Here is a 72089-nt window from a genome sequence, read left to right as displayed (position 1 = left end):
GGGTTTGTTTTTGTTTTCCTCAGTTTTGTCGTTGATGAAATTTCTTTTTGCGGTTCTGATCATGGTGTTTACGTCATTTCTTAGTCTGTTTCTTTGAATTTTTAGTTCAACCACGTGGGCTTGGAGTTCACTGTTTGAGCTTTTGGAAAGCTTTGTCTGACTTTTATGAAGTTCAGAGCATTTTTTGTCTCTGGTTTTCATAGCGGCCAGTATTTCAGTGTGCATCCATGGCTCAGCGCGATTTTTAACCCTGGTGGTTCTTATGGGTGCCATGTTGTTGAGTATTGCTGTGAATTTGGTTTTGAATCCAAGCCATGTTTCTTCAACCTGTGTACCACTGAGTTCATCTGACCAGTCCAAGCTCCCCAGTTCTAGGTTAAAGGCCTCTCTAGAGTACGTTTTGAGGTCTCTAGATGTGACTGTTTTGTGACAGCCGGCCTTCTGTTTTAGCTTTTTGCAGGTACAGAAAATCATATAATGATCACTTAACCCGCATGCTATCACCCCTTTATTGGAGATCATGGACTTGTCAGAGGTCAAAATGAGGTCAATGGTGGTTTGTGTCGAATCACATACTCTTGTGGGTTGGGTGATTAGCTGGCTGAAACCGTGCAGATCAGAAAATCTACTGAAGGCCTTGAAGACGGGTGCTGCTTTACGCAGCATATCTGTGTTCCAGTCCCCAATAAGAATTTTTTCTACCCCCTCCACCCCAGCTAAACACCCATCAAGTGTGTCATAAAAGCCACTCTGTTCTGGCGGTCTATATATTGTGCCTACTAGTACTGGTTTCGCCCTGTCTAATAAGATTTCAACCCAAACAGTTTCAATTTCATCATGGTTAAGGTCAGTACGGTATGCCGGGCGGTGTGCTATTGGGGGGTAAGGGCCCGCTCTTGGAGGGGCCTTATCCGAATACGCTGGCGATGTGGGGGGCGGTGTCACTTAGTGACCACCTGGTGGGGTCTTGATGCCTGGCGTCATTGACCTCTCCGGGCCCCCTTTTTCCAGGGGATCCAGTCCCTTCAGTGGGTCTGGGTCTTCCTTCGCGCTCCGCTGCTACGGCCTTGCCCCGTGATTTTGGGGGCAGTAACGTGGTTGTTCCCTCGTTCGTTCCCGGGTGGCATGCGGGTTGTGCGTGTGTGTAGTCGTGGGGTCAAGCTGCTCACCCTGTGCGTTGGGTTGCTTGAGTACCTCTTCGCACGGTTGGATCCGTCGCCCTCCCGTGAACCTCCAATAGGGGGGGTATCCTCCATTAGGGAGGGTCGGGGGGGCTCGGTCCTCCTTGGTCTGATGGTTGTGGGGGGCCTCAGCGGGGTACATTGGTCGGGCTATGGCTCCCGCTCAGCCCGTTGCAGAACAGGTGCTGAGCAAGCCATTAACGACATAGAACGAAGGGTTATGTATATAACCCAGTTCTATGAGTTAAATTAGGGCTGGGCGATATGACCAAAAACGTTATTGCGATAAAATTATTTTCATATAATTCGATATCGATAATTATCGTCGATATAATGTCTGTCAAGTTTAATTAACTTCTTATGCTGCTGCGAATGTCTCGAGTCGAGTTGATGTCGTCATCAGTCCGCGCACGTTAGCAGTTAGCCGACAAGTGGAATATCTCATGACAATGTAATAAATATGACACTAAAATACTCTCTTCCGCCACAATATATTGAAACGACGTCCACTGTATACCCCACAATACTATAAACGTGGCCTCAGAATTCACGCCACACACATACTCGGCACGTAAATATATAAAACATCGCCGTGCAAGCTAGTTATCCTAGCCAGCCTGTTGCTTCTAAGCGGTGTATTCCATGACAATGTGCTAAATATGACACTAAAATACTCTCCTCCGCCACAATATATTGAAACGAGGTCCACTGTATACCCCACACTACTATAAACGTGGCCTCAGAATTCACGCCACACACATACTCTGCACGTAAATATATAAAACATTGCCGTGCAAACTAATTAGCCTAGCAAGCCTTGTTGTTGAGTGAGTCCTACCTCTGGGTCTCCTTCCGGGTCTCCTTCGCTCTCGGCCATCTCCTTAACTGATTGGTTGTTAGTGCGTGCGTGCTTGGAAAATCGATATATCGAAACTTTGCGACCACGTTTCATGTTTATTTCGAGGAAATTATTTATTGCGATAGTTATCGTTATCGTTTTATCGCCCAGCCCTAAGTTAAATGGTGCGCTTAGCACCTGGACGCCGCTGCGGCCCTTGATCTCGCCTTGTGGTGAAAGTTTGGGAAGGAGGCGAGTAGGTGACCACACACCTGCTTATGAAGGTAAGCGGAAGGGGGTGTGGTCAGACGGATGTTGGGATGTAAAGGTACATGGTGGAATTTTTTATTCAGTGCTCGTGCACGAAGTGAAGTACAGTGCAGAACAGGTGCTGAGCGCACCATTTAACTCATAGAACTGGGTTATATACATAACCCTTCGTTTTCATTCATTCATTCATCTAAGAAGGGAGATCCCCCCTTGAATGGCCCTTCTAAGGTTTCTCTCCTCCACATTGCCTGTGGTGCATTTTTTCCTATTGCTAGGTTTTAGTGAGTTTTTCCTTATCTTCGCGTGGGGTATGTCTGGGAGTGTTGCATTTATTTAAAATTTTTGGGACTTTATGGTGTTTTTGTTTTGTTCTTGATTTATTGTGATGTTTCTTCTTGACTTGTTTAACACATTGACGACCAGCGTCCCGCGCCGATTTATAGGCCAGAGGACCGAGCGTTGTCAACAAACCGATGTACTTTCTAACAGCTATATATATACTTTATAGTATTGCTATCTGTCCATTCTCATTGTCACTTGAGTGCATAAACCGTGCCTTCATAATGGCTTAAAGAAAATAAAAATCCATTGGTTAGTTGTCATTTTATAGCGCTGTGAATATAAGGTTTATCGCAGTTTTCGCCGTCTTTTTTCTGGGGAGCTAGATAATAGGCTAAATGCTAGTCACGTTATATCAAACGCCATTTCTGCTGTATATATACGAATGAAATAAAACAAACTGCGTAGCATCCGGACTATTACAGAGCATCTATGGATGAAATGGGGGCGGCGGGGAATGCCGATTACTATTATTGATTAGCAATACAGTGTGCGTTCACGTAGCCATTTTCACTGATCGATCACGTTGCGTTTTAAAACAATGTCCAATCCAGCTGTAATTTGGGGGAATAGTATCCTACCGTCAGCCCATGTGATCATTTCGTCATTAGTCATCGGAATCTGGTAGATCGATATGTCCATTGGTTGATCATGAATCCCATTATTCCAGGCTGAAATCTGCGTTCGGTAACGGGATCAAAGATGGAGTATGTTCGGCTGGGACCGAGGCTCATATGAAACACCCACAGACAGTAATTTTTTTTTTTTCAATTGCCCTCAATGATACTGCAGTGGAGCGATGGCGCCCCTAAGCGGATCTGGCCGGTATTGCATATTTCGAAAATCAAATATGCGGGTAGGTCCTGCAAGTCGATTTCGGACGTTAATAGCGTTATTAATATGGAATAAAACAATAACAACTTGCCACGAGTTAACTCGTGGCTCTGGTCCACAACGCATGGCACCGAAACACGAGTTAACTCGTGGCTGGTCCCTATAGTGTTAAAGAAGACGTGTCCGGCCCATATGGACATTAACGTGTGTTGTCGGGCCTTACAAATAAATTTGATTTGATTTACTGGAAAACACGATCAGACAATTGGAATATTCTTTTTGGAATAACCCTGATCAAAGGTAAGGACTATCTGACATCAATTCCACCTTGATCCTACAATGATTTCAAATCGATCCAGGCGATCAACGTATGTAGTATTCAAAACGAATGCCGTTACTGGCGATCAAAGCATCAAAAAACGGCCTCCCCCCCTTTCATGCATTCATGATGAAACATAATACCTATTATATACATTTGATTTGGAAATAGTAGCATGTCCAGGCGAGAAACACCAACAACTTTAGCAAAATTCACATAGCGCCCTATAACTCAGCTTTTCAGGAATTAGCCCGGATCACTCTGAAATACGGGTGGAACGGTTCACAAAATCAATGGTTCGGTTCGTATCACGGTTTTGTGGTCACGGTCTTCGGTTCGGTTCTATATACGTTGTTTATTAATAAAAAAAATTAACACTCCAAAAATGTAAACATGCTTCTAATTTATTTGAAAAGAAAATAAAGATTTACAGTGGTTTGCCTTAAATAATGTTTGGCACACAAAGACCGAACTGACTGAAAAATATAGGCTACATTTGTCAAAGTATTAACTTAGTGCAAACAAACTAAACAATTAAACCTTTCTATTTTTGTGGCCACATTATAGACAAAGGCCATCAACAAAGTATGCAAATGCTCAACCAGCACTAGACTTTCTTATCAAAAAGGAAAAGTCACAGAAAAGATTATTAGGGTTTTAAATAAGGACATTTATGGGGTTTCTTGTATTAATAATAATTTGCACTAAGGAATGTTGTAACTGTTGTTATCAACAAAAAAAAGGAGAAGTTACAAGGGAATGGGGAATGTTATATAAACCCCCCCACAGTGGTGTGTCGAGTTGGTACGTCCCAGCAGGGACCAGGATGTAAACAGACGCAGTTGACACACACAGCTCTAGTCTCCTGGCTCGTTATTTTACACAGACAGACACAACCTCTGTTGTCAAGCTTCGTCAATATACCCCCCTTCCCCAAATGGAACTGGTGTCGTGGAGTCACTTCGCTGTGAGCGTTTGTTTCCACGGTTAGCTCTCGGCTAAAGTTAGTTAACGTTAGCTCGTGGCTAACGTTAGTTCGTGGCTAATGTTAGTTAGCTCACGGCTAAAGTTAGTTAGCTCGTGGCTAACATAACGTTAGCCTAGCTCGAGGATAACCGTTATAACCGAACAATACACCCATGCCCAGAACCGTGGAGGTCGTGCCGAACGGTGTACGGTTTGAATGTGTACCGTTCCACCCCTACTCTGAAATTATACAATATTCACCACGGGATAACGCGCAAACGTATACATGAAAAAATGTAGTAAAAATAGTAACTGTCAAATGATAGTATTGTCTCCATAGCTATAATATAGATATAGCTCTGCAAACATGTGTAGTGTAGTGTAGAGGTCTAAGCACTGGGGCCTCTGGGTAGTGCAGAGGTCTAAGCATTTGCCGACCACCACAACCTGGGGTTGAAAACCCGGCGTCAGTGGTATCTTGGTCAGTTGTGCCTCCTGGTCATTGCAATAGCAACACCTACTGTTCGGTCGGGGCACCTGTTCAACAGGGAGGGGATCTGAGGGAGATAGCGTGGACAGGCATGTGGTAGTCTACACCCTCCCCAGACCAATAGTAGGACAGCGTAACAACTGGGGGGGAATTGGCATAACGACTAAATTGAGGGATCATGGGAGAAGATTTATTTTTAAAACAAATCCATGTCACTGGAGCAGTCTTCTTAAGACATTACCACTCTATGGTCTCTCACCAGTATGAGTCTTCATGTGGTTCTGTCCCTTATCACGTCGACTAAACCCTTTCCCACAAACACTGCAGATGTGTGGTTTCTCTCCTGTATGAATCTTCATGTGCCTTTGTAAGTCTGCGGATCGAACAAATCCTTTCCCACAAACACTGCAGCTGTATGGTCTCTCTCCAGTATGAGTCATCATGTGCATCTTTAAGTCTGAGGCTGTAATAAACCCTTTCCCACAAACACTGCAGCTGTATGGTTTCTCTCCTGTATGAGTCTTCATGTGCCTCTGTAAGTCAGAGGTGCTACCAAACCCTTTCACACAAACACTGCAGCTGTATGGTTTCTCTCCTGTATGAATCTTCATGTGCCTCTGTATGTGGGGGTGGTGTCTAAACATTATCCCACAAACACTGCAGCTGTATGGTCTTTCTCCTGTATGAATCTTCATGTGCATAGAAAGATGATAATTGGATGTGAAGCTTTTACCACAGTCAACACAGCCATGTGGTTTCTCTCCTGTGTGGATTCTCATGTGGACAGATTTATATTTGCTAGAACGGAATCCATTGTGGTGAATATGGCAAATTCCACGGGTTTTGTGGGACTTCAGGTGATCCACCAAACTCTCTGTGGACTCAACAGGTTGTCCACACACACCACAGACACATGGTGCATCTTGAGTGTGTGTTTTCACATGTTTCATGAAAATGGCATAAGAAGTGAAAGACTTTCCACACACTTTACAGTTAGCAGCATCCTGACTGGCTAATCTGAGATGAGACGACCCCATAGATGTTGTTTCTAAACCTGACTGAGGTCCTTCACTCCCCATTCTATCCTCATCCGTGTCAGTGTCACTCTCAGCTACAGAAAGGTCTGAAGAGATGAGCTGACAGTCACTAGTTGGTCCTGAATCTCCACAGCCCTCTCCATCAGCTTCTATTCTCATATGTTCAGTGGAGGTGCTTGGTAGAGGCTCTCTCTCTCTGTTTTCTACAGTCTGGTTAAGACGTGGGGACCAACTTTGGTGTTGATCATGGAGGCTTCCCAGACAGGTTACAGTGTATATGGAGTCTTTGGGAACAGTCTCCTCCAGCCCTTGAAGCTGCTCTCCCTCCTGACTGGTCCAGGTTTCCTCCTCTTCCTCTTTAATCAGTAGGAGCTCTGGGTCCTCCTGGTCCAGACTGGGGCTCCTCTCTTGCTGCTCAGGGGGAACCTCCTCTTTACAGACAGAGATATGTGGGGGATCTGGAGAAGAGAAAACAGAACAGATACTTTAATAGCTCAGAACTAGCTGACACACCAGACTCAACTTGCATCATAGTTAGATAGTAGCAGTGTTGATCAAACATAAATCAGGACATGTGTACATAGATGTAAACTAAAAGGCCTGGAGTTAGTTCCCTTGATTTATTTTAATCAAAATACAGAAGACAGAGGTTGTCAGTGTTTAGCCCAGCATCAAATATTAAGTTGATCTGCATATTGACCAACAGAGCTGTTGACTAGATAGACTTGAGTTGCAAAAATGATGGCTTGAGACATGTTTACAAAATAAGATTGCAAAATAGTTTAAGGTTGAACACGAAAACATGCACACACACAGTGGAACAGAGGAATCATGTATTAGACAATGATGCGTCCGTTTCTAAGCTATGCCGTTGTCATAGTGACGCTGCACCCATATACCATTATTTAGGGCAGTGGTTCTCAAACCTTTACTGTCAGCCCCCCGGACCAACATTTCAGGCCCCCCCTCACCCCAACAAAATAGTGATGAAATGGGCCAAGTTGACATTCATTGAAATAACATCTATATCATGAGCTTTCAAATTGTGCAACCACTTAACAATAACATCAGTAACAATAACCAAAAACTGAGGAAAAAAAATTATTAAATGTACAATCCCTTGTACATATTGTACATAAATGTACAATAACATACATAACAATACAGTTCAATAGACTCAGACTGTGCTTTTTCAGAAATGGAGATAAATAAGCTTTGTCGTATTTTCTTGTTTTGTTTTTTGGTTTATTGACGTTACCATCACACTTGTTTGTTTATGAAGCATCGCCTGTATTTTATCCCTGTTCATATTTCTCCATTCTGTTCACTTACTGACACTCCTATCGGCTTCCCCGTTACCAACAAGGTCAGCCCGACATTTTCAAAAGCCTAGAGAAAGCTTGTCTAAACAGTTACTAATTATCGTGAGTTATGCATGTCAATTTTATAGTATTTTTCATTGCGTACGTGGGTCTTTTTGGAGACCTATTACAGAACGCTATGAGTTTATTTTTATTTTTTATCCATTTTTCTCCTTATTTTTCTATTTTTCTCCCATCCCAATTTCGCCTCGCCAATTCTCCCTTCAATTCACCCCTCCCGTCTCGAACGTTGCTAGACTATGCCTCCCACTGGTCGGCTGCAGTGAGGACCAAGCCTTGCATCACGTGTCCCCTCCGGTACACGAGGAGGCAGCTGTCGCATCTTTTCACCTGTACAGCGCGATCTCTCAGTGGCGAGGAGTAACGCGTGGAAGGTTCACGCTGCCCCCGTTACTTCCTGATTCTGCTGTATAGGCACACCAACCGACCTGTAGGAGTCGCTGTCCACAACGTCCGATCTCCACCCACCAGCTTTCCCACCCCTAACACTGCCAATTGTGTTAGTATGAACGACCAGCCAAGCTGGTAGCAACGCAGAGAGCTGGGCTCGAACCCAGCATCTCCTGCGTTAGTGGCGAGCGCCTTGCCACTCTATGAGTTTATTCTATCCACGCTGCCTCTATTCTATGCACGCTGCGTCTCCATCTATCTGACTCGGGAACGCACACACATATTATTCTGTCTTTATAGTTTCAGTGTGGACAACCCGACGCTGGCAGATTGGGGGGAAAGATAATTCATATCGAAGTCTATGTGAAAAGGGCTACTGAAACACCGTGGGCTGAAGTCTATGTGGAAAGGGCTACTGAAACACTGTGGGCTGAAGTCTATGTGGAAAGGGCTACTGAAACACTGTGGGCTGAAGTCTGTGTGAAAAGGGCTACTGAAACAATGTGGGCTGAAGTCTATGTGGAAAGGGCTACTGAAACACTGTGGGCTGAGCCGAATTAACCCATTCATTGAGAGCTGGGAACGTGACAGCATGGTTTGTTTATTGTTGTGCGCCGCGAGAAACAGACCGACGTCAAAACAATAGTTCAGCACGTTGGTTCTGCATAAACAGACCTTCCCCCGGTCGCTCGTGCCCCTTGTCATGCCTCTGCGGCCCCCACACTTGAGAACTACTGGTTTAGGGAAAGCCCTGCTATGTAGCCAGAAGGTCCTGTAACATTAACAGAAGGCTACTATATATAGACTAATTTCTCTTGTATTCTTTCTGTTATATATTTCTCTTTTGTATTCTTTCTGTTATATATATTAGGGGTGTAACGATGCATAGATTAATCTAAATGCATTAGACCAGTGTTAAGTGCTTAGGCTGTCATGAAAAGTCCTATGCAACTAATTAATTGTCCCTCTTATTAGGTGTGGACCTGGCTTAAAGAGATGCTGCCAGGACCAGAAGCAGACCAAGCTGCTCCACAAGCCACAGAGGACAAGCCAGCAGCGAAGAGGACCCTCCTCCTGCTGTCTTCAGACTCTGATTCGGATGAAGTCAGGGTACTGTCAGGACAACTAGACCTCTACAAAGCTGAGCCCAGCATCGGAATGAATGACTGTCCACTGGAGTGGTGGGCAGCTCACGCAAAAGCCTATGGACAGAGTCTCCTCTTGCTCGCAAATATCTGGCTACTCCTGCCACCTCTGTGCCATGTGAGAGGCTATTTTCACTTGCAGGTCACATAGTCCAAAAGAAGAGGGCAGCCTTACTCTCAGACAATGTAAACAAGCTTGTTTGTCTTAGCAATTGGCTCAAGGAATAGATTTGTCATGCATACAGTAGACCCTGTAGTAGACCCTGTAGTAGACCCTGCAGTAGACCCTGCAGTAGACCCTGCAGTAGACCCTGCAGTCATGCCCCCAGACACTGTAGCTTGCTGTGGGCTGTTTTGATTTTTGAGGATGCCCCAGATACTGTAGCGTGTAGCTTATTGTAAACTGTTATCGGCTGTATCAGCAGCAAATGTTGCCTTATTGAGAGGTAGGTTTTCATTCATTTTATTTATTCAATTTAATAAAATGTATTTCTAAAGCATTCTTCTTGGTGTATTCAATTGATCAGTCACCTGCCACAATAATGTAATGTCCTTGAATTTGAAATATTTATATGAATATGAAATATAAATATGCGATTAAAATGCGATTAATTAGATTAATTAATTACAAAACCTGTAATTAATTAGATTAAATTTTTTAATCACCTGACAGCACTAATATATATATATTACGTGACACTGCGTGTGTGTACGCGTGTGTGTGTATATATATATACTGTACCAGTCAAAGGTTTGGACACACCTTCTCATTCAGTTCAATGAGAAAATGTGTCCAAACCTTTGACTGGTACTGTATATATACATTGCCACTAAATTCTCAAACTAGCTAGCAGAGAGGAACAGCCCCATGGATAATTTTTTTTACATTATTACAGAAGCTAGCAGAGCCCCATGGATGGAATATAATGAGCCTTTCTTACCAAGGATCAATGGGACAAAACTGGAGTTGGTTATAAAGGTATAGCTGCTGTCAAAGGAGAGAGGACTTTGCTTGCAGCGTGGAATTATTGTCTTTGCTATTGCTTCAGATGGGTAAGAAGTTGTATAATGAGCCAGTTGTATAATGACCCTCACTCAGGAGGGTAGAATAATTAACTAAATAAACTAGTGGCAGGACTCGATTAAAAATGTGAATCGAATTAATTCAAGACTTTATAGTTAATTAATCAAAATTAATCACATTTTAATCGCATATCAATATTTGATGCAAAAAGCAAAAATGTTCAATTCAAATACATTTTGGTATACGAGTGAATCAATGAATATACATACGTTTAAGCAGCAAAATCCTGTATTAGCTACTACACAGACCAACAGATCAATGCAATTTTTAACAAAGTGCAGCAATTTTAGGAATAATATATATATAGAGCAAAGGACCTTTTCTTTCGAGGTAAAAGTAAAACGTAGTACTTTCAAGTACATTCCAGAACAGTTGACAATTTTTTTTATGAACAAACCAGACTAAAAAAAAGTTATTTGCGATTTATTATACTTTAGACGTATAGCACATTCATGAGTCTGGTCTCCTTTGAAAGGTAACACAATAAAGAAAAATCATCATGCGATTAAATGCATACATTCTTTGTTACTTTTAATTATTTCTGTAGTTAATTAATCAAAATGAATGCGATAAAGTCCCAGCCCTAAAATAAACGTTAGGTGACTTGGAAAACTTTTCCGATACACGTCGTCTGTCTCCCTCTAGCTTTCACATCAAATTAGGTCTCACACACAAGATACAAAATACAGGTCCGAAATATCTATCTAATTATTTTAATCGATTCCGTGACAATCATTCATACTCCACTAGAAGGAGCAGTACGGATTTTATTCTGCCAAAATTTAACTCCCTAATGGGCACAAATACTTTTTTATATTCTGCAGCACTGGAGTGGAACAAGCTTCCAGTGGCCCTGAAAAACATCGAAGAGGGGGGACGTTTTAGACGTGCCACAAAGAAATGGCTAGCCAGTGAAGTATATAATAGCCATAGGAAGGAGAGGGTAGGGAGTGTTTTTGTATGGGGTTGCTATTATGTTTTATTATGATGCTGTTTTTTATTATGATGCTCTATGTTTTATTATGATGCTCTGTTTTAGTATGTTTTATTATGATGCTCTATGTTTTATGATGATCTGTCCATGTCCAAAATCAGGGACCATGATGGAAATAAGTGCTTGCACTTTCTCATGTTTTTATCCCTTGGATGCTGTCTTTTACTCCACAATAAAAATCAATCAATCAATCAGCCCAGGCTCCAGCCTGTTGGTAGTATGTATGCATTGAAGCTGACGTGGTGAATAACATTAGTAGAGGAGAATTGCCTCCATTTTCATAGTCAGAATAACATTTTAATAGACTTTGGCACTTTTATATGTAGATAAATGTGCACCGGTTTTAAACTGAGAAATAATTGTCGATCTCTCACATCGTCAAACTGAATTAAAATAAATAAATAAAACATTTCCCTGCCTCTGATCAGCAAGTGGTTTTGCACAATGTGTATTTTTTATTTTTTTTTATTATTTTTTTAACTTCTTTTTATTTGAATAACAGGTGTACAGCAGATACATGTCCCACAGCACACAGCAATTATCTCACCCTCTGGTCCCTTCCCCCACCTGCGGCCAACAAAACTAAATAAAGACAGGACAATAATAAAATTAAAATAAACAATAATAAATAATAACAACAACAACATCATTGTTATACAACAGACAGGCCTCTTACATGTCTGTTGTACAACTTCTTCCACTAGGGAAACCCACCTCCAAAAAATACACAACCGGGGACAGACACCCCAAGACCCCCGGCCCCCACCCCTCCCCCAACCAAACAGCAAAACCACCAATCGACACGGCCAGCGACAGCATGCGGATATATTCACATACCGACACTAGCCGTATCAATCAACAGCCCCCCTGCTCAATCGAGAAAACAGCGGAGACCAAAGGTCCCGGAACATCCGCCCCCGGCCACGTTCCTCCAAGGTCAATCTCTCCAATGGAAGAAGCTGGGATATCTGATCTTGAAACATCTCAAAAGTGGGCGAAGAGTCATTTTTCCAAAACAGGAGAATACATTTCTTGGCAAAGTATGTTATAACAATCAGCAGTCTATATTGTTTTGGATCCATCTGGATCTCAGGTAATTCATTTAGTAAGTAGGCACATGGAGACAAGTCAAATTCTGTTTACTATACAGATTTTGTAAATGAATGAATACAATTCCAGAATCGTTTTAGTTTATCACAGTGCCAAAAACACGTGTCGAAATGTTCCTTCGTTAGTTTTACATCTAGGACAGTTTAATGAGTTATCTCTAGACATTTTATGCATTTTTATTGGAGTTAGATACAATTTATGGATAAATAAAAATGTGCTTCTTTGATTTTGTCAAAGAAGGTTTGGGTTTGGGGAGGGGGGGGCGTGCTGCTGTGGAAGGGTGCGCTACACAAGACACAATTAGAGCAACACGGCATTCAGCACAATAATCGTTTGACCTCTTATGTTGTTTTCGTGATCGTGGGAAGCCAAAATCGTAATTGGAATTGAAATTCCAATAATCGCCCAGCCCTTCTAGACCTGCTGCCAATAAGCATTGAAGGCCCTCGACTCTATCCGCGTATGAACTACCTTGAACCAGAGAGCCGCATGATGGCAAGACTGAACTGCCCGAATTGAAAAGCACTACAATGACCACTCAACAACAGTGATGTCTTCAGAGGAGAAAGTCTCCATCTCTCACATCTACCCAAGACCGTTCTGTCTGATCCACAAACACCTAATGCTAATGCATGATTGAGGATGAAGGCGCTTCAACTCATACAGAATGCAGCAGCCTGAACTCCAACCTACCAAAGTCAGACCATGTCACCCGACTTCTCAAAGAGCACTGACTTCCCATTGCCGCATGAATCCGCTTCGAGGACAGTGAGTGATCCAACATTAACAAACTGGCAGCTCCACCAAAATGTGATCCAACGGGGCGCCCAAGTGGCGAACCATGTAACACGCTGCGTCGCGGCACGGCCGACCTGGGTTCGATTCCCGGACCCGGCGTCATTTGCCGAATGTCTTCACCCCACTCTGTCTCCCGCTCTTCCTCTCTCTCTCTCTCTCTACTGGACTGCCCAGTAGCAAAAAGCGATAAACGCTAAAAAATAAACCTTAAAAAAATTATAATAATAAATTTAAAATGTGATCCAACGTAAATAAACTCCACCAAAATAAGAATGGAGACTTTTTTCTTTCTCTATGTAGTTGATTGACTGAGGTAACGATAAAAGGACAGGTAAATGCGAGTGTAATTGCTGTAGTTTGTGACTAATGTTTGGGAATATTTCACTGGAGTGAAAACTGATCTATATTCTATAAATGATAACGCCTTGTATATAATTGACTGCTCACATATACTTCCTTACATATCATACTGTGTGGAAATATGGGGGTCAACATTTAAAAGGACTGTAAATACAATAGTCTTACTGCAAAACCGGGCCATTCGTAGTGTTAACAAATCCACTGTTTATAAAGTCCCATGCAGGGTCTGTGTGATGAATGAATTTACTGCAGTAGCACCCGTACGCTAGTCTGTCTATTTATTTTCTTTTGTGTGAAGTGAAGCAATGCACCTCGCTATTCTACTAGGTAATTGTGTTCGTAGAGTGTCATGTCCCTGCAATTTACCATTATGGGCAAATAAAGAAAAACATTTATTAACCTGAGCAACCTCTGTAGCACCAGTGCAATGTGCAAGAAAAGTTAACAGCCCTTCCATGTTATGACATTTTATGATTTGTTTATTATAAAATAATGCTAATAATGTGCAGAGCTAAAACAAAGTTACTCCTGGACTGTGTGCAAAGCTTTTTTTCCCCAATACAGGAGATCGTGAATGTGATTTGAGAGATGTTATATAGACATTACTGTACAAAAAGCTAAGAAAGAAATTACAATGAGATGCCTATTTCTATTGGGTTAACTTGTGGAATGGTAAATGGCTGCATTTATATATATTTTTTTTATCCAAAGCGCTTTACAATCTGTTCCTCACATTCACACACCGACGGTGATGCACCATGCAAGGTGCCAACCTGCTCATCAGGAGCAATTAGGGGTTAAGTGTCTTGCTCAAGGACACGTCGACACGCTGCCTGGGAGGAGCAGGAATCGAACCGTGAACCTCCGGATTACCAGACGACTGCTCTACCTGTCGCCCGTGTGGAACAATGCTGATATAAATTTAAGAATGAATTATTTGCTTTTGGTTTTCAAAAAAGATATTTGTATAGTTATTTTTGAGGGTTACAAATTCTTATTATTCTTTGTTTTGGAGGGTAGCTTAATTGTATAAAATATAAGACAGGCATAATATGCTTCAGCCTGTACAATTTTGTACCACCTATTTTATTTCGGTCCTTGGTCCTGGAATGACCTCCAGACATGTCTCAAATTGGCCTCTCCGATCTCTTTGTATTGCTTCAAACTAAAAATATCTTAAATCCTTGCCACCTGCTGCTCCTGCTTTGATGTGTAGCACTTGTCTACAGGTTGATTGTTACCGTTTTATTGTGCTTGTATTTTATTAAGCTGAATTTTATTTTTCATTTAAAATGTCTGTTTTATGATAGTCTACACTAGTATGTGTGCTTTGTTATGTATATGTATTATCATTATTCATGCTTTCCTTCTTGGCCAGATCACCCTTGAAAAAGAGACCTTGTTTTTATTTCTGGTTAAATAAAGGTTTGATGATTGATGATGGTTTTGTTGACTGTTTTACCTCAAGATTGTGGAAGGCACATACAACAAAAAGTGAAGGTTCCATGGGGGAAAAGAAATTCTGTAAAGAAGGCATATAGAGTTATTTGATGTCATTTCATGTCTGACAGAAAGGCTGATTAAGAGGTGAATTACCAGACAGCACAGCAAAACATCTCTGCAATGGAGTTTATATCAAAATAACGACAGTATCAACCCCCCTGAACAAAATATAATGAGAAAGTTATTTGAACAAGCTCTTGGTACACAAACTCCTGTATCCGATAATATGAATAATAATAATAAATGAAGAGAGAGAGAGAGTTTGATTGATTGAAAATTGTATTAACAGATTGCAGAATGGGTACAATACAGTACAGCTCAATACACACAATTGTTAAGGGGATGCAGACCAGAGAAAGACTTTCGTCTTGTTTACATCAGGGTCCCCCATTTTCAATTAATCATAACATATATGACATACATGACATACAGATAGACAGTACTGCTACATCTATACATTTATGACATACCAGATTTACAAATACAGTACTGTTTTTGATACAAGAAGAGTCTAAAAAAGAGAGTATATACATTTGACGAAGAAACTGTACATTGGAGGAGGTTGGTAGGTAGTTGGTAGGAGGGGTGGGGGGGGGGGAAACTGTACATTGGAGGTGGGGGGGGGGGGGGGGGGGGTAACTGTACATTGGATTATCGACTAAACCTTACTTGGTCCCAAGAAGAGGGTCTTGTGTATTATTGGGTTTAATAGGACATTTATTGTACATTGGAGGGGGTTGCGTTAGGACATGTACAGGGGCCAGTTTCGAATTGCAGTCTCTCGTAGGTGCTCTTTGAGAGTGGTTTTGAAAGTGGGTAGTGATTCACATTCCTTTACAGCTGTGGGTAGGGCGTTCCACATTGATGTGGCATAATTGTGAAACGTGTTTAGTCCCTTGTTTGAGCCGAATCTGGGTTTAACATGATTTGTGGAGCTCCCTCTGGTGTTGTGATTGTGGTATTCACTGACCTTTGGGAAGTATTTTGACATGTACATGGGTACCTTAGTCGTGTAGTGTATCTTGTAGACCAGGCCCATTGCAAGTTGCTGTACTCTAAGCCAGTGGTTCTCAACCTGTGGTACGCGTACCACTAGTGGTACTTGGTGGTACTGCTGGTGGTACTTGAAAACATAAAAAAGGAAAAAAAAAAAAATATATATATATATATATTATAATTTATTTATTATTATTATTATTTTTTGCAGTCAGGCCACTGCACTTAGAAGCAGACCAGTGTTTCTAGTTGCGGCGGCGTGATAGATAACCTAAGTGTGGAACAACCAAGAGATCACTGTGACAGAGATTAATGCAGTCTAAACAGTCATAAATATTTTATTCAACTTCAGCCCTGATCATAACCATTTTTATTTTTAGGTTTTTTTTGTAATGTCAGATAAAAAATGAAATACTCCCACTTTTCTGAAAAGAGTTGTTGTTAAATCTGACATTACAAAAAAAACAAGAAATCCATCCAAATCTGTGTTGTTGCTAATCATTGACACATGCCTAGCCTGTAATAATCCCCCCCAGAAAAATTTATTTGATATATTGAAAATATTTTACTTTTTGTGTGTTTTTTTAACAATAATTTGTGATGCCAGTTGTTCTTAATTTTCTCACTTTTCTCACTTGCTATGTGAGAATGGTAGTTATTATGTTCTCAATGCCCCTTGCATTGTATGAGTTGTGTGGAAGAGTTTGCTAGTTCTAAGTGCTACCCCTTTGTACATTGTGGCTGTGTCTGACAAAAGTTAACAATAAATAATGGTATTAGGAATACATTTGCCTCCTGCGTGAACTGTGCATAGCTGAATAGACTGTATTTTAACGTCCGTCATATATGGTGGTACATGGAGAGCCAGCTACGTTCTCAGGTGGTACTTGGTGTAAAAAGGTTGAGAACCACTGCTCTAAGCCATCCTAGGTTGTCAAAGTGGGCAGGGGTGAGGTGGGTTCTAGGAGTAAGGTCAAGCAGTAGTCTGACCAGTTTGTTTTGAGATGTTTGTAATTTAGTTTTTAGCGCCTTTGAGGTGCTTTGGTACCATGAGGTGCAAGCATAGTCATAGTACCCTTGAAATTAGTGCTCCTGCCAGAGTCTTCAGGGTATTCTTGTTTACCAGAGGAGATCCAGTACAAGAATCGAGTTTGTTGGTTGACTTTTTTTATTACATTGGATGCCATTTTGTCACAGGAAAGATTTGCCTCTAGGATGGAACCTAACATGTAATTTCATCTTTCCTTGTGACAATATTGTCACCCACTGTAACAGAGCAGCCATCGGTCTTGCTGAGTTTGTTATTTGAACCGAAGAGAATGGACTCTGTTTTACCCAGGTGTAATGATAGTTTGTTCAGCGAGCCAGGTGCAGATTTTGCAGAGCTGAGGGTTTTTTCAACCTGTAACTTGCCTATTGATAAATGAGGGTTTAGGTGTGCTCCACAAAACAAAGATGGCGGCGTCCTTGCACACTTAGCCAGGGGCGACGTCGGTTTTGGGTAGATATGTCATGTGCTAGATGATCCCACGGAAGAAAATGTTAACATTTTGTTTTTACTTTGTAGGTAGTGCGAGTGGTTACGGTTGGGGTTTAAACTAATGTTAAGATTATGACGATTAGGAGCTTGGCCAAAAACTATCGATGACGCCGTGTGATCGATCATCAACCTGTGCAGTCTACGGCCTGGCTACTGGTACATTATCCAACACTCATACTATGCGGTTGGGCGTTGTATAGTTTGGCTATACCAGCTATAATAGATGGTGACTAAAAACGGTTGGTTCAAAGTTACCAATTCCATTTTATGAGAGGAAGCATTTTCAGTCTTAAAATCGAAACCTTGCTGACTAGCCTGCTCCTTGACTGTTAAGCCTAGGGTTAAATGAAACTGTAAAACTGATTAAAATCACAAACCTCCTCTTTGTAATGTAATCTTGGGTTTCAGAAGGACATCCAGTAGACCGTTTTGACGTGATATCTCCGACTTTGATCGGGAATCTTGCTCCTCATAATATTTGATCACATTTTCAACAATTCCAAGTATATCCTCAACAGCTGCTGTCATTCGCTTTTCAACCAGAGCCTTTATTTGTTCCATTTTGGACATTTGTGAAGGCGAAATTCAAGACCAAGTTATTCAAACATTCCTACCACGAAGCTCTCAACAAGAGGCGAGCTACGGAAGTAGTTACAGTAAACGGCTGCTCGTCTGTTTTCCGGTTGGGTTTGGACACTTTCTGCCACTCGCTGGTCAAGTAGTGTATTACACAACTAGACAATGGGCTTGTGGTTGTCTACATTTAGCCTCAGATTAAACTGCATAGCGGCAATTGTGATCAATAATGAATATAATAGGCTTACAAAACTATAATAATAATAATAATAATAATAATAATAATAACAATCATAATAATTTACATTTGCTATTATGATTCCATTACAATTTCTATAGGACCATATGTCTATAGTTACATGCAGAGCTGTCTACGCCTGTACATCAAAGCCTGTTAAACAGCTCTGCCCAAGACATTTGGAATACAACAAAAAATAACATTGCAACAGGAAATAAACTTGGGTCTTTAAAACGGATTTTATTTATTCTATCAGGAAATGCTGCTACATGGGAGCCAAAATTAACATTGTAAATAAAGTATGCTTTTAAAATGAAAATAGACACATACAATTAAATGATTGTGATGAATATAATTTTCACCATTCGTCATTTTCTTGTATAATACTAGCCCAATAAACACGTAGTATCCACCAAGAGCATCCTGCCGTTTATTGATATGAATATATAGTAACATTATCTAGCTAACATTACCTTGCAAAATACTAAGTTATAATGTAGCTAGCAATATTAAATATTCATGATCAATTCATCTTTGTTTCAGGTTTCCACTGAATCAGTCATGCTGTTTTTATCATTTTAAAGCTGAATATAATTTACACTAAAGCATACAATGTAACATATTTTCCAGTGTCAACAAATCGGCTAGCTGAACAATGAACATAATCTGGTCAGACACGTGCGTGTCTTGCTTCACCTATTGGACTAGGCTCGCACCAATGAGCGCTCACTGAAATAACTTTCAATAATAATGCACTTGGCTTTGGGCATCTCTCCACCTGTAGTCTTAGGGTTCTCAACATTCCAAGAGTGGACAATGTGAAGGCAGACCTTATGTATTGAGGTAATGAGTATGGCAGGTAGTTTGTAGCAGTTGTTACGACTAGACACAAGACAAGCCCCCTGAACTCTGCCAGGTAGTTTGTAGCAGTTGTTATAGAGACACAAGACAAGCCCTTTTAACTCTGCCGGCCAGGTAGTTTGTATCAGTTGTTACACTAGACCCAAGACAAGCACTCTGAACTCTTCCAGCCAGGTAGTTTGTAGCAGCCACTCAGCTCTTGTTCTCCTCTATCTTCTCTTGAGGACTGTATAACACCTAAGAGGAAAGTCTGCACTTTAATCATCATTGCTCCATTTCAAATCCAATGTGCTGGAGTACAGAGCCAAACAACTAAGAAGTTTAACTGGACTCAGACTTCTGGACTGCCCTGGTCTGTTGTGAACCTGTTATAGTATTTAAATGTTATGACACTGCTTGGACAATAGTTAGTTAATTTGAGTGTTTCCATCCATATTGGATGAACCCTGTAGAAACGGTAGCCCTTTTTATACATAGTCTCCTCATGACCAAATGTAATTGATTAAATGAACAAACATGTTATATTGCCAATGGTTGTCAATGGCCCAGAAAGAAAAGGAAGCGTCCAGGAGGACTGGAGGCTGCAGTGTAGACAAACGGGTTACAAACATCAACATAAACAAACCTTTTACAGCAACAATTTAATGCATTGACCTGTTCTCTATTGTTAATACTTGTATCAAGAGTTCAGTCAATTAACTAGAGCAGAGTCACAGTATAGGTGATCATCATTCATTGGGATCATGTAATAATTAAGATATTGTGATATATAATTATATGATCTAGTTATCTAGAGTATATTATCTAGTTTTGACTGGGTTAAGGACGTGGCCCAACTGGGTAATGTGCACTGGCCCCACATGGTACCCATTCATGTTAGACCACATGGGTAGCAGACTATCAGTTAACTAAACAATGACTCAACTGGTTTTGATAGGGTTCTATTAAAACTACATAATCATGCAGCATTGAGGTCATGATCCCATCAACTGGTTTTGATAAAAAATTTGTAAAATTACATTTGACATATTATACTTACAGCATGGAGCATTGAGGATAATCGAACAAGACTGTTTTCTTTATTTCCCCCATCTTACTTGTGCTTCATGCCCCTATGAGCACCATGTGATGTCAGCAACACCTGTCATTATTCAGTTAACAGTTCAAGTTCAAGTTTCTTTATTAGTGGTCATACAGAAGTACAGAATACTTTTATACAAAATGCTTCTTTCTGTTACGCTCCAGAGACTGTGCTAGAGAAAAATGTACAAGTATAAAATAAGTATAGCAAGTATAAAATATAAGTCAAGTACGTGGACAAAAGTGTTCAGATGTCAGTTACTAACTCTCCAGCGACATACAATGTTATTGTGTCTTTCCTGGATGTTAATCCACAAATGCAACACACACTGTTATTGTGTCATTCCTGGATGTTAATCCACAAATGCAACACACACACACTGTTATTGTGTCTTTCCTGGATGTTAATCTACAGATGCTTCATGTAGAAACACAGAAACACAGATGGAGCACTCTGGGAGTTTTAAATGGACAAAAAATTGAAGTGAAGTGTGCTTTTAAAAGATCTTTGAATGCATGTCCGTATGAAGTTGATCAATTTATTTCACAATCACTACAGCGGACATGATCAGGTGCACAAGTTATGAGCTGCACATTACACAATAAAAAGCAAGTCCATCCAAAAGGTTACATCTTTCAAAAGCAAATGTATACAGCGGAAGACAAAAATAGAAAGAACAATTTACCAAAAACAACATTATACTCATATATAAAAGATTATATTTCTGTATGGGACTGCTACACAAATCTTCATTAACTAACAGACAAACTAGTAACTATATACTAAAACACTATTACAAGATGTCTTATCCTGTTTGGGACCACTCCAGTAAAGTACAGTGCATCGTTTTCTGATACAACCCCAGGAACACCACTTGGTAGGCCAAAATAATCTGATTAGTTATTGGGATGTAAAGAGAACTTCACATAATTATGACCAAAATGGTACAAAAAAGATTTAGCCTACCCCACTTAAAATAGAAATACCCAGATAAAATAGTACGCCTAGTAGTACTACTAGGAAAGTAGTGAAAACTGAAAATTCTACTTAAAAACTAAAAGTAGTTTGATACTGAATTTACTTACGTATAAAAATAAAAGTACTTTATGTACTTAGGTATCACAATAAAAGTACTTTAAATAAATTATATTTAACAAATCCTTCAAAACAGCACACAACTGTTTCTCTTCTAAATGACCTGTGTGACTTGAGATCCTTGTCACAGACGTTACCACTCTATGGTTTATCTCCAGTGTGTGTCTTCATGTGGTCCTGTGCACTATCCCGCCGACTAAAGCCTTTCCCACAAACAATGCAACGGTATGGTCTCTCTCCTGTATGAGTCCACATGTGTTTCTTTAAGTCTGAGGACTGAATGAATCCTTTCCCACAAACACTGCAGCTGTATGGTCTCTCTCCAGTATGAGTCTTCATGTGCATCTGTACGCCATAGCGTCGACTAAACCCTTTCCCACACACACTGCAGTTGTATGGTTTCTCTCCTGTATGAATCTTCACGTGCCTCTGTATATGTTGGTGTCGCCTAAACCTTCTCCCACAGAAACTGCAGCTGTATGGTTTCTCTCCTGTATGAGTCATTATGTGTTCCCTCAAGTCTGCGGATCTGCTAAACCATTTCCCACACACGTTACAGTTTGTAGAATCCTTACTGGATGACTTCAGTTGGGACAACTCCATAGATGTCTTGCCTTTAGAACTAATACCAGAACTCTGACTTTTCACTGTCTGTGATGTCTTTGTTTTTAAAACTGACTGAGGTCCTCCACTCTCCACCATATCATCATTCCTGTCAGTGTCTTCACTCTCAGCTACAGAACAGTCTGAAGAGAGGGGCTGACAGTCACTGGTTGGTTCTGAATCTCCACAGTCCTCTCCATCCGCTTCTGTTTTCATATGTTCAGTGGAGGTGCTGGGTAGAGGTTCTCTCTCTCTGTTTTCTACAGTCTGGTGAAGATGTGGGGACTGACTTTGGTGTTGATCATGGAGGTTTTTCACACAGATTATAGTGAATACTGAGTCTCTGGTATCAGCCTCCTCCAGCCCTTGAAGCTGCTCTCCCTCCTGACTGGTCCAGGTTTCCTCCTCTTCCTCTTTAACCAGTGGAGGCTCTGGGTCCTCCTGGTCCAGACTGGGGCTCATCTCCTGCTGCTCAGGGGGAACCTCCTCTTTACAGACAGAGAGCTGTGGTGGGTCTGGAGGGAAGAACAGAGCACACAGACTTCTTAACCACAACATTACTACACCCCCTTCAGCTCCCACGTCTATCAATGCAAAAACCCATTGAAGTTGATGATAATACAATTCAGAGTTGGATAAGAACAAGAAACCTATCCTGTCTGCGAGCGATATTTGTATATATGAGTAAGACCTGCTGTCTATGTGACCGTGCTTGGCGGTTATGTATATATGCTTAGAACTATAATGTAGTTTGTTTTACAACTCTTACTTTGTGAAAACATGAATAAGACATATTTAGGAAAAGCTAAATCCTACAGATAGCACTATGTTGCCAAGCCTGTTTTCACCTGAGCTAGACACCCGGGGAAGCAGTGCAGTAGGGCTGCACGATTTTGGGAAATAATCGAATTGCGATTATTCTGACAGATATTGCGATTGCGATTTGCGATGCGATTATAACATATTTAAAAAAAAATGTACAAGAAGAATGTTGCTGCTTTCTGTAGTCGGGTCCCAACTGCAAAATTACTGTATTACCCTGTATTATACACTTTTACTATCATGTAGACTATTCTGCTTTGTGTTTACATGTGATGTATTGTATACATGCACATTTATTATGTTCTTGTGTGATGTATCGCACATTTTATTGCTGTGTGATGTATTGCAAATGTTATTGCTGTCATCTTGGCCAGGTCTACCTTGTAAAGGAGATCTTGTATCTCAATGGGACTTCCTGGTTAAAAAAAAAAAAAAAAAAAAAAAATTAATTGCAGGCTTGGCGATTTGATAATTGCATCATTCCAAATCGCGATTTCGATTAAAAAACGATTAATCGTGCAGCCCTACAGTGCAGTGGAGTCAAAGAGGCGGCTGCAGGACCGCAAGCTAGCAGAGTGAAGTTAAATTCAACCTGCTTCATCTTCAATGAAGGACTGTAGGTAGAGCCATATGAAATCCGTTTTATTATTTTCCAAATTCCATTTAATTCTTTCCCAAATTCCGTTTTTTCCGTTTTAATATTTCAGAATTCTGTATTTTGCTTTTTATGCTAATTTTACCATCAGAAATGGTGTCTAATAAGTGGGAATGAATACATGTCCACAATTGAATAAGATATAACAGTCCATTTAATATTTTTCAAATAATATTGTGACAAAATAAAAATGCACATTTCAAGTGTAAACAATAGATACAGCTAGCTACTACTGACATTATCACAATGACAATGTCAGTAGCCTAGCTATATCTATTATATTGTGATGAAATATAGTAATGCATAATTTAGGCACCTTTAGTTTAGTTTATTTCGTTTATAAAGGACAGTGTGTACTGACAATCATTTGCATTAAACAAATGGATGGGTGCACCAGATTTAGCTAGAAGCTATCATTTCCATCTATAGTCCTATGTACTGTAACATTACATAGCTATTTAAGTTTATTTAGTTTATAAAGGACAGTGTCGTTTGCATTAAACAAATGGATGGGTGCACTAGATTTAGCTAGAAGCTATCATTTCCATCTATAGTCCTATGTACTGTAATGTTACATAGCTATTTACGTTTATTTAGTTTATAAAGGACAGTGTGTAATGACAATTGTTTGCATTAAACAAATGGATGGGTGCACCAGATTTAGCAAGAAGCTATCATTTCCATCTATAGTCCTATGTACGTTAGCTATTTAATCACAATAGGCTAGGGGTGGAACGGATCACAAAAAAAAGAAGAAAAGGAGACAAATATAAATTTGGATGAACTACATATTTTGGCAATAGTACATGAGGCCTTGCATAGTACACCATCACGCAGAGACTAAAGTGGAACAAGTAGCAAACATTCCGGACAACCAAAGCACCCGGCACACCTTTTCTAAACCTCCAGTTCCAGACAAATCTGAATAGACAAAAATAACTCAGTCCACAGCCAATTTAATTTCAGAAGATCTGCGCCCCTAAAGCATTGTTGATAATGAAGGCTTTTGATACATGATCCACACAATTGAGTCCAGGTATAACATCATCCTGTCTAACTCTAACCCAGGTATAACATCATCCTGTCTAACTCTAACCCAGGTATAACATCATCCTGTCTAACTCTAACCCAGGTATAACATCATCCTGTCTAACTCTAACCCAGGTATAACATCATCCTGTCTAACCCTAACCCAGGTATAACATCATCCTGTCTAACTCTAACCCAGGTATAACATCATCCTGTCTAACTCTAACCCAGGTATAACATCATCCTGTCTAACTCTAACCCTTACCCAGGTATAACATCATCCTGTCTAACTCTAACCCAGGTATAACATCATCCTGTCTAAGGCTACGTTTAGACGGAGAGAGTCTGAACAGAAACCGCAAAAGTCGTCTTACGGGTCTCACTTTTAATTTTGCATTTAGACTAGCGTTTTGGGATGGAATTCTCCGTGCAGACGAGGCTGTAACAACTCGAGACGACTAAGCCCCGCTGTCACACGATTGGCGCATATGTCACATGACGTGCTGTGAAGACCCGCCCTACTCTGCCTCTGATTCGCAGACTGTGGGTGGGGAATGTGATTGGACCAAAGCAGAGTCACTCACAGACAGTGGGTCCAGTCACGCCGCGGGACAGATTCTTGTGTATTTAAAAGTACTGCCAATGTAGCCTTCAGGTGATCGCCATGGATAGAATCAGACATGCTTTGTTTACGCTTCTAGGCTACTGGCGCATGCCTGTGATGTAAGCAGTACGCGCGACGAGAGCCTTGACAACCCTTTCGTCATCGTTTTATGCGGTTTGACAGTTTAGATCAGGGGTAGGCAACCCTAGGCACGCGTGCCTGCATAGGCACGCGGGGGCATTTGCATAGGCACAGGGGGCAGCAAAAAATAAATAAATAAAAAAAAATATAATTATAATTTTTTTTTTTTATATTATAGTGAAATATTTTGCACTGTTGTCGCATTTATCTTGTTGAAATCCTCCCACAGGTTCTTTTTACTACCACATATTTAATTGAGACCCTTTATTTGTTTATTATTTCAATTTAGCTGGAAATACATTGCTACATCATTCAGTAACATTTGCAGAGCCTTATAACAAAAACATTATTACGGTCACCATTGTGACCAGTGGGATTAATCAACAAATTGTATTATTTATTTTACTATTTCATTGAACATTGCACATGTTAAAAGCCATTTTTCTTACTCAAAATGTGAGTATTACCAAGTAAACTTGTGTTCTTAAAACAATGACAATAAACATAGTTTTATTAGGTTGAAATAATGTGGTTGTGTACTTATTTTTCTGTTAACTTATTATGGATTGAAAACTGAAAACCTTAATGCACAGTAACTGAACTCAATATTTTTAAGTTCTGGTAACTTATTATTATATATTTTTTTACAGTGTAGTCTTGCGATCAATCAAAACTTATTTACACGGTATACCTCACATTCACCCTCCATTCACATCCTGGTGTTCTCCATTAGGCCTGTAGGTGGAGCTATGACAGCACACGTACAGTACACACACCAATGGTGTGTGATGTGTCCAAAAATGAATGGGCAAATGTGAGTGAAATGGTCGCACTGTATGCAGCTGTTTGTCTGCATTGCATCCCCCCCCCCCCCCAACTCAGATTTAGGGTTGATGCAACCATCATAATAATATTGTTAATAATAACAATAACAATAATGATGTAATAATGTAAAAATTATCATTAAAAAGACCTGATTATGAGAAAAAAAATTACGATGCATGGAATATTGTTGAGGCACACTAGTTACAACTATATTTCAAACAGGCACTCCATGTCAAAAAGGTTGCTGACCCCTGGTTTAGATGATAGCGCAAAGGTTTATCGTTTCTAGGAATTCCACCCTGGAAGGTAGTCTCACTTTTTTGCGGTTTCACCACGTAAAAACGCTGTTTCCGTATAAACGAAAGGCACATCCGACATTTTTTTTTTGCGGATTCACCTGCTAGCGTTTCCGTCTAAACAGGGCCTAACTCTAACCCAGGTATAACATCATCCTGTCTAACTCTCTAACCCAGGTATAACATCATCCTGTCTAACTCTAACCCAGGTATAACATCATCCTGTCTAACTCTAACCCAGGTATAACATCATCATCCTGTCTGATTTTTACTGAGAAAGTGTTGCCTCAGCCAGACTAAGTGAAAAAGAAAAAGCTTTGAAAAAAGCAACACATGTAATATTAGCTCTTACATGTGCAAGGACATCAAACAGCAGTTATCCCTGGCCTGATATGACCCTGTAATATCAACCCCTCCCATGAGAGACACCCAGTTGGTTATCTCCCATGAGCTCTTTTCTAGCACCTAAAGTTCTACACAATCTCTGGCTTCCCAGATTCATTCCCGCTGTGAGAGACGACATCTGGATACCTATTTAGTCTAGCTAGGCCCTAACTAAAATGTTGACACTTGGCGTGATTCAGTAGAGGATGTTGACATTTATAATAATATTAATAATAATAATACATTAATAATAATACATAATACAGCCAAAATAAACGTTTTGGCTTACCAGCCAAGGTGGCTGGTAGATTTAAAAAACTACCAACCAAGCAGATTTTTTACCAGCCAAAAATTCAAAAACGCATTTTTGTTTCACATATAGTATATACATTTTTTCAGTACATTTCAAGTAGATAAGGTATTATGTTCAAGTAGATAAAGAGTTAAAGAGGCCAGAGTAACATTTTAAGCAAATTATTTTAATATATTGATTGATTAAGTCAATCTTAAGCTTAAATTGTAACCTAATGTTAAACATCATCAGACTCCTCACTCTAGCCTCTTTGCAGGATTTAACAGAACATAATAAAATGTGAAGGTTTTGTAAACCTAACTTAAACCTCCTCAATCATGTCCTCATCAGAGTCCACAATCTCATTGATTTACTACAGACTGTGGTGTTATGTTAATGTGTGTGCGTTATACGACAGAGTGTACAGGCCACCATACTCTGGGTCAAGGGGCAGGTACGGGAGGGGCGAGAGAGATACACCTGTGTGATGTTGCTATGGTGTTAAGCTAATAAAGGATACTCACAACCACAGCAGAGGACTCACATATTTGTACTGTGAAGTAACACGACAATGACAAATGTGTTGTTTCTGTTTTTATTTTTGACATACTTGTGGCACACGGAACAAGTTAATAACTCACCACTACAGCCCCCAGTAGCCTAGCCAGTCTCTTGAAACACCGCTATCTTCAAACTTCCACTCCTGTCGAAACTTTCTTTTGTTAGGTGGTCCCTCTCATCCTTTTCGTCTGAGAAAGCTGTGGTGGGTTTTATTTTTAGCGGCTTACTCCTTCCATATGGTTCCACATTTGTAACCCATTTAACGTTATTAAGCTAACGTTAGCTAATCGGTATAGTAGGCGGGCATAACGTTACAGTGCAAGCAGGAAGAGTGGTGAGATGTGATGACGGTAAACAAGGAGAGATTGACAAAAAGAAGAAGACCGGGTGATGTTTTTGATGTGTGGTGCAAAGGAGAGGGTACAGGGAATAGAGCTGCCGCGGTATCGGTATTACCGCGGTATCGCTGTTACATCATGCCCACCGCAGCGTTGGGCTGAATACCGGCATCACCGCTGTTTTTTTATTATATTATTATTATTATTACGCTCTCGTTGGGCTTGCGGCTCTGCAGATATACCCTACTTCTCTGTCGAGATTCCAAGCGACCCTATTGGGTACCAGAAAAGTCACATGAAACACTGCAGACCACAGATTGGTCAGAAGAGATACGCGAAGTGCTTTTACTTCCTGAATCTCAGCCATGAGCCATTGATCAGAGCTCAGTCACAACACGGCTAATAGTACGTTAGCTCCCACCGGAGACAGGAGTGGATTGCCGTCGCTCCTCAGGGAACGAGGCATAATGATTTTACTGCAACGAAATGTTATAATAAAAGCCCTTCGTTCTATACACTTGTCTGATTGAAAACTTTATTAACAGACCGCAGAATGGGTACAACTCGGCACGCTCTGAGCAAAGAAAGGAACTTAGATATTAATTTAGTAACGCTTGCCTTGCTATGGTCCGGTAAATACGAACGTGTAACTATACTAACGTTAATGCCACAAATCGAATGCCTTTGTAATCATAAGTAGTAACGTTATAATAATAATAAGAAGAAAGGGTCGGGGGGGTAACCGGCGGGCGCGCCGCTACCACTCCTGCTCGCGACACCGAGGGGAGACTTCGAATCCGTGTTTCACTTTTAATAACGAATGCGTGCTTGCCGAATCCCAAACAATATTCATGCTGCAAAGTCATCCTCTAAAGATAGACATTTAGACTAGAGGCAGCCTATATGCTATAAAGAGTAGACTACTACTAAAAAAAAAATGCATTCAAACTTTATTTTTTTATTTTTTGTGTGCGTGCGGTAAAAACCGCGGCGGTAGGAAATATTTTGCAAATTTGTGCGGTAAGGAAATAATCAATACCGCGGCAGCTCTAACAGGGAAGCCGTCGATAGTGATGTTTGGAACTGGGGTGATTTGGTGAGGGTGGATTTGGAGCCGATGAGCAGGGCCTCAGTTTTGCTGCCATTTATCTTCAGGAAGTTTCTGCTCATCCAGCTGCTGATGTCCTCAAGGCAGGTGGTGAGGGAGGTGGGGGGAAGGGCAGTGGTGGGTTTGGAGGAGATGTAGACCTGTGTGTCGTCTGCATAGCAGTGGAAGTGGGCCCCATGGTGACGGAGGATTGTGCCCAGGGGAAGGAGATAGATGGTGAATAGGAGGGGACCCAATACTGACCCCTGGGGGACACCCAGTGAAACAGCTGAACACCCTGACTTGTGAGTCTTGAGTTGTGCAAACTGTTGTCTGTCAGTGAGGCAAGATGTGAACCAGGAGAGTGTGACACGAGTGATCCCAATGCCAGCCAGGCGGTCCAGGAGTAGTGGATGGGAGATGGTGTCGAATGCCGCACTGAGGTCGATGAGGATGGTGAGAAGTCCAGAGTCAGCTGCCGGAGGAGGTCGTTGGTGATTTTGACAAGGGCTGTTTCGGTACTGTGTTGTGGGCGGAAACCAGATTGAAAGGGTTCATGGAGATTGTTTGTGTCGAGGTGGGATTGCAGCTGTGCGGCAACCACCCTCGAGATGAAGGGAAGGTTGGAGATGGGCCTATAATGATTTAAATCAGCTGGGTCAGCACTGGGTTTTTTGAGGACAGGGGTGATTGCAGCCAGTTTGAGAGTGGGGGGTACGGTTCCAGAGGCGAGGGAGGAATTTATTATGTCCGTGATCAGGATGGCAGGCAGGATTTGACGAGGGTGGTGGGAAGAGGATCAAGCTGACAGGTGGTGGTTTTGGCTTTACGGATGAGCTCTGAGATGGTGTATTCCGATGCTGGGGTGAAGTTGGAGAGGGAGCTGATAAAATGATGGCCGGTGGTGATCATCCAGGGTAGATCACATGGGGAGGTGCATGATGAGGCCAGCTGTAGGTGAATGGTGTTGATTTTGGAATAAAATAATTGCTCAGCACTCACTGATCAGTGGAGATTTCTGGAGGGAGGGTTTGAGGGGGGTGAAGTAGGTGGCTGACTGTGGAGAAGAGGACTCTGTTGTTCCCTTTACCAGTGCTGATGAGGTTGGAGTAGTAGGAGGATTTGGCAGTGGAGAGAGCATTCTTGTAATCGTGGAGGTGGTCAGAGTACATTTGGGTCTGAGAGTCAGTTTTTTTTGCACAGCCGCTCCAGTCGACGACCTGTGGTTGAGCTGGCGGAGGTCAGAGGTGAATGAGGGGGCGGAGTGGGTAAATTAAACTGTGTGAGTTTTCAGGGGAGCCAGGGCAGTGAGGGAAGAGGAGAGGCAGTTGTTATAGTGATTCACCAGGTCACTCAGCGGGGGAGGGTTGGGGGAGGAATTGATCAGGGTGGTGAGATCTGTGGGGTTATGAGTTTAATATTTCTGAAGGAGATGCGTCGTTGTTCTTTGTTCATAGAAAGGGGGGCCTGAATGTCGAAGAGCACGGCTTTGTGGTCAGAGATCTCAGTGACAGCCAGGTTAGTGGGAGTGATACCAGTGCAGAGCAGAGTAAGTCCAGTATGTGGCCTTTGTTTGTGTGTTTTTAGCGTAATATACAGGTCAGAAGTAAGAAGAGACTGTTCTCTCATCCTAACACTCCCTGACTCAAGGTCCCAAGTGAACCTAGACCTATATAATCGTATCATTTGGGTGTAAGAGCACACACAAACATTTTATGGCCTCATAAATTCAGATGCTGTTGATTGTCTATGGACCAGCCCCAGATCTTATATCTCAGTTACATCACAGATTGACGAGTTCTCTAAATAGACATCTCTGATATCTAGCTTCAGGGCCCTGTTCCTCGTACGTGGCTGGATAATTTTCAGGATAACTTGATATAAGTCAGGCTTTTCGGTTCCACAAAGCAAGTTTGGCTAAATTACTATAGCAACACATGGATAAACATGAACCTGCTCCTGTTAGCTGGATAAGCTTGCCACTCCCCGGGGAAAAATGGCAGCTCCCTTCCTCAGAGATCCCATTATACCATTCTAAATAATGTTTTTGTGCTTAGTTCTTCTAGAGGGGTCGCAAGCAGCCGCGGGGGGGGGGGGGGGGGGGGGGGGGGTCGCAAGATGATTTCCAGAATGTATTGATTTCATAGAATGTGTGAAATAGGCCTATAATTAAAAACAATTAAAATATATTAAACTGGTCAAATAAATGCTTTTGAAATGTAAAATAATATACCTAAAATGCTAATAAATCATATTCAGCCTATGGATTTCCTACACTGCACGTCAGACCTACGGCGCGTGCGACACCTGTTTAAGCTGCGGTATGAGGCAAGCTTGTTTCTGATGGAGAATGCGTCCCAGCTCACTGGCCACCTCCGATGCCGACTGGATAACAAGGCTAGCATATTTGTCTTGCATATTTGCTCAAATGAATGGACTTAATAATAATAATAATAACTTTATTTGTATAGCACTTTTCATACAGAGGTTGCAGTTCAAAGTGCTTTTTACCAGTCTGTTGTGGCCAGCATCCTCTTCTATGCTGTGGCATGCTGGGGAGGCTACATCAACTCAAGGGACACCAACAAGCTCAACAAGCTGGTGAGGAAGGCTAGCTCCGTGGTGGGAGTCGAGCTACCTAGACTTGAGGTGATGGTAGAGAGGGGGATGATAAGGAAGCTGGATGCCATCATGGAGAACCCCTACCACCCCCTCTACGACGAGCTAGTCAAGATGAGAAGCTCGTTCAGCCACAGACTCATCCCCCCCCGACACTCAACTAACCGCCTCGGACAGTCCTTCATACCAGCGGCCATCAGGCTCCACAACAGTGGGCAGCGACTAGCAGCCTCCAGGCCCCACAACAGGGGGCAGCGACAGCGACTGCTACCAGACATTGACCTGGGACTTATAGGAACCCAAGGGGGACAAAGTAGACTACCCTGGTACTTTGATTAATGTATACTCAGTAGATAGTAAATTATAACACTACCTCATGCATACTGCACCTTATGTGACACTGTGAATAATGTGAATATTCCTCAGCTAGTCAGATAGTAAATTATATTGACCATATTGATCAAATTGTTTACACTGCCTGTGTTGTCTTTTACTACCTGTATACTGTGTTGTTTTACTACCTGTACCCCTCCCCCCCTCCCCCCATGCTGCTATGATGCCTGAATTTCCCCAAGGGGATCAATAAAGGAATATCTTATCTTATCTTATCTTATTCACAACAGTAAAAAATACAGGCATAAGCGAGCATAAAAAGATAATCACAGTGTTTCACATTAGGATCTAGCATCTCAATAGGCTCTCCGCTTATAGTTTTCAGTAACACAAATAGTAAAAATAGTTTAAAATGATTCAGTTTAAAAATAGTAAAATAAAAATAAAATAAAATAAAATAAAAATTATAAAATAGAACGGACATAAAAAATACAGGCATGAGCGAGCATAGCAAGATATGGCAAGTGACAACAATGCATAAAGTTTACAGACAATCCATGCTGATTGATCTGCCATAAGCAAGTGAAAGTTTACAGACAATCCATGCTGATTGATCTGCCATAAGCAAGTGAAGATTACAGTCTGTTCTAACAAACCAAACTGCCATGTATTAAAGTTTACAGACAATCCATGCTGATTGATCTGCCATAAGCATAAGATTACAGTCTGTTCTAACAAACCAAACTGCTACAGCCAGGACACAGTTAACCTGGTTCTACTAACAGCCAGGACACAGTTAACCTGGTTCTACTACAGCCAGGACACAGTTAACCTGGTTCTACAACAGCCAGGACACAGTTAACCTGGTTCTACTACAGCCAGGACACAGTTAACCTGGTTCTACAATGCTACAGCCAGGACACAGTTAACCTGGTTCTACTACTACAGCCAGGACACAGTTAACCTGGTTCTACTACAGCCAGGACACAGTTAACCTGGTTCTACAATGCTACAGCCAGGACACAGTTAACCTGGTTCTACTACTACAGCCAGGACACAGTTAACCTGGTTCTACTAACAGCTACTACAGCCAGGACACAGTTAACCTGGTTTAATGCTACAGCCAGGACACAGTTAACCTGGTTGTACAATGCTACTACAGCATAGTGTTTCACATTAGGATCTAGCATCCTAATAGGCTCTCTATTCAGTAATTTAAAAAGTGCACTAACCGACGGACATAAAAAAAATAAAAAAAAAAAATACAGGCATGGGCGAGCATAGCGAATAATAAGAATAGTTTAAAATGATTCAGTTTAAAAATAGTCATCAGTAAGAAGTAAAAAGTGCAATAACCGACACATGAATTTGATAGGCAGTGTAAAAGAGTAGGCAGGGTAAGAATAAATACAAGTTGTGTCAGGATATCCCTGATGTTTCCTCTTGCCACTAGGTGGTAGCAGATATCTATCAGTGAAATGCCTGAGCAAAGAGATAGGTTTTAAGCTGTCTTTTAAAGATGTCTAGCGAGGGGTCTTAATCTGTCACTACAAGGTGAAAACTAGAGCCATATGAAATCCATGTTCACGGAATCGCGGACGGAATCGCGGAATTGAGCAATACAAATGGAATCAACTGTAAACGTGGAATATTGCAGAATTTGCCCTAATCTGAACTGAAATTCCGTGTTCGGGAGAACATGGAACGTTTGGTGCAACGCGAACATGACCGGGGACGCTACAGCGTGTTACACACAACACGCAGCAATTTCCAAGCGTCTAGCTACTTCGGTGTTAACGTTAATGTCGGAAGAAATTTAGAAAGCCCTAAATTCAGAGCAGCGCAGTATCCTAATGACTTGTATATGACCGGCGATAAGGTGTTTTGCAAATTCTATCAACATGCCGCAAAACACATGCGAAGATCACTCTCCAAAAGCCATGTCAGGAACACGGAAAAACACTGTGCTTCAAAATAGAGTAGGGTATATCTGCAGTGCTGCAGCCCCATACACACCAGCTCTCTAACGATGATCCCTGGCGATCACAATAGTATAGCTAGAGGGCGAGGCTAATCACTGACACTATTGTGATGAAATAGCTATGTAACGTTGCAGTACATAAAGTACACAGGACTAGAAAGGATAGCTTCTTGCTAAATCTGGTGCACCCATCTATTTGTTTAATGCAAATGATTGTCAGTACTACACACTGTCCTTTATAAACTAAACTAAAGGTGCCTAAATTATGCATTACTATATTTCATCACAATAGAATAGATATAGCTAGGCTACTTACATTGTGATAATGTCAGTAGTAGCTAGCTGTATCTATTGTTTGTTTACACTTGAAATGTGTATTTTTATTTTGTCACAATATTATTTGAAAGATATTGTGTAAAATTGAACTGTATTTCTGAGTTCAGAGTTTTTTTTATTTGCCACATGGAATCAATACAATCAGAGTTTCTTCATTACACAATCATAAATATCATTCCATGGACAAAAGGAGCAGGAAGAAGAATAAATCATATAGTTACCTGCCCCTTATTCCTAAACTAAACAAGTATTTACTTAATGGTCGGCGTACAACCTAATTTACACAAAATAATCATTTATACCATTATACAAGAAACACACAATCCACAGTTAAACCAGACAAATTTTGTATGTAACGTATGTCAGTCTTTTCATACGGAGCAGAAGCATGGACGCTGAATGAAGAGGCAAAGAGGATGATAGACTCTTTTGAAATGTGGACACTGAGGAAGATGCTGAAGATAACATGGAAGGATAAGATCAAGAATGAGGAGGTACTGAGAAGAGCGGATATGCAAGGAGGACAGCTGCTGGAGAGGTTGAAAAAGAGAAAGATGGAGTTGTGCGGGCATGTTCTGAGAGGATCCAGCGGGGAGATGTTCAAGAAGGTGGTGATGGGGAAGGTGGATGGAAAGAGAGGAAGTGGAAGACCAAGAAGAGGCTGGGTAGACGACGTCTGTGATTGGAGTGGAGTGAGAGGCGGAGTAACGGAGTTGGAGAGAAGAAGTGGGGACAGAATGGGTTGGAGAGTGATAGGCAACCTTCGGAACGAAGAAGCCACCTAATGATGATGATATGTTTTAAATTATGGCTATGTGTCTAATCTGCCCGTCGCTTATCAAAGAATCATTTTCCAGTCAGTGCTGTCAAGGCAGATTGGTTTTTTATCGCTTCATTTCCGTTTGAGAGCATTTTGAAAAGCACCCGTTTTGAGGTAAAAAACAGCCCATTCTGTGATAATCGTCTTTTACTGGAATATTCCAGAACGTTGATATTTGTCGGCCTATTTATGAATCGTTTTCAAATAAACGCTAGATGATCAATATTATACGTACACGCACGCACATTCGAGGCGCGCGCTGATAATAGCCGTTTTCATTTCCTCATGGATTTTACAGTGAAACCGCTGGAGCACATATCAGAAAAAAGCTTATATCTTCATCAAAACAAGTCTGATTATCCTAACACTGATAACATAGATTCCTTACCTGACATCAGATGGTATCCAACTGGTATATTCCAATTCCTGATCACCATTCGAAAAAATCGATAAGTGTATAGATCTAACGTGTATACAGTAGAACTCATGCTTGCCGCGGCTCAGAGTCTCCAGAATGAACTCTGGTAACCCCGGCTGCATCAGTGGACTGGAAAATGTGGACTGGAATATTTTTTTTCCCCCATACATTTTCATTGAGTCCATTCCAAAATCCCTGATGTCATCTGGGAGACAATAGGGGGCGCTTTTTTCACATCTGATCGCCGGCGGCCTTTGGGTAGGCTCGCGTGATGCAATATGATTCCAGATCGCAAAAAAAAATATATAATAATAATTCCGAGAAATCTCGTGAGTGGCTATTGTAATACCGAGAAAAGCTGTGAGTGGCAGTCAAAGTGTTAAAGGAAAACTCCAACATTTTGGGAAATTAGCTTATTTAACATCTTCCCTGGAGTTAGACAAGAAGATACATACCTTTTTTGTCTCTGTGCATGCATTAGGCTTATGGAACAGCCGCTCCGTTAGCGTAGCTTAGCTTCATCACTGGAAGTGGGGGGGGGGGGCAATAGCCTGACGTTCCCTACAGGGTCTTACAATCACCAAATACACTCCAAATACAACTCCAAAACGTTCCTGTAAACATGTTGTGACCTGTGTATTTACCACGTGGAGAAATAAAAAATAATTGAATTAGACAATTACGTTTTCTAAGCAGATATACTCTGAACTATTTTTTGCCTAAGCACTCGTCTCTGGGCGCAGTGATTTCAGTGCTACTTTCTAACGTGACGCCGTGTTTGTTTACATTCTCATTTCATTCAAATGATCCGAACCGATTGAAGTTTATGGATACCATGACTTAAAATCCTCTTACCTTGACGATTAAAAGCCTCCCCAATTTAGAAAACAGTAATCCAATGGCTAGTATTGATAATATAATACTAACTACTGCACAAAGCTAACCGGAGCTAACACAGACCCGGACGGTCACTAAAGCAAATATAATGACTTCCTTTCTGGGTTTTCAAAATGAAAGAGCGACGTCTATAGCAGCGGAAAACGTTTATTTTGTACATTATCTAACGTTAACACAAACCTAAACTAACGTTACAACTAACCTAAAGTTAGTTTAGGTTCGTGTTAACGTTAGATAATGTACAAAATAAACGTTTTCCGCTGCTATAGACGTCGCTCTTTTATTTTGAAAACCCAGAAAGGAAGTCATTATATTTGCTTTAGCGACCGTCCGGGTCTGTGTTAGCTCCGGTTAGCTTCGTGCAGTAGTTAGTAGGGCTGGGCGATATGACGATATTATATAAATATCGGGTACAGTTCATTAACGATACACTTTTTTAACGTATCTTGGATATCGTGATGTTTTGACCAAGAGGATTGTGTCGCGTCAATCTGGTCCACACGTTCAAACTTTTGAACAACGCCGCCCCCACACACACACTACTGCATCAAAGTTACTACTTATGATAAAGGCATTCGTTTTGTGGCATTAACGTTATATAGTTACACGCAGGGAACAAAATAAGTACCCGCCGGGTACCAATGGCGGGCAGATTTAAGGTTTGGCGACTAACAATGAAAGGTCTGCCCGCCAGTATCATATCATATGATACTCTTATTTTGAAAAATTCCATGGCAACTCCGCGAGTCATATCCGCCCCAGTCCGCGCTGTCTGCTCTCATTAAAGCCGAGCAGCGCTACACAGCAGTGCGGCTATTTTGCGATCCGAAATGAGTCTGTGGTGTTTTTTTTTTCTCACAACAGGTCAAATGCATCGTCGCCATTCCTTTATGCCCACATCGCCCGAAATGAACGTTACGTTAGCGTAAGCTAACAAGCTAATCCTGATCAGAGGCAGAGCCATAGAGAACAGCAGACAGTGTGGACTGGGGAAAGGGTGTGTGTGCGAAGTCAGTCAGGAGTATATTATAGTAAACTGAGGATTACTGAGGATGGACAGATAATGTTGATATTCAAATATAAAAAAGTTTCGAGAGGAGTGGAAGTTTGAAGACCGACTACTAGACTACAATATGATGCGGGGGTGGTGAGTTCAAACAGTGTGTGTGAATGAATGAATGAAAACTTTATTTAACAGATTGCAGAATGGGTACAATACAGTACGGCTCAATACACACAATTGTTAAGGGGATGCAGACAGGGACCGAAACTAGAGAGCGCCACCCGCCATTTGCGCTCAGTTTTTACATTTGGCGCCTCCCACTGAGAGGTCTGACCGCCGTGTGGTGGGCAATCAAATAGTCATGTGAAAACCGAAAATCATGATCCAATTCTTTAGCGGAGTTCTCACTCGCTGTCTCAGCACAGACATGCAGCGCACCGCGCACTGCTGCTGCTGCTCCTATACTCCCCACCTGTTTCTGTATGCCTGCATGTAAACAGAAGCTATTGCCTCGAGACAGTCACCGTGACATTAGTCTAGTCAGAGGGACCTCCGTGAGATAACGTTAGCTACCGTTACAAAATGACCCAGTCAACTATTCACTTAGTTTAATACATGAGGCATTGTGTAACGTTATCCAGCCGGCTAGCTACGGATAGCTCCCGACATCAACAAATGCAATAGTCCAGTGCATAATACCTCCGTTGGCTAGGTAGCTCACTAGTCACTACGAAATGTCTCGGTAAACTAAATAGTTCACTGAGGCGTTGTCCCAACGCCATCCAGCAGTAGCTACAGAAAGCTCCTGACATCAATGTCATACAACAACAACATGCGTATTCGAGTCCCTGGCTTACATCTCTGCTGAGGGTCCAGCTGTAGCTCAGGAGAATCCTTTTGCATGCTGAATGTAGCGTTTAGGGTCCAGCTGCAGCGCCGGAGAATCCTTGCTGGAGCTGGAGGCCACTCGAGTATACACACAGACAGTGGATCTGTTTGCAGACAGCGAGGTGGCGATGTCTCGCAGATAACACAATCACAAGTATGATTATATAATATATATTTTAATTTTTTTTATATAAAATAATAATATTAATTTCTTTTATCAAAAAAAAGTTGGCAGGTAAGAAATATGCTTGGCGGGTAGATTCTTCCCATCTACCCGCCACTGGCCGGTGAGTCAAAAAGTTAATTTCGCTCCCTGGATGCAGACCAGAGAAAGACGTTTGTCTTGTTTACATCAGGGTCCCCCATTGTGTGTGTGTGCAGGGCACGAAATTAACTTTTTGACTCACCGGCCAGTGGCGGGTAGATGGGAAGAATCTACCCGCCAAGCATATTTCTTACCTGCCAATTTTTTTTTTATTAAAAAAAAATATATATATATTTTATAAAAAAAATCTTTTTTTTAATAAAATATATATTATATAATCATACTTGTAGTTGTATTATCTGCGAGACATCGCCACCACGCAATAAGTCAAAATGCTCGCTATCTGCAAACAGCTCCACTGTCTGTGTGTATACTTGAGTAGCCTCCAGCTCCAGCAAGGATTCCCCGGCGCTACAGCTAGGCCCTACATTCAGCATGCAAGGATTCTCCGGCGCTGCAGCTGGACCCTATTGGTATAATGTTACGGTTCTTTGGTCAAATCACATTCAACATGCCCTCAGCTAGAATACACATTGAATCAATGTTATAAGACATTGATATCAGGAGCTATCTGTAGCTACTGCTAGCCCGCTAGATAACGTTAAGACAATTTAGTTTACTGGGACATATAGAGCTAACGTGAGCTAGCTAACGTGAGCTAGCTAACGTGAGCTAGCTAACGAGGGAACGGAGGTATTATGCACTCGAGTCGACTATTGCTGGAGCATTTGTTGATATCAGCAGCTATCAGTAGCTAGCCAGCTAGATACCGTTAGACAATGCCTCGTCATGTATTAAACTAAAAGTGAATAGTTGACTGGGTCATTGTTTAAACAGTAACGGTAGCTCATGGAGGTCCGCTCTAGACTAGAGCAGACTGCCTCTGTGTTGATACGAGCAGAAGCCAATAGTATCCCGCTGCAGGGCTGGGCGGATATGACTCGTTGCCACGGTTCTTTTCAAAATAAGAGTATCATACGAACCGAATGTTGCTAACTGCCGGAGCCATCGATATGACTGGAGATGCGCTTGCGGCGGAAATGAGACCCGCACAGATTTTCAAAATAAGAGTATCGTTATGAACTTGATTGATTGATTACACGCCACACGGCGGGCAGACCTCTCAGTGGGAGGCGCCAAACGTAAAAACTGAGTGCCAATGGCGCTTGGCGGGCTCTAGTTTCGCCCTGTGTGTGTGTGTCCCAACCGACCCCACTTCTATGTTTCAATAAATTATTTGCATTTAAAACTATTAACGCTGACTCATTCCTTCAGTCCACTCAAAAGTATGCTAATATTCCTTATGTTGTTTATGATATTAATTGAAAATAGCATATGAGAGTATTATAGTAATAATAACACATGGCGATATACTAAAAAGCAATTTATAATTTTTGGCTGGTAAAAAATCTGCCTGGCTGGTCGTTTTTTAAATCTACCAGCCAAATGGCTGGTAAGTCAAAAAGTTAAGTTTGTTCCCTGGTTACACGTTCAATAACATCAGCGTATTTACCCACACATAGCAATGTCCGAGGACGACATAGATAGCAAGCATTACTCGAGTTGTGCCCATTCTGCGGTCTGTTAATAAAGTTTTCAGACAGATGTATGGAAAGGCTTTTATTATAACATTCGTTGCAGTAAAATCATTATGCCTCGTTTAGTCATGCTGCGGTGCGCTGGTAATCTTATCGTCGGCCGCGGGGAGCTACCGTTGTTGTTGTTGTGTTGAGCTCTCGTCAAAATCAATGGAGGACATTCTGGAATGTAAAAAACTAACAGCGCTTGCCGATTGGTGCTAAGAACAGCAGGGCGGGTGCAAGCGGTGTGACGTAATTGGCAGACTCGACTGTCAATCAAAATTATTCCGTTGCCGGCTGAATGATTGAATTAATGAAAACTTTATTAACAGATTGCAGAATGGGTACAATACAGTACAGCTCAATACAACAACAGTGGACTGGAGGATGAAGACCAGAAAAAGACTTTCGGCTTTAATTACAAATATACAGTAGTTTCATAAAAATGCTAAAATGCTATTGATTGATTGATTGATTGATTTAAAACTTTATTAACATATTGCAGAATGGGTACAGTACAGCTCAATACATACAATTGTTAAGGGGATGCAGACCAGAGAAAGACTTTCGTCTTGTTTACATCAGGGTCCCCCATTTTCAATTCATCTCATATTTCATATCTAAATCATATAATATCTCATTGCTAAATATATGCAATATATAATCTAATAATCCAATAATCTAAATCTAATATAAAAATGCTAAATGCATGGGTATTTTATTTTGTCTTTAATGTTAGCTTGCAAACTCAAATACTGTCTTGGTAAGCCTCATAATGAATTGTTTGGGGAAAAAAATAAAAACATTGTGATGTGTATCGTGTATCGCCGAAAGGTCAGAAAATATCGTGATATCATATTTAGGCCATATCGCCCAGCCCTAGTAGTTAGTATTATATTATCAATACCAGCCATTGGATTACTGTTTTCTAAATTGGGGAGGCTTTTAATCGTCAAGGTAAGAGGATTTTAAGTCATGGTATCCATAAACTTCAATCGGTTCGGATCATTTGAATGAAATGAGAATGTAAACAAATACGGCGTCACGTTAGAAAGTAGCACTGAAATCACTGCGCCCAGAGACGAGTGCTTAGGCAAAAAATAGTTCTGAGTATATCTGCTTAGAAAGCGTAATTGTCGAATTCAATTATTTTTTATTTCTCCACGTGGTAAATACACAGGTCACAACATGTTTACAGGAAAGTTTTGGAGTTGTATTTGGAGTGTATTTGGTGACTGTAAGACCCTGTAGGGAACGTCAGGCTAGGGCTGGGCGATATAACGATAACGATAAATATCGCGATATATTTTAATAATCGATATCAAATATCCAAATAAAAAGAAAAGAGAAAATCGTTTTTATTTTTTTTTGTGACCTGCAACAGGGCAGTTTTAAAACCAGAGACAGTGGACAGACTTGTCTTTCTTGCCTGCAACTTAAAGTAATGGCTTTGCTTGTCCAAATGACAATACTGACCAAATTGAGATACATTTTTCTCTTGTCCATTTATTTTGTTTGCTTCCTAATTTAAAATACAGTTTGAAACCGTCTGTACACAGTAGGCTATGTGTGCTAGCAGAACTAGACTCCAGTCACGGTGCACATGTGCGGTGGTTTGTCCACCAAAAAAGCACCAAAAGATCGAAAATAAACTAGCAGAGCCAGAACTGTTCAACTCCCCTGGAGCCACAGCCAGCAGAGAAGCCGGTTTACTTTCGCTTTTAAACCAGCTGCAGCCTGAGAACTGGAGTGTGAGGGGATGTAACACTAAAGATGGCGGCAATGACAAAGAATTGCTGCAAAATAAACATACATCTGTTGTTAAATTTTTTATTTATTTTTTAATAATTTTTTTTATACTTATAACAATTTAGATAATTATCGATATCGAGAAATATGATAACATTATCATATCGTTATCGCGATATGATTTTTTTCCATATCGCCCAGCCCTACGTCAGGCTATTGCCCCCCCCCCACTTCCAGTGATGAAGCTAAGCTACGCTAACGGAGCGGCTGTTCCCTAAGCCTAATGCATGCACAGAGACAAAAAAGGTATGTATCTTCTTGTCTAACTCCAGGGAAGATGTTAAATAAGCTAATTTCCCAAAATGTTGGAGTTTTCCTTTAAGCTAGCTATGGAGAGAATTCCACAACTTTACACCAATAACTGAAGGACACATCTGTTTAAGTGTTGTACGTACAAACTGATGTTTAGAATTTCTTGCCCTAAACATAATTAACATTGTTTGAAACTTAACCATGTCTTCAAGTTTAATTATTCTAGATTTAATAAATAATGTGTTTGTGTGTTCTCAATAATTCACTTTGTGTGATTCTTACAGCCCTCTTCTGTAGTATATATAATGGTTTTATATTGGTCCTATAAGTATTCCCCCATACTTCAACACAATAACTGATATAAGGTGAGATGAGTGAACAGTAGTGTTCTCATTGCCTCATACTCTAGTCTAACACATCCTTTACTTTATTCATAACAAAAATACTCTTGGACATATTTTTTTTAACGTGTGCTATGTGAGATTTCCATGTTAATTTATCATCCATAATCACACCAAGAAAACGAAATTCATTAACTCTCTCTATATCAACTCCATCTATGGTCAGTACTATATTTTCATCTAGTTTTCGATTGCCAAAAATCATAAATTTAGTTTTTTTCAGATTCAGTGATAGCTTATTTACATCAAAACATTTCTTTAGCTTTGTCATTTCATACACAATATATTCAGCTAGTTCCTTTAAATTATTTCCAGAGCAAAAAAAATTGGTATCATCAGCAAACAAGACAAACTGTAATAGTTTTGAAACATCAGAAATATCATTAATATATAAAAGAAAGAGTTTGGGCCCCAAAACCGAACCTTGCGGTACCCCACATTCAATTTTCATGAGCTCAGATTTGACATCTGCCGTTCTGCACATATTGTTGCCTATTGTGGAGATAACTACTAAACCATTCAAGAACCATTCCTCTCACACCATATGAATGTAATTTAGAAATTTAAATATTATGATCTAAGCTAAGGTATCAAATACCTTTTTTAAATCAATAAACACCCCTATTGTTAATTTCCTTTTATCTGTTGCTGTTGTTATTTCTTCAATAATATTCATTAAGGCGGTCGCTGTTGATCCGTTTTGCCTAAAGCCATACTGGCTTTCGCTCAGCAGTTTGTTATTTTCCACAAAACCATCTAACTTATGCGAAAACAGTTTTTCAAGCACTTTCGAGAACTGTGAGAGCAATGCCACTGGTCTATAGTTAGTGAAGCTGTCCTTATCTCCTACTTTGTAAAGTGGGATCACTTTTGCTACCTTCAACCTGTCTGGAAAAATACCTGTCTGAAAAGAAAGATTACAAATATAACAGAGAGGTTTGGGTGCATCAAAATACACATTTCCAGCGTATTGATTTGTCTGGGTGCTAAAAGTGTTACCATCCATGTAAAAACAATACATGCTAAATATTTTTGCAATACGAGGTGATGTAGAGGTGGAACGGTACATCAGTACATGCTGTCCTCCCCCAACATGGCCTGCTGTTAGTGTCTGTGTGTGTGTGTGTGCGCGCGTTAGACTGTGTGTGTGTGTGTCTGTGTGTGTGTGAGTTGCAACATTGTTACATCTCGCACCTGCAATTTTTGGGGGGATGGGCCTATAAATAGCTTTGCCTGTGTGGCTCTGCATTGCAGTTTACTCAATTCTGGTAAATTCTGGTCAGCAATTCATCAGTTTACTCAATCCCTCAACGGAGTCAACGCCACCATCACCCACCACATGATCCAGCTCTCACAAGATGGCGTCGCCGCCCTTAGACTCCCGCCAGAGCAGCCGCAGCCTGGTCTTAGGTCTGGGCGCCAGCATAACCGATGCAGATGCCATCATCACTGGTGCCAAACTGCCAAGTGGTCGCCAGATCTTGCGGTGCATGCTGTACAACTGCGACACGCAACTGCATGCCAAGCGGCCAGGTTTGACCGGAGCCTTGTCACGGTTCCATGCGGCTAAGGACGTTTTGGAGCAGGTGTGGCCATTTTATGGAACGGCCAATATTCCAATGGTGAGTGATCGTCGAGCATGCGACAAGATGGTAGCGCTTGTCGATGCTAGCAACAAGCTGCGGCACATTCCAAAGGCCAGGCGCTCCAGTGAGGCTACAGCTCGACTGGTGGACACAATGGAGCACAAGCTGGATGCCACATTCCCGCTGTGGTCTCCAAATGCAGAGGAGCTGATCTGTGATCCAGAGGACATTGCTTTCCTGGCCAGCATGAAGGGCGACAGAGTGGCCACATTTGGAGCATTGGATGCCAATCTGCAATCCAAGTTGAAGCGGCGACAGGAGCGTGAAGCAGCGCAGCAGGCATGCTTTACCAAGGAGCAGCAGGAGATGACTGCGAGGTCCAGCATGGCGGTGGTGTTGGAAAGCGAAAGTGATGAAGACAGCAATGCAGATGAAACAGCTGCTCCACCGGCTGAAAACACACCCACCCGTGAGCGTAAGAAGACTGGCACCACAGCCTTCATTCCATCAGACATTCTCAGCCGGCCGAGTCTTGTGTCACTGGCTACACGGTTGAAGATCACACCAATGTAGCAGGCTGCCTTCATGCGCGGTCTGATCGAGGAATCCGGTGGCAATTCGGCAAAGGTCTCCACATCCTATGCAACAGCAGACCGAGCGCGCCGCCACGTGTTGCAGGCCATCAGTGAGGACCAGCAAGAACAGTGGACACCACCTCCCATGTGCACCTTGCACTGGGACAGCAAGTTGACGCCAATGCTCAACAATGTGCACCAGTTGGAGGAGCGTCTGACAGTGGTGATCGGAGACGCGGAGCGGCTCAAACTGCTTGGTGTGCCAGCATACATGAAGGGGACTGATGAGTAGGGATGGGTACCTTTCACATTTGAACCGATACCGGTACCGGTACCTGTGAATCGCTACCGGTACCCAACGGTACCTTTTTTCGGTACTTTAGTCTCAAGAAATTTTATTTACCTACCTCAGTCGTAAAAAAAAAATCCAAACTTCAAATAACTACAATTTCGACAGTTTTCGGCTTGTCATTGCTCCTACTGCTTTGTTGTTGAATCAAGTCAAATCCTAGGTAAGCATATATTGTGCGTGTGAACGTTGACATGAAAAAAAAGGTAAAAGAAAATAAAATAAAAAAAGGTAAAAAAAAAATTAATAAAAAAATATTTTTTTAATTTTTTTTTAGGTTTCTCACTTGATTCGATACTCTGTAGTACCGACGTGTTTCGGTTCGGTACCTCAAAAGTAACGAATTCGGTACCCATCCCTACTGATGAGGCATGTGGAACGATCATTGCCCGGCTGACATGCAAGCTGCTGCAGGACTGGTGCTGCACCGATTAGGTTGTCAACATGGCATTTGACACCACCGCGTCAAACACTGGCCATCTCACGGCAGCCTGCATTGCCATCCAGCTCTCACTGGGTCGACCACTGCTCTGGTCCGGGTGCCGGCACCACATCGGCGAGGTGCTCCTCAGCCACATCTTCACTGACCTTAAGGTGGAGACGTCACGCTCGCCAGAGGTTACATTGTTTACACGTCTGCGCGACAACTGGAACCTGTTGCCACACAAGGACAGCGGCCCATTGGCCCGCTACATTCCTGGCGATGCCGAACCACCGTTCCTGGGCAAGTTGCGTGCTGAACTAATTGTGTGCGCTGCAGGAGTGCTCGACTACAAGCGAGGCGACTATCGCGAGTTCGTGCAGCTATGTCTTGTGTATCTGAGTGCAGACAGTGCAGAGCACACTCCAGTTAACTTCCAACGACCGGGAGCACTGCACAAGGCGCGGTGGATGGCTAAGCTGCTCTACACTCTCAAGCTGGCCTTGATGGAGCAGCACATTGCCTTGCTTCCTCAGGGGACCATCACTACACAGCAGCAGGTGCTGAAGATTCGGGCGTTTGCCAACTTCATCACGCACATCTACGCAATGTGGTGGTTGACCTGCGACACGGCCGTAGATGCGGCATTGAATGACCTTACACTCTACCACAACCTGTACGCATACAAGTCTGTTGACAAGGGCATCGCAGCATCAGCGATTAAGGCGCTGGAGCGGCACCTATGGTACCTGTCAGGCGAGATGCTGCCCCTGGCACTCTTCAGCACCAAGGTGCCAGTTGGCGAGCGGCATGCACTTGCAGATGCTATATTGGAGCACAAGCCGGCTGATATATCCATGCAAGCCCCACAGCTCCGCACTGGCTTCGGCAAGCCAAAGTTTCCAACCCTCTCGCCGACCACCAGCTTGGCTGACCTTGCCAACCGAGACTGCTGGTTCGGCATGCACTTGCTGCACATCGATCCCGCGTTTCTTTCACTGGATGTAGAGGATTGGGTTACCAGTACAGCATTTCAGATGGGTGCAGTGAATGTACGTGCCATCAATGTTGTGAATGACTGTGCCGAGCGTGGCGTCAAACTGACGTCAGACTTTGTGGCAGCAGCCAGGAGCGAGGAGCACATGCAGAATGTGCTACAGGCAGTTGAGCATGACCGCTCAACACGGCCAAATCTTCGCTGCTGCAAGCGCAAGCTGGACCAGGTCTAGGACTCTAGGATGCTTGAGACATGTTTGAAAGACTATTTCAATGTTGTTATCAAACATTTTGTTCTTAAATGTTAGGGTTAATAAATGTTGTTCTCAAAAACTATTTCTTGTCGTTTTTTAAATTGCCTTGTCATGTTATCTAGTAAAACGCCCAAAAAGGCCCATTTTCATATATTTCACATGCTGTGTGCTACCTCTAAATCTCAACGAATCTTTCCCAAACTTTGCACAAATCATTTTTATGTTTGTCCAAACAAAAAGCAACCCCAGACAGATTGATATGTTGAGTTAACATTTTTGCATTGCAATTTGATGCACCCTCTTCTTCACTATAATCATATCTATCCCATCACTGTCAATGGATGTCTTATTCTTTGACTTTGATACAATGGATATGATTTCTGCTTCACTGACATTTCCCAAAAACATAGACTGCAGTACTTTACCATCTCCTCTCCATCCTTCCTGTAATTCCTGTTGCAGCACTTAAAAACATTAAATGGAGGCGGCTACGTGGCATAGTGGGCAAGGCGCTCACCATGGAATCTGGAGACGCTGGGCTTGCCTGTTCGAGCCCAGCGCTCCACATTTGCTTTCAGTTTAGCTGGTTGTCCGTACTAATACACATTGGCCATATTAGGGGGTGGGAAACTGATGGGTGGGGATCGGGCGTTGTGGACAGCGACTCCTACAGGTCGGTTGGTGCGCCTGCGCAGTAGAATCAGGAAGTGTCGGGGGCAGCGTGAGCCTCCCACGCGTTACTCCTCGCCACTGAGAGATCGAGCTGCGCAGGTGAAAAGATGCGACTGCTGTTACCTCAAGTACCGGAGGGGACTTGTGCTATGTATGACTTAGTCCACATTGCAGCCGGCTTGTGGGAGGCAAGAAACAGCGTTCGTGACAGGGGAGGGTTGAATTGGATGATACGAAATTGGGATGGGAGAAAATATAGAAAATGGGAGAAAAAGTGGATAAAAAAAAAAAACATTAAATGGACTGTCTTATTAAATTGTGGACATTTATTCATTCCCACTTATTAGACACTATTTCTGATGGTAAAATGAGCGTACAAAGCAAAATACAGAATTCTGCAATATTAAAACGAAAACTGAATTTGGAAACAAATAAAACGGATTTCATATGGCTCTAGTGAAAACACAACCATCCTGTCGTTCAATGATAAAATACAAGTGTTCACGAGGAAACTCGAGCGCTGGAGAAGAAATGGGCCAGATTTATATGTTTCCAGAGCTTGATGAATTTATGGCGGAAAATGAACACAGTGAAGATGTCTAACTCACCTCCAAGCCCTTCTTGAACGGTTTAAAAAGTATTTCCCAGAGGAAATCAAGCGACCAAACGGAGTTCTGGATATCAATTGAGGGGGAATACGCACAGCTATCCGCCATTTGGATCTACCACCTACCTATGCGAAAAAACACTCTCTGCACTGACTTATATAAAAAATAAGTACAAATCACATCTGAATGTGGAGGATGATCTCCGAGTCGCTGTCTCCAAAATTAAACCCAGACTGGACTTGTTGTGCTTCAAGCATAGTGCCCATCCATCTCATTAGGTGAGTTGAACATTAGCCTTCTAAATGTATTAATTTTATGGTTGTTTGATTATTGTGTTATTTTGTGTAGTTATTGTGCGTGTTAAAAGCCTCCAATGCTTATTAGTGCGTGTGAACGTTTGCATGTTTCAACCACCTCCTATAGTGGGGGTCGCGGCTCTCTGACACCGTTATTCCTGGGGTCGCGGACTCACGGCCTGAAAACTTTGGCAACCATGTTTATATAGTGCATGATACTAGGGATGCCCCGATCACGTTTTTTGCCACCGATACCGATCACCGATCGTCGTGAGCCATATCGGCCGATACCGATCCGATACCGATTGTTTTTGATTAAAAAGAAATTAAAAATTATTTTATATAAAAAGTTTTTTTTTTTTTATATAAAATATATATATTATATAATTAGACTTGTACTTGTATTATCTGCGACTGCGAGACATCGCCACCACGCAACAAGTCAAAATGCTCACTATCTGCAAACAGCTCCACTGTCTGTGTGTACTCTAGTAGCCCAGCTCCAAAAAGGATTCTCCGGCGCTGCAGCGGGACCCCATTGGTAACGTTAAGTGCTTTGGTCATTTCACATTCAGCAAGCCCTCAGCTCGAATACGCATTAAATCAATGTTATAAGACATTGATATCAAGAGCTATCTGTAGCTACTGCTAGCCGGCTAGATGACGTTAATACAGAACTTTAGTTCAATGGGACATTTCGTTTTGAACAGTAAACGAACGTCAGCTAACGCAAGCTAACTGAGGTATGAACATGAACTACTAGACTTTCTGGATCATTTGTTGATATCAGGAGCTATCGGTAGCTAGCCGGCTAAATACCGTTAGACAATGCCTACTAAACGTGAATAGTTGACTGGGTAATTTTGTTTAAACAGTAACGATAGCTAGGTAGCTAACGTTAGCGCAGGTCGAATGCAGTGCACTACAGACTCGAGCAGAGGAGCCGCACCTCTTTGTTTACAAACTCTACACGGGGGCGGGCGGGGCTAGGGAGGAGGAGCAGCGGCAGTTTGCAGGTCGTGTGTGTCTGAGACAGACAGCGAGTGAGAGCTTCGCTTGATCGGTTTCCGCTATCGGCGAATATGACTAATTATCGGAATTCACAGATTGCATATTTATACTGAGTATCGGCCGATAACGATCGGTGGCCGATCGATCGGGGCATCCCTACATGATACCTAAGCACATACAGTACATATCCTCATAAGTATCTATTCATTCATATCAATTAATTTAGGGGTGGACGGTATGGTCTAAAATGTATATCACGGTATAATTTGAAGCATAGACGGTAACGGTATATATCACGGTATCAGTGTTTCCATTCGAATATTTTTTTTGCCTGATAGGCAGGCTATATAAAGAATTACATCCTCAAGGCATGTAGATTTATAATATTTTTAACTTAAAACTAGGCTACTTTTGCGTATACAGTCATTATATTCCAAATAAAATAAGTCCCGAGTCGAGACTCCGTGCTGCTCCCAATACACAGTGCAATACTCCAATTCAGCCATTGGCAATTCAGCCGTTGGGTGGGGGCGCTGTTGAGCGGGCCTGTGACCGGACCTGAAAGCGCCCCTACTCTGCGGCTCTGCAGCTGCATATGCTTCTCGCAAAATTCAGCATCCAGCTCGCGCTGCCCAGCCGTCAGAACACTCTACACACATATCATAATGTTCACAGCAAACTGTAGTTGATCACCAGCAGGGCTGTACACTGCGATGAGATGGTCGCAAATTGCCCCTTAATTTGGTCGTTGCGATTGGTAAATAATATTTGGGGGCGGGCTTGCGAGTAGTGATTTCAACCCTTGCATTCGCATTTCACTCCTAAATTATCCAAGGCGTGTGATGAAGCCACTCACGCGAGCTGAGCACTCGGGTATGATCAGCGGGGAAAATTGACTGAGCACTCACTCTGATAGACTGTCTGACTGTCTGTGTAATGTTAGTGTAGTGGTCCCGACTGTAGCAGGGACGGCGGAGCTATAGGCTAACGTCAGTGTAGTGGTCCCGACTGTAGCAGGGACGGCGGAGCTATAGGCTAACGTCAGTGTAGTGGTCCCGACTGTAGCAGGGACGGCGGAGCTATAGGCTAACGTCAGTGTAGTGGTCCCGACTGTAGCAGGGACGGCGGAGCTATAGGCTAACGTCAGTGTAGTGGTCCCGACTCTAGCACGGACGGCGGAGCTATAGGCTAACGTGTCCATTCTAACCTCCCCAGAGAGCAGTCGCATTTTTTATCTCTCCTCCCTGCCCTCCAAGGCCTCCTCTACCCTCCTCCCTGCAGCCGCTTTTATCTCCGTACACCAGCGCTGTCTTTCTGCTTCTCTCGACGGTGTGGACTCTAAGCTGCAATTAATAACGGTGTGGATCCCGAATTACAACTGCCTTACAACTGCCTCCTTGACGGTGTGGACATTCTACCCTTTCTTCAATATTCCTGACTTCCCACTCAGTCAATCAATGGATCAACTAGTAAGCTGGAGTTTTGCAGCAGTGGATCGAATCTTCTCTTCAAGAAAACAAAGTGCGACCGAACCATTATGTCCGATAGGGACATTCCAGGCCGGGTTTGCAATTGACAGTTGGAATAATTGGCGATCAATATGCCTATATTCTATTGAGATTGAAGATGTTGAGGATCTCTATCTCCTCGTCATCTTCCTGATCGGTTGGGGAGCGATCGCAATTTGGATTTGGATTTGCTGCCTTCAAGTAGTAGCAAGATTGGAAAATGCCCACATTGAATTGACAAAGCGGCTCGCTCAACATACAGCCGATGAACAATGTAGGGGTCAAGTAATGTTGGGGGTCGCGCAGGACATTAGGACCGCGACAAAGAAGATGCAAGATCTGGATTAAATTAAAGCATTACAGGAATCATTGTAACCTGTTTCAACCCACCCCCCCCCCCCCCCGCCACGTAACTCAAGTCTGTGGAAGAAAAGAAGGAATGTTTCGAGGTCAATGAAAGAGGCCGAGGAGAAGAAGTCAAGATAAGACCTGGTTTATGACGTCCGTACCATCGCAAACAAGGACGGGACAGTATCTGACTGTCTGAAGATAAGATGGATGGCCTCCCCCCCCCCCCCCCCCCTCCCCCATCCTCACGCAAACCTCCCCCCCACGAGCACGACTGGCGACGTGCACGAAAGGAGGGGCGGATCCCTCGACTGCCTCACACGCCCAAAACCCTAAGCCACTACCCTCTCCTTAACTCCCACCCCCCACTCTCCGCCCTCCCTCCCATCCCCCAAATTCCCTCCCCCGAGGGTGCTTCCTGAAGCTCACTGACTTTCGACATAAATGAACATTGTATCAACAAATGTGCTTTGTTTTGTATTAATTTAGGGTTGTGCCATTATTATTATGCAAAGATAATAATTGTGATTAATTCTGTAATGAGTTGTGTGTTTCTAGCATCCTTGACACCCAAGGACAACGATGGAAATAAGTCAAGAGGCTTTTACGTTACTATCCTTGACAGCAATGTAAGGTGGATTAATGATCTGTTTATGTTGTGGAGTCTAAATAAAAACCTGAAACCTGAAACCTGTCAGTGTAGTGGTCCCGACTGTAGCAGGGACGGCGGAGCTATAGGCTAACGTTACGGGGGACGGCGGAAAAGCGGTCAAAGCGGACTCCACAACACTAGTTCCATTTGTGAGGAAAGGGGGTGGGTTATATTGACAACGCTTGACAACAAAAGTTTAAACATAACTTCATATTTATTGGTTATTCGTTTCTGTATAATCCACTTTCCATCTGTGTGTTAGACTCTTCCTGTTTACATTCGAGTGTGACGTCATCACCTACGGCAGCTTAGACGATCAAACCGCGAACCTAGAACAAAACCCGAGGGGGGGGGGGGCTGGCTCTCTCGTTCGTTCTCGCCCCCACTCTCTCTCTCGCTCTCTCTCTACATTCAATGATTTTTAAAGTAGCCAAACGTTACAGACAGTATAAATACTAACTGGATAGTTGATGATAAACATTTAATTTCATTATCTGAAATATTCTAAAATCATTAAGTCTGCTATAAGCCATTATCCCTTTGTGTGTGATTATTATCTCACAGTAGTGTGTGTGTATATATATATACATGTGTGTGTGTTTGGCTAAAGTGGATAGAAAACACAGTACTGTGCAAAAAAAAGGCACCCAAGAGTTTTTATATAAATAGTCTTAGATGTAAATATTTTTTTTTATTAGTGTGTCAGTAGACTACTCTTAGTACATTTTAATTAAATTATTTTTTAAAGCATCTTCATGGTTTAATAATGCAAACATATGTTGCAGGGACTTATTATAATCATCTTATTGGCGTGACTGTATGCATCAAAGGGTTAAATCAAGCATTTTTAAGTGCTTTAGAGGAAATGTAAAAATATCGCGATATGCATCGTGATATGGCCAAAAAATATCGTGATATCATTTAGAGGCCATATCGCCCAGCCCTACTATAATGGTAAAATAGTTATTTAAAGATTTGCCCCTAAAAAATATTCTTTGCCCCTAAATTTCTCATTTAGGGGCAAGTGTGCCCCTAGTGAAAAAGCTTAGCGTACAGCCCTGACCAGGTATGTTTTATTAACGTAGAATAATTCATATAAGAAAAACGATAGGGAAATCTCTTACCTTTCTCCACTGGTTAAAAATGCCAGGAACTGAAATTGAAACTTGCTGTGCGCCGCGGTGATATGTGTTTATTATGAAATGACAATTGCGTGTTGACACGCCCACTGCGCGAAGCCTCCTAAATAACTTTTTCCAGTTTGCACATATCTATTATCTATGACTAATTCTATCTATTTTTAGGGGCAAATGCGGAGTGAAATAGTCGCGCTGTGGTTACATGACGTCATTGCTATTTTAGAGCTGCTCTACCGGTTACAAGGTATAGTCAAAATCCATACCGTAGAGCAAATTCATACCGTTTATACCGTATACCGTTTATACCGTCCACCCCTATCAATCATATACTCTTTAGATGAGTTGGGGGGGGGGGGGGGGGGGGCTGAGGAGAGGTAGACTTCTCACAATTTTTGTGAAAACGCCTAAACATACCATTACATAAACGGTAATGTTATCAACTTTGGACATGTTCTAGGTAGGGCTTGGCGATTAATCGCTTTTATCGATTAATTCGAATGAATGATTTAGGATGATTTTGAAAAATTTAAACAGATTTAAAAAAAAGATAAGAGTCACCTTTTATTTTACAAAAAGTGCTGTTTGGTGAAAGTTAGATTTGCACTTTATTAATCCCAATAGGGAAATTCATTCTTGTTTGATGATAAAGAGGCACCTTTTATTTGTTTTAAGTGAAGGTTGGTGAAAAAGCAAGTTATTGCACTATTAATACCAATAGGGACATTCATCTTTGTTTGATCAAATATATATAATTATTATATATATTTTTTTTAAGTGAAGATTGGTGAAAGTTAGGTTTGCACTTCAATCCCAATAGGGAAATTCATCTTGGTTTGATATTTTTTTTGTGTCAAATAAAAACAAAGGTTATTTGAATGATTTCTAGTTTGAGAAAAAAATCGATTAAAACCGTAAATCGGATTTTTCTTTTTAAATAATCTGAGATTAAATTTTTAGCCCATATCGCCCAGCCCTAGTTCTAGGTAAGACTTATCTTATTGCTGTTATCTGCTGGAGATAACAGCATTGGACTCAATAGTTCAAACTCTGCTCCACCTAGTCCTAGACAATGACCAGCGCTTGAAGGTGTTCCCCAGGATGAAGGAGAAAGCAATGCAGTTGCAGAACCAGTTTTTTTTTAACACACACAAAAAACGAACCTAACCTATCATGCACTTTGCTACTAAATAATCTTCCTTGCCTATATTACTACATGCTATGCTAATATGTCTTTACAACTATGCACTCAAGACTGTAGCACCCAAGTTCAATACTGTTTGACGAACATTGTTACTTTGCTGAAAGAGTTGTACCCTTCCTGCTGACCTGTTGTACAGAACTTGTAAGTCGCTTTGGATAAAAGCGTCAGCTAAATGACTGGGCCTAAATGTAAATGTGTGTGTGTGACATGAGAGATTTCTCAAACTCAGCTTAGATGTAAGTTTGCATGCGAGAGTGTATTTTTTTATAAATAATAATAATAATAACCGTCTACTTTTACTATTATGCTACTATACTTATCATGCTAATATGTCTATACTACTATGCACTCAGAATGTAACACTCAAGTTTGACCCAATTTGACGAACAATGGCACTGACACTTAGCTGCCAGAGATTAGAGCCATATGAAATCCGTTTTATTATTTTCCAAATTCCATTTTATTTTTTCCCAAATTCCATTTTTTCCGTTTTAATATTTCAGAATTCTGTATTTTGCCTTTTATGCTCATTTTACCATCAGAAATAGTGTCTAATAAGTGGGAATGAATAAATGTCCACAATTGAATAAGATATAACAGTCCATTTAATGTTTTTAAGTGCTGCAACTCAGAAATACAGTTCAATTTTACACAATATTTTTCAATTAATATTGTGACAAAATAAAAATACATATTTCAAGTGTAAACAATAGATACAGCTAGCTACTACTGACATTATCACAATGACAATGTCAGTAACCTAGCTATATCTATTATATTGTGATGAAATATAGTAATGCATAATTTAGGCACCTTTAGTTTAGTTTATTTCGTTTATAAAGGACAGTGTATAATGGCAATCGTTTGCATTAAACAAATGGATGGGTGCACTAGATTTAGCAAGAAGCTATCATTTCCATATTTTTTTTTTTTTTTTTAATTTTTTTTATTATTGCAAAACAAAACTTATTAAAAGTCAGTACTCAACACACAATGTATAATGAAACTTTCAGTAAAGGTGGTTAAAATATATGCAAGTACAGAAACAGGATAAAACAAAAATAGTCAATAATAACATTTTAACCGTATACCGTGTATATCCAGCGAAGTTACAATTATATAAATGTTAGTATATAATATACCCCGAATACCTATTTTCTAAAACCCTACACACATATGCTCCAGCTCAAATCCCCCCCTCCCGGACCCCCTCTTGGATAGTACCTCCATTATCCCTCACTCCTAACCAGACATCACCATTATAGGCTAGCTTTTATTCTCTCCACCACTTTAACATTTTGGATTCATTGAGCCCTAGAATTCTTGCTGTTGATATTTCTTGATATATCACATCAAGATATGTAAGAAACCACACTTTCCGGCACATTTTTTCCGGTTGAAACCAACGTGATGCAATCAGTTTTTTAGCTACTGTGATACCCGATAAAACCAATCTTTTTAGTTGTGGGTTCACTGCAAACTCAAAAACATCATTCAATAGCAATACCGCGGGGTGTACAGGTATATTCCAAAATACGAGTATTGATAATTGTTGGGACACATCTTCCCAGAATGCCTTAACTGGTGGGCAGTCCCAATACATGTGCATAAATGTTCCTTCGTCCCCATTTGTACATTGGGAGCATTTGGAGTCTTGTATAAGCCCCATTTTGCACAGCCTTATAGGAGTCAAGTATGTCCTGTGAATATAGTTCAGATTGATTTGTTGATGATCCGGGTTCCTTGATGTAAGTCGGACATTTGCCCAGGCTCCTTGCCAATCAAAGTCATTTTCCAGGTCTGGTATATCCCTCCTCCAGACATTGTCTAGTTGAAGGGTTTCGTACGAGGACGTTAGTAATTGTGAATAAAAACCTGATACAAAACCTCCCAATGTATCTCTGTCATAGAAAAATTTGTGGTATCTGTGGTGTTCAATTGGTATGTGTAATGGAACACCGTGAGATCTCATACAAAGTCGTAACTGTATGTAAAAAAGCCATGTGGACTCGGTGAGGTTAAACTTTATGCATATTTCGACATAACTACAGAGGCCCTTGTTATTAAAAATATCCCCTAATGAGTGTATGCCTCTTTCTTCCCATACAGGGAATCTTATAGGTCGTTTTCCCATTAAGAGAGCATTGTTATTGAATATGGGAGTGTGATTATGCCATACTTGATTGTTAGGAAATTTCCTTTGAGTTTCCCGCCATGTCCTGATTGCATGGGTTATTATTGGGCCAAATTCTCGCTCACAATGCTTGATTGAAAGTTTAGTGTATGCTATGTCTTTCAATCTCTGTGGGGCTACTATGTTTTCTTCTAATTTTCTCCAAGATACCAAAGCCTCGGGGTCAAACCATATCTTCTTCAATGGTCTTAATGTGAAGGCATTAAAATATTGTAAAAAATCTGGGACTGCCATGCCACCGTCTGCTTTACTTCTCTGTGCGGTGGATCTTTTTATGCGAGGTGGTTTGTTATTCCAAATAAATTTGTATGTGGAGGTTTGTAATCTTTTCCAGTAGCCCTCTGGAGGAGGTAACGGAAGCATTGAGCTGAAGAAATTGATTCTTGGTAATACATCCATCTTAACTATTGATACCCTTGCCTGTACTGAGTTTTTAAGTTTTGCCCACCTGTCCAGGTCGTCCTTGATTTTGTTCTGTATTTTTGTGTAATTGTGCTTCACCGTTTGTCTTATGGTGGGGAATATTTCCACTCCCAAGCATCTGAAATGTTTTACCATCGGTATCGCACCTGGGAGGGTTATATCTTTTTTTGCAGGGGTGTTAAGTGGAAGGAAAGCCGACTTCGGCCAATTTATCTTAAATCCCGATAAATCACCAAAGTTCTCAATCAACTTGAGCAGATGAGGCAATGTGGTGTTGGGGTTTTGCATGAACAATATTACGTCGTCCGCATATAAACTAATTTTTTGTTGTGTGCCCTTGATTACGATTGGTTCTATGGATTGGGATTGTCTTATATATTGTGCTAAAGGCTCTAATGATAAATTGAATAGTCCGGGACTAAGAGGGCAACCCTGTCTGGCAGAGCGTGATACCGGAAAGATTTTGGAGATGATTGTGCCTGTTGTAATCATGGCCGATGGGTCCTTGTATAGTACTTTAATCATATCAATGAAACCTTTTCCTAACCCCATCCTTTCCAATACTGCCCATAGAAACGACCATTCCAACCTGTCAAATGCTTTCATAGCATCCAGGGATAGTATCGCCTTAGGTGTGATGTCCTCTTTGTCTGTATCTAGTACGTGCAGTATTCGCCTTATGTTATCATTGATCAGGCGACCTTTTATGAAGCCTGTTTGGTCCGTATGAACTAAAGACGTCATATGCTTTTGCAATCTGATGGCTAATATCTTAGAGTACAGTTTGACATCGGTTCCGAGGAGGCTTAAAGGACGGTAACTACCGCATTCAGTGGGGTCTTTGTCTTTTTTGTGAAGAACTGAAATGAGTGCGGTATTTTGGTGTTCGATGAAGCTTCCCTCTTTGACTGAGTATAAGATCATATTTAGTAATAAGGGTCCAAATATGTCCCATATCATTTCCATCTATAGTCCTATGTACTGTAACGTTTCATAGCTATTTAAGTTTATTTAGATTATAAAGGGCAGTGTATAATGACAATCGTTTGCATTAAACAAATGGATGGGTGCACCAGATTTAGCTAGAACTTCTAGAAGCTATCATTTCCATAGATAGTCCTATAACGTTACATAGCTATTTAAGTGTATTTAGTTTATAAAGGGCAGTGTATAATGACAATCGTTTGCATTAAACAAATGGATGGGTGCACTAGATTTAGCTAGAAGCTAAACGTCCTAACGTTATAGCCATTTAATCACAATAGTGTCGCAAGTGTTTTTGCGGGTCCAGTCCACGGAACGTTGACAGAATTAGCAAAACACCTTATCACCGGAGGCATAAAAGTCATTAGGATACTGTTCTGCTCTGAATTGAGGGCTTATTGTGGAATAGTTTAGCTTCTTGACGATGTTAACACTGAAGCAGCCAGACGCTTGAGCACCGCGGCTGTGTTGTGTGTAACACGCTGTAGAGTCCCCGCCTCCCCGGTCGTGTGTGCACCAAACGTTCCACCCAAAAACGAAATTTCAGTCCAGATTAGGCCAAATTCTGCAATATTCCACGTTTTGCAGTTGATTCCATTTTTATTGGTTAATTCCGCGATTCCGTCCGCGATTCCGTGAACGCGGATTTCATATGGCTCTACCAGAGATGTACCCCTCCCGCTGACTTCTTGTTCACAATTTGTAAGACGCTTTGGATAAAAGCGTCAGCTAAATGACTACATGTAAATTTCACTGTGGATGAAACAGAAGAGAGGGGAGCGGGTAACACCAGTGCCACACATGCAGCAGGAGAGCCTGGTGAACAACCTCCTCCAGCACTGGAAGATCTCTCCTAACCCGTTTTCCACCAACATGGAACGGATTCCGTTCCGGTTCGCTCCGCCTAACTTTGAGTTTCCCTTGTGAACCGTGATGGGTGTGTCGTGATGGGCGTGTCAGTGTCGTGTTCCGCAGGTTGGAAAGAGAGGATGGAGAAGGCAACAATGGAGTTCAAGCCAAGTGAGAAATCGTCACCACGTGACGTCCAATTCTACTTGTACAGTTGTGAATGGTCTCTTAACCCTTTCACTGCCACACGACAGAAGGACAACCCTTTACTATCACACAACCGGCTGTCGTGTGGCAGTGAAAGGGTTAACCTTCTGTGAGTTGTCACAGTGAAAAGGGTTAACCGTTTTGGTAGCGCGGCGGTGAAAGGGTTAAATCTAAAGGTATTTGCATTTCACTTGTAAACACTGTGCGTTCTGCCCCGACTTTAGACCAGCCATCTCATTGCCCTAAGTTAATAGTAATAGTACTTGACCATAGTCAAAGTATTTTTCTTATCAATTGAAACCCAGCTCTGTATGATGTATCAGGCCTTCTAAGGGGTTAGCGTAGCATGAGAGCATCACAAAATAGCTATTGGGCAATACACTTATCAACAACAGTTTATTGGGCCATATAATGCTTCAGTGATGGGAGTTGTCACCAACAACTATTGCTAAATTTGAGATTTTTTTATATAGAGCCTGGCACAGTTCTGTACTAGCCAGTAACAAAAGCACTCCATACACATCACAGGAATGATGCAATAGGCTTCAGCAAAGGGTTCGTTCCACAGTACCAAAGTACACAGAACAGTCGCTAGGTGCCCCGAACTGTGGTGGTCGAACTGAACAGTCCATTTCTTCATTTTGTCTTCTTCTTTTTTTACACAAACTGCGCCATCCCTAATCAATACCCATTAGCCTATAACTTGCAGACTATTACCATCAATACCCATTATAACTTATTACTATCAATACCCATTATAGCCTACAGACTATTACTATCAATACCGCATTAGCCTATAACCTACAGACTACTATTACAATCAATATTACCCTTTATAATTTACAGACTATTACTATCATACTCATTGTAACCTACAGACTATTACCATAAATACCATTATAACCTATAGAAGACTATTACTACCAATACCAATTATAACAAAGACTATTACTATCAATAGTACCATTATAACCCAATGACTAATTACTATTAATAGGTCCATTATAACATACAGACCATTACTACCAACTACTAAGCAGCTATTACGGGTTGGTTGTCCACTTGTGCTGGTTTGGATTTCCTCCCCTTAAAGCTATCGAAAGTACACACTTTTCATGTATGTTGCCTGCTTATCACATGTATTATCTTCAAATTCAGGAATAACTTGTACTTGTACAATTATGGAGCAGGTAAGCATGACCTTACACGCTTTTATTTTGAAAGGGAAATCTGTCAATCGGAAGTCTCTGGCAGTTTCTGCTAACTTGCCAGTGCTCAAGTAAACTATGAATGATAATACAATCGTTCCGTTTCCTAGCCAGTGCTTGGCGCTCTCTAGTCTGTTTCACCATTACTTGACCAACGTTTGCTAACTAAATGCTATCATTTTAACTGTGTACATTTCCGTAAAAACTTAAAACTACCAACCTGCTCTTTGTTTTATCTTGGGTTTCATACGGATATCCAGTCTGTTTTGACGCTCAATCTCCGACTTTGATCGAGAATCTTTCTCCACATAATCTTTTATCACATTTTCTATTATTCCAAGTATATCCTCAACAGCTGCTGTCAGTCGCTCTTCAACCAGAGCCTTCACTTGTTCCATTTTGAACATTTCTAAAGGTGAAATTAAAGACCAAGTTGTTCCTACCACGATGCTTGGCAGTAACCCACCTACAAAAGCTACGGAAGTACGTCAGCTAACAAAATGGCGTTCGTCTGTTTTCCGGATAGGTTTGGGGACTTTCCTCCCTCTCAGTGGTCAAATTGTGCATTACACCACCAGATAATGGGGTGAATGAATGAATGAATGAAAACTTTATTTAACAGATTGCAGAATGGGTACAATACAGTACGGCTCAATACATACAATTGTTAAGGGGATGCAGACCTGAGAAAGACGTTTGTCTTGTTTCCATCAGGGTCCCCCATTTTCAATTCATATAGACATATATGACATACATGACATACAGATAGTCAGTACTGCTACATCTATACATTTATGACATACCAGATTTGCAAATACAGTACTTTTTGTGATACAGAAGGAGTCAAGAAAAGGGAGTATATACATTTGACGTAGAAACTGTACATTGGAGGAGGTTGGGTGGGGGGGGGTTGGGTACATTGGGATATTGACAACCATACTGGGTAATTTACATTGGAGGTGGTTGGGGGGGGCGGGGGGCACACTGTATAAACAAGTAACACTGTACATTGAGGGGGGGGGGGGAGGAGACACTGTACAAACAAACACAATTGTACATTGAACTATTGACAAAACCATACTAGGTAAATGACTGTACATTGGAGGGGGTTGGGTTAGGATATTTACAGGGGCCAGTGTTGAATTGCAGTCTCCCGTAGGTGTCCCTTGAGAGAGGTTTTGAAAGTGGGTAGTGATCCACATTCCTTTACAGCTTTGGGTAGGGCGTTCCACATTGATGTGGCATAATTGCGAAACGTGTTTAGTCCCTTATTTGAGCCGAATCTGGGTTTAACATGATTTGTGGAGCTCCCTCTGGTGTTGTGATCGTGGTATTCACTGACCTTTGGGAAGTATTTTGACATGTACATGGGTACCTTGGTCGTGTAGTGTATCTTGTAGACCAGGCCCATTGCAAGTTGTTGTACTCTGTCGTCTACTCTAAGCCATCCTAGGTTGTCAAAGTGGGCAGGGGTGAGGTGGGTTCTAGGAGTAAGGTCAAGCAGTAGTCTGACCAGTTTGTTTTGAGATGTTTGTAATTTTGTTTTTAGCGCCTTTGAGGTGCTTTGGTACCATGAGGTGCAAGCATAGTCGTAGTACCCCTGAATGAGTGCTCCTGCCAGAGTCTTCAGGGTGTTCTTGTTTACCAGAGAGGAGATCCGGTACAAGAATCGAGTTCGTTGGTTGACTTTTTTTATTACATTGGATGCCATTTTGTCACAGGAGAGATTAGCCTCTAGGATGGAACCCAGGTAGGTAATTGATTGATTGAAAACTTTATTAACAGATTGCAAAATGGGTACATTACAGTACAGCTCAATACACACAATTGTTAAGGGGATGCAGACCAGAGAAAGACTTTCGTCTTGTTTACATCAGGGTCCCCCATTTTCAATTCATCAGGACATAATGACATACATGACATACAGATAGACAGTACTGCTATACATTTCTGACATACCAGATTTTCAAATACAGTACTGTTTGTGATACAAAAAGAGTCCAGAAAAGAGAGTATATACATTTGACGTAAAAACTGTACATTGGAGGAGGGGGGGGGGGGGGGGGGGGGGGGGGGCACTCTACAACTGTACAAGCAAAACTGTACATTGGAATATTGACAACCATACTAGGTAATTTACTGTACATTGGAGGGGGTTGGGGGGGGGGGGGGAAACACTGTACAAACAAGCAAAACTGTACATTGGAATATTGACAACCATACTAGGTAATTTACTGTACATTGGAGGGGGTTGGGTTAGGACATTTACAGGGGCCAGTTTCGAATTGCAGTCTCCCGTAGGTGTTCTTTGAGAGTGGTTTTGAAAGTGGGTAGTGATTCACATTCCTTTACAGCTTTAGGTAGGGCGTTCCACATTGATGTGGCATAATTGCGAAACGTGTTTAGTCCCTTGTTTGAGCCGAATCTGGGTTTAACATGATTTGTGGAGCTTCCTCTGGTGTTGTGTATTATGTCTTCCAATAATGCACCGGACTGCGACTTAACGTTTGACGGTTTATTTGATCCGCTCCACCAGTGCACAACACACACACATCATCTCCCGTTACCACAATGCTTTACGGTATATTACAGCAGTGTCGCAACATTACCGTGCCATCTTAAAGGCCCGGTGAACACCGTTGTGATTCACATACACAACATATCCCCCCCCCCACAGGGAACCCCGAAGAACATCCCCATACAGTTTAACTCATATTTAATTCATACTAACAGTCCCTGCAGCCTACCTAGGTGAACCGGGTAGACCGCCAGTCACCGACATAGTCTTGTGGATTATTCTGCCACGCAACAGACTATGCTCTGACTAAACCGGTCAATGAATAAATATAAATAATCTGTAACATAAATAGTCTATCTCTCAAGTAACATAGTCTCTCAAGTAGGCCGGTCTATTCCGGACGCGGACTGGCCGTGCGTCCCGGTGAACCTGGGGCTCGACTGGCAATGGCAATGGTGAGCCCCGCTGGGCGCGGTCTGGAGAGGCCTCCAGGTGAACCTGTGGCTCGGCCGGCAATGGCGGGCCCCGCTGCGGCTCATCTGGCAAAACCCAGTCCTCAATGTCCAGCTCTGAACCCTCCCTGGACTCTGGGTCTGAGATGGGGTCGTTTGCCACCTTCTTAAGCCGGTTTGCGTGCCACCGTGATCCATCGGCCAGACGAAAGGTGGCCGGGCCCAGCCGTGCCGTGACCCGTATCGGTGCCGACCAGAAGGAGAGCAGCTTGTGGTCCCGGTGGGGACGACGAATCCGGACCCAGTCTCCTTCTGTAAAGGAAGGCGCTTTCACCCTCCGCCTCCTGTCGAACCGCTGCTTCATTCGACGCTGAGCATCTGCGACCCTGGTGCCCTGGCAGGGTATCACTGCCGGCGCGATACTTGCCGGGACCCTCAGCCGATCCAGGGGAAGCTGCAACTCGCGTCCCATCATCAGGAGGGCTGGGGAACTGCCCGTAGTTGTGTGCGGCGTTGCCCTGTAGTGAAGCAGAGTGCGGAGTAAAGCGGCTGAGAACGGCAGACCCTCCGTCAGGTGCGCTCTGATGCCGTTCTTCAATGTCTGATTAAACCTCTCCACCCCCCCGTTTGCCTCCGGGTGGTAGAAGGCTGTACGGACGTGGTTAATCCCCCTGGCCTCCATGAAAGTGGCAAAGTCAGCAGAGAAACTGCGGCCCATTGTCCGTAGTGAGGGTGTCTGGAATGCCCCACCGGGCGAACAGGGCGGAGAGGAAATCCGTGACCACGCGGGTAGTCACAGACCCCGAGGCGGCCACCTCCGGCCACTTGGAATGGAGGTCATAGGCAACCAGGAGGAAACGCTGGTGGTGTGGGACACCATGGAGCTCCCCACAGATGTCCAGCTGGATGTGCTTCCAAGGTGCGGGTGGCCATGGCAAAGGCTGCAGCGGCGCTGGGGTCGGCGGCCCCGTCTTACCGCTGAGAAGGCAGGCTGAGCAGTCCCTCACCATTGTCTCTATATCCCGGTCAATGCCCGGCCACCACACCAGATCCCTGCAGCGCTGCTTCACCCTCACGATGCCCAGGTGCCCCTCGTGCGCCATGGTCAATATGCATGCTCTGAGGTCACTGGGGATGACTGTGCGAAGCCCCCGAGCCACACAAACACTGCTCCAGCAGGACAGCTCATCCTTGACCCGATGAAAAGGCGCCAGCACCTCCGGGACCTTCACGGGCCACCCCCCCCTGATGTAGGTGCGGAGCTGGGCGAGCGTGGAGTCCCCCTCCGATGCAAGCTGATGGTCCTCCAGGGAGACTGTGGCCTGGAGCGGGCCGTGAAGCTGAAGGACAAGCTCGGGTTCCATTGGATCCGGGCACGTTTTGGGTGCCGGGTCAGGGGTGGCACGGGAGAGCAGGTCAGCCACTACATTCTCCCTTGCGGGAGTAAACACTGTGGTGAAGTTATATGGCTGGAGCCTCTCAGACCAGCGGTGAATCCTCAATGGCTTGTGGCCCGACCCGGATGTAGCGAGCAGGGCGGTAAGAGCCTGGTGGTCCGTCCGCAGCATAAAATGTCGTCCGTACACGTACATGTGCCACCGTTCACACGCCCAGACACAGGCCAGAGCCTCGCGCTCCCCCACCGAGTACTTCTGTTCCGCTGGGGAGAGAGCGCGGGAGGCAAACACCACTGGGCGCTCCACGCCCCGCTGGACCTGAGACAGCGCAGCCCCGATCGCCGTATTGGATGCATCACAGGTGACAAACGTCGGGCTCGCCAGATCGAAGAACGCGAGCACCGGTGGTGAGGTGAGCTGCGTTTTAAGTTGGCGAACAGCGATAGAGCAGGCTGGGGTCCACTACCAGACCGCGTCCTGTTTCAGGAGCCTCCGAAGCGGGGTGGTGGTTGTGGAGTATTGGGGAAGGAAGCGAAGGTAGTAGGCTGTCATCCCTAGAAACGACGAGAGCTGCGCTGGGCAGGACGGCTCAGGCAGGCGCAGCACGGCCTCCACATTAGACTGGAGCGGGCTGAGGCCATCAGCAGACAGGCGGAACCCCACAAATTCGATGACTGGGACAGAGAAGGTGCACTTGTCCCCATTCAGCGTGAGGTTGTGACCGGAAAGGACGTCCAGCACCCTCGCCAGGCGCTCGTCGTGGATGGCTGATGTTGCACCATGGACCACTATGTCATCCAAAAAAACGACCACGCCCGGGATGCCGGCGAAGATGGTGGCCATTCTTTTTTGAAAACAGCTGGGGGCCGAGCTGAGACCAAAAGGCATGCGGGTATACCTAAACACTCCGACATGCGTCACGAAAGCCGTAAGGTAGCGACTGTCAGGATGCAGTGGAACCTGCAGGTAGCCCTGGCGAAGGTCCAGTTTGGTGAAAACTGAGGAGCCGTAAAACTGTGCCGCCAGTTCCTCCACTGTGGGCAATGGGTACTTATCCGGAATCACCGCTTTGTTCACCTGCCTGAGGTCGACGCATGGACGCAGTCCCCCTAATTTCCTTTTGACTATCACCAGGTTGGAAACCCATGGTGAAGCGTCGACGCGCTCGATGATGCCCGCATCCAAAAGCTTCTGCAGCTCGGCGGTGACATCGTTGCGTAGGGCTAGGGGCAGGCGGCGCAGCGGCTGGATCACCGAACGCACCTCCGGGATGAGGAAAGGCTGGTGGTGAAACGCAGTGAGGCAGCCCAACCCACTAAACAGAGCAGGCCAGCGCTGGTGCCAGGGCGAACCCACAGACAGAATGTCAGCCCCTGTATTGTCCACCAGGGAGAACCCAAGCCCACAAAACAAATCGTAGCCCATGAGGTTGGCTCCCTGATGAGACACTTGGAAAGTGAATGAGGGAAGGGCCTTGGTCCCGTAGCACACAGTGAAGGTGATTGTGCCTGCCATTCCTATCTTAGAGTGTCCATACCCATACAGGTCCTCTGCGTTGGCGGTGAGCGTCCGGCGCGGGAAAAGTCGACAAACCGTGGAAATGTTCAAAAGTGACTTGGAGGCCCCCATATCCACCAGGAGTGGGAGAACCACCCCGTCCAGTTCCACCGTGCACCATTTAAATGCACGAGAGGTGGCGTCCACTGAATGGATGGTTGTCGGCGTAGGTGGACGCGGCGAGCATGGCGGCGTGCTATCAGCACCGGGAGCAGAGCGGCAGACCCGGGCGAAATGGTTCTGCCTGCCACAGCATTGACACCTCTGTCCCCTGGCAGGGCAAACTGGAGCCCGCCACAATTTCCACACACGGCCCGGCGTGCTGTTGACGCGGTCGTACCCCAGCGTGCAGCGAAATTTACCTCCAGGCTGTCCTCCGGGAAAACCGGTTCGGGAAACTCCCCGGACGGCGCCACTGTTTGAGTCAACATCAGAGGTTTGGGGAAAACATTACAGGGTGCTAGCTGTGCTGCCAAACCTGCTGCTGACTCGAGATGGAAAGCAATATTAACAGCCTTTGTCAATGTCAATTCATCTGGCATCATTAATAGCTTATCCCTGAGCTTAGGGTTGTTAGTATGTTCAGCTAGCTGATCCCGTATCAGTTCATCTTCCATCACTCCAAATTTACAGAGGCTAGCCAGGCCCCGTAGGTCAGCTACATTGTGGTGGATCGACTCACCCACTTGTTGACGTCGCTGACGGAAGACGATCCTCCGGAGCATGACGTTTTGTGGAGCAGCAAAATGTCCCGACAGCAGTGTGACACAGTCCGCATAACTCGGTGCAGCTCCGAGAGTCCTAAAGATCCGTTGTTCTTCGGTTCCTAGGTTGTGAATAAGCAGGGCTCTCTTCCGAGCAGCGTCAGCGTCGGCGAGCCCGACGGCTATTATGAACGTATTAAACGCCTCCAGCCAGTGAATCCACGGAACCGGTGGCTCGCCAGGCAGGGCGAGGAACGGAGAGAGAGGTGCAAGTAGGGAATCCATAATCCCATCCTCGTCGCCAATATTATGTCTTCCAATAATGCACCGGACTGCGACTTAACGTTTGACGGTTTATTTGATCCGCTCCACCAGTGCACAACACACACACATCATCTCCCGTTACCACAACGCTTTACGGTATATTACAGCAGTGTCGCAACATTACCGTGCCATCTTAAAGGCCCGGTGATCGTGGTATTCACTGACCTATGGGAAGTATTTTGACATGTACATGGGTACCTTGGTCGTGTAGTGTATCTTGTAGACCAGGCCCATTGCAAGTTGCTGTACTCTGTCGTCTACTCTAAGCCATCCTAGGTTGTCAAAGTGGGCAGGGGTGAGGTGGGTTCTAGGAGTAAGGTCAAGCAGTAGTCTGACCAGTTTGTTTTGAGATGTTTGTAATTCTGTTTTTAGCGCCTTTGAGGTGCTTTGGTACCATGAGGTGCAAGCATAGTCGTAGTACCCTTGAATGAGTGCTCGTGCCAGAGTCTTCAGGGTATTCTTGTTTACCAGAGAGGAGATCCGGTACAAGAATCGAGTTTGTTGGTTGACTTTTTTTATTACATTGTGTAGCACCCTGAATATGTGGCTATTATTCAGAAGTGCTGACTTGCCTTTTATCTCCCCTTTGTGCACAAAGACACATTAACTAGTTTCCATTGATATTCCCTCGAACAATGACGCGGGTTTCTCCTTCTCTCACCGGCTGGAATATGGATTATAAACAGTAAACTGAATCATATTCTATCCACCCAGTGCTTCCTGTGGGGCTAGTTGGCGGTACCAGCAGGGGGCGGCAGTGGCAGGCGGAGCGTACGAGAGAGACAGAGAAGGAAGCAAGTCAACAGGAACGGAAGTGAGGAGGGCCAGCCTCTTCGGCGTTGAACGTGAACCGAGAAGGACGTGTCGTTGAGCCCCATTGTGGACCACACGGGTGAACGTATTGAACTTGAGTATATTACGGGTTATATTAGAAATATAAGCGTAGTAGCGTGTTGCATGTCCCCACTGAACAACCCTAGTGATACTACGAGTTATCCTAGAAGACAAGCGGTATAGCCAAGTGTTGGCTTATGTTAAAGATATCCCCTCCAGTGAGGTGCCCAGCCAGCGTGGCTTGAAGAGGACCGGTGTTTAGAGGCACCCTGCATCACCATATGTTGCGGCTAGCAGGAGGGCTGTCTGGGACCCACAGAGTAGCTTCAGTTAAGGTAGGGCCAGATTATTGTCGCGCGTCGACCCAGCACCGGTCGTCAACAGCCTGTCTTCGCCGGCATTCTGCATCTTCTCTGCACCGGCTGTCTTCAGCCCAGCACGGGAGTTCGTCCCGTCCAGCAGAGGTCGCCATCACCCAGCACGCGCTCTCAGCCCGCTACTGCTCCCTCTGCTCCAGCCCCGCTTGCTAGCGCCCGTGACGAGAGCGTTCGACGCCATCTTACCACCCGGACAGTGGTGGTGCGGCGAGGCCGCCATCTTGGTTGAGTACATTAGAGCTTCGGTGCTCAGGATCTTATTGCATCGTACACAGTGTGATGCGGCCTATGGGTGAAGCTAACGTTGCTAACTACAGTTCATAGGGGTACCCCATAAACATTACATGCCGGCATTAGTATAGGACTTTTGTTTTGGTAAAGTGGGCCCACCTTTTTCATTTTCTTTGAGTGTGATAACGTGTTTGTTCTTTAATAATAATTTCCCATCTAATTAACCCTTCCCCTGCGGGAAGGTTACTGACCGGTGGTATCATAAGTAAAGCCTTAGAGAGGTATTATCACTACCATATAATTAAAGCCTGAGAGAGGTATTATCCCTGGTACTAACCCAGACGTGGGTGATGAGTCAAGCACATTGGTGTATAATATAAGTGTCTAGGAGGTATTGAGTTACAACTTGGGTAATGGTAAGATTCCATTCTATTTAAACCATTGCCATTAAATCTTTGTAACTGACCAGTACAATTAACTATAAAGAATTAGATGGGAGTTCTGTGTGCATGTCCCTTCCTGAGTCTATAAACAACTGTTTGGTGTGGGTAACGTTAATACCATTAACCCCTTCCTATCCAACTCTTCCCTTTTTACTGTAAGGTTTCTAGTGGTCATCAAGGGAGGGTACTGCTTGCGGGGGGAACAAATCTATTTATTCATCTATCAGTCACTAGGTGTGGGAGGGTTACGGAGGTATTGGGGGAAGTGAGAGCAAGTTGGGGAGTACTGCTGACCGCCCCGGAGAGGCGAGGAAGACCAGAGTACCAGACCAGGTTGGTAAATCCCGGGCCCCATCCACTCTCACTGCCGGCCTCCAGTTTGACGCTCCAGGCCCAAAGACGAGGGTGCAGTCAGACAGACTCGTTCCCACGAAGCAGGGATAATCCACCCTGCTACAATTGGATGCCATTTTGTCACAGGAAAGATTAGCCTCTAGGATGGAACCCAGGTAGGTAATTTCATCTTTCCTTGTGACAATATTGTCACCCACTGTAACTGAGAAGCCGTCGGTCTTGCTGAGTTTGTTATTTGAACCGAAGAGAATGGACTCTGTAACTGAGGGGTACAATTCCCTGACTGTATTACTAGATATGATACTTACTACCACTACCTTTGTACTTAATATTCGGCCACCCAGTACACGGCATAAATATATTATGATGAACACTGTCACGTAGATGAAACGGATCCAACACAAATGTACGAATTAGAAATAGGTCTTTATTTCTACACAGCGATGGTGTGTAGAGCAAGCACTTAATCAAATCAATCACATTTATGAATGGAAATTAGTATGCACTTTTATGGCAAGAGTATTCGTCGGTATATCAATAGAGAATGTCCAATCTCTGAAGGCGCAGGTGGTACATATACGACCTGGAATAGTTTAAGGAATAACAGCAATGATACTTTAATGATTATATACTGGACACACTAGGGGGGGTTAATCCGGTCGCTTGTAAGCCGACAGGAGTAGGAAGGGGGGGGGGTAGAATCCGGCTGCCTCATCCGGCCAAGGGTATCCCAGGTGAACCCACTGTAGTGCCGTTCAATGCGCCGGCGATCCTTGGACCACAGATGAAAGCAGGTGGACTCTTTGTGGGCCGGCGTCATCCGGTCCACGGAGGAGAGACGTGAAGCGACCTCGTCTTGCAGAGCGTCTCCTCACCTTGCGTCCTCTCCAGGGGGGGGGGTTTCCAACACACGGCAGTGTCGGGGGTCTTTATCCATGGAATAATCAAAGTATACAAAGCATAATCCGTGCCTGGGAAGGCGGGCTGTCGTCGGTAGAATAATCCGGTATACAGGTCCACTCGCTCGTCGGCTCTGGGGCTCCTCGGGTGCAGCTTCACGTGGGGTCAACCACCCTGGATAAGCAGCCAGTTCTCTGCCCGAAACGATGGGGTACTGACTACGGTAGTATTCTCACCGCACGAAGCACTATATATTAACAGACTATTATTAGCTTAATAGACTACGTCCAACTCGACGATATAGTGCCAAATATGACTATTCAAATATTAATATACACGATGTCTCAATACCGATGGTAGGCGAACTTGGCCTTACTCCCACACGTGGCGTCGCGGGGAGGCTTTACGTCTGTGACTCTATTGGAGGGTAAGAAACTGGACTGAAAAGGAAGTCCTACTTTAGTAGCGCAGTATATATACGCACTATGAACAAATAGTCCCATTAGTGGTGCGGTAGTCAGATTCCTACGCGGAACTAGGACTTGTTCGTACATGTGGAGCGGTACGTTTGAACTGGGTCTGAGGGGTATGGCAGCCTGGCACCAAGGTCTCGACCAATAGTAGAATGGAGACTATTATGGGATGTTCAGTAGGCTAGAATGGATATTCAATGCATATTGTACAAGGAATATACAAGGGATATCAGGAAATATTAGAGAATATACAAATACAATTAAATATATATATATAAATAAATATATATATTCGGTTTAATCTGGCCCTTCACAACAGCCACCCCCTGATTGGTCCCAGACCTAATCAGTTAAACAGAGACAGATTAATCGCGTTGTCTATTTACACATAAGGGTTTGCTGTAGGGGTCAGTCAACTTCACAAAGTCATAGGGTTATAGGGTCATGGTCATCATCGATTGTGTCTGGGAGTCGGGGCAGTTCTATGAGCCTCGCCACGGGACGGGTGTAAGTGCGACCCTGGACGAGCACTTCAGCTGCTCGGACCTTGCCGTCGGCACCGGTGATCACTTTGCTTACGCGGCCGGCCGGCCACATAGCTCTGGGCAGTGATTGATCAATAATCATGACGACTGTTCCTTCTGTCAAATTGTCTCTCTCCTTTACCCACTTCTGGCGGGTCTGTAGAGACGGTAGGTAGTGCAGTAGGAAACTGCTCCAAAACTTGTCGGCTAATACTTGGCTGTACCTCCACATTCGTCGGCCGTTCGCTTCTTCAGGCCGGTACATTGTCTGGGGTAATGCAGGATCTAGCCGCCCCATCAGGAGTGTGTTGGGGGTAACTGGGTCGATATCCGCCACATCACTGGAGACATATCCGAGGGGCTTCGAGTTAAGTACTCCCTCAATCTCCGTGAGGACTGTCATTAGGACTTCTTCCGCCACAGTCTGGGCCCCAAGTACTGCGTACAGGGCTGTCTTTATGGAGCACACTTCTCGTTCCCAAGTGCCACCGAAGTGGGGTGCGTTTGGGGGGTTGAATTGGAAATCAACCTGTGCTGGAGCGAGGTGGGTCTTAAGTTCTGGGCCCATAGCTTGGAAGCTCTCTCTCAGCTCTCTTCCGCCGCCTTTGAAGTTTGTCCCATGATCGGACAATAGGGTAGACGGTCTTCCTTTCCGTGATGTGAATCTACGGAAGGCCATAAGGAATGAGTCTGTGCTCATGGTCGGGAGAAGCTCGATGTGTATCGCTCTGGTGGTCATGCATTTGAATACAATACCCCACCGCTTCTCGGTTCCTCTTCCTTTCTTTATGTGCAGCGGGCCAAAGCAGTCCATACCCGTTGAGTGGAATGGCTTGTCACCGATTCGGAGGCGA

The 72089-nt window shown here is 43.0% G+C and overlaps 1 protein-coding gene across 1 annotated transcript; it reads right to left on the bottom strand.

Moving 5' to 3' along the window:
• Positions 1 to 20856: 20856 nt before the first annotated feature.
• LOC311235239 (uncharacterized protein) lies at positions 20857 to 60607 on the bottom strand. The gene is made up of 2 exons (XM_084322650.1): positions 60368 to 60607; positions 20857 to 22545 (listed from the first exon to the last, which is right to left on the bottom strand). The coding sequence occupies exons 1-2, from the start codon at positions 60552 to 60554 to the stop codon at positions 21569 to 21571; spliced, it is 1164 nt and encodes a 387-aa protein (XP_084178776.1). The 5' UTR covers positions 60555 to 60607; the 3' UTR covers positions 20857 to 21568.
• Between the last annotated feature and the right edge of the window lie 11482 nt (positions 60608 to 72089).

The sequence above is a fragment of the Notolepis coatsorum genome, assembly GCF_963971535.1.
Source record: "Notolepis coatsorum genome assembly, chromosome: 10".
NCBI lineage: Eukaryota > Metazoa > Chordata > Actinopteri > Aulopiformes > Paralepididae > Notolepis > Notolepis coatsorum.
Note: the sequence above shows the minus strand (reverse complement) of the source record. Positions and strands in the feature narration are given on the sequence as shown.

Bases quoted from the DNA above. Each gene is read 5' to 3' on its own strand.
- LOC311235239 (XM_084322650.1), bottom strand. From the start codon at position 60,554: ATGTTCAAAATGGAACAAGTGAAGGCTCTGGTTGAAGAGCGACTGACA. The intron at 22,546-60,367 runs GTTGGTAGTTTT...TCTTCCCTCCAG, and splicing joins CAAGATAAAACAAAGAGCAG to ACCCACCACAGCTCTCTGTC.